Source organism: Glandiceps talaboti, chromosome 17 (assembly GCF_964340395.1).
Source record: "Glandiceps talaboti chromosome 17, keGlaTala1.1, whole genome shotgun sequence".
NCBI classification, from domain to species: Eukaryota; Metazoa; Hemichordata; class Enteropneusta; family Spengelidae; genus Glandiceps; species Glandiceps talaboti.
The window spans coordinates 3,896,894-3,968,982 of NC_135565.1; the positions used below are offsets into that span (position 1 = coordinate 3,896,894).

General features: G+C 36.8%; 3 protein-coding genes across 3 annotated transcripts; 2 read left to right on the forward strand and 1 right to left on the reverse strand.

Moving 5' to 3' along the window:
- The first annotated feature begins 9,533 nt into the window (after positions 1-9,533).
- On the forward strand, positions 9,534-14,930 carry LOC144448556 (S-adenosylmethionine-dependent methyltransferase Rv2258c-like). The gene is made up of 4 exons (XM_078138832.1): positions 9,534-9,670; positions 11,229-11,446; positions 13,458-13,577; positions 14,374-14,930. The coding sequence occupies exons 1-4, from the start codon at positions 9,606-9,608 to the stop codon at positions 14,928-14,930; spliced, it is 960 nt and encodes a 319-aa protein (XP_077994958.1). The 5' UTR covers positions 9,534-9,605.
- A 26,680-nt stretch (positions 14,931-41,610) lies between these two features.
- LOC144448618 (S-adenosylmethionine-dependent methyltransferase Rv2258c-like) lies at positions 41,611-48,982 on the forward strand. The gene is made up of 4 exons (XM_078138895.1): positions 41,611-41,801; positions 45,754-45,974; positions 47,169-47,288; positions 48,420-48,982. Exons 1-4 carry the CDS (start codon positions 41,611-41,613, stop codon positions 48,980-48,982), a joined length of 1,095 nt encoding a protein of 364 aa, XP_077995021.1.
- A 5,873-nt stretch (positions 48,983-54,855) lies between these two features.
- Positions 54,856-65,626, reverse strand: LOC144448576 (ras-related and estrogen-regulated growth inhibitor-like). Its single transcript, XM_078138852.1, has 4 exons — positions 65,246-65,626; positions 58,036-58,092; positions 56,928-57,001; positions 54,856-55,404 (listed from the first exon to the last, which is right to left on the reverse strand). The coding sequence occupies exons 1-4, from the start codon at positions 65,373-65,375 to the stop codon at positions 54,982-54,984; spliced, it is 684 nt and encodes a 227-aa protein (XP_077994978.1). The 5' UTR covers positions 65,376-65,626; the 3' UTR covers positions 54,856-54,981.
- Positions 65,627-72,089: the final 6,463 nt, after the last annotated feature.

A 72,089-nucleotide genomic window follows, 5' to 3' on the forward strand; every position in this document is an offset into this window, starting at 1 on the left:
TGAGTGAGTAAGTGAGTGAGTGCGTGAGTGAGTGAGTACCCTGTGTTACTTAGCACATGATTTTCCAAAGTGTAAATTACATGGCATGGACATCAATGAGAAAACCATCATGGCTGCTAAATCACGCGTACATACGATGCAACTCTCGAACGTGATCTTTCACCTTGGTGACGCAAATTAAATGTCATGTCGAAGTTTGACATGGTGTACTGCATAAATGTCGTTCATGATGTAGGTCAACCTGACCTACTTATCAAAGAAATCGGACAACTGCTCAAGGATGATGGATATTTCGTAATGTACGATGTTGCAGGACACACAGAACATGCTGAAAACATAAACCGCCCTCAGGCGCTAGGCGACTACCAATTGTATAATGATTCTCTGCCGCTGCATACCTTTGTCATTCTACACAGAAGGTGGTGCTGGTTTAAATGCAATGTGGGGTCAAGAAAGGGCACTTGAAGTTCTTGCTGAAAACGGCTTCAAGTGTCTTGATTATGAAGAAACAGCTAGCAAAGTCTATGTTATATTTTACTGCAGTGTAGTTATGATTTAGTCTTATTGAACTCGTGAGGCACTGCAGCGATTTAAATTAAGGAGACACTTTTTGCATTTACCTTTTTCTCATAGACAATAAATAAGAAACAAACTTGTTTTCAGAGTTTTATTCCCTGACACTTCCTATGACGTTATTGACTGCATTGTCAATATATCTTCCATTTTTCGAGAAAGGGTCAGTCTTAATATTATCGAGATTTACGAATGTACAATATTTTGCAGATGGTACATATTACAACTTTGTTTGAAGGTACCACAGATTTTTGGAAATTTTTTAAGCAATTTATTCCAACTTCCAATTGTAAAAACCCCACTTTTTTAACAAGTCAAGGTAATGAAATTTCAGAAATACAAGAAATGGCTAATGTGTTCAACAATTTTTTCACAAATGTAGCTTCTGAGTATATCAAACAAACAGATAACAACAATGATGACAATATTAATAAATTGAAACACTTTGTTTCATGTAATCTCCCAAACGATAACAAATTTGCCATCCCTTTGCTCCAAGAAGCCGAAGTTACAAAATTTCTCAGGAGTATTGATTGCAAAAAGTCAACAGGTCTAGATGGCATTAGTCCTCGCTTTTTGAAGATTGGTGCAACTCAAATAACATCTAGTCTCACTGCAATTTTCAATCATTCAATTTCCTCTGGGACATTTCCTGTTCAGTGGAAATCTGCAAAAGTGACACCATTGTATAAAAAGGTGCAAGAGATATTGTATCAAATTACAGACCTATTTCCATATTGCCTGTCTTATCAAAAAATTTAGAAAGACATGTTCACACTCACTTCTATAACTTTTTGTGCACTTAATTACAAGTTCTTGTCAAACAAACAATCAGGATTTCGCAAGTTTCACTCATGTCAATCAGCATTAACAAATATCACTAACTCATGGTACCAAGAAATCGATAAGGGAAATCTCATAGGCGTCCTACTTGTTGATTTCAGAAAGGCTTTTGATCTTGTTGATCACAATATCTTACTACAAAAACTTAGAATTTATGGATGCTCAGAAAATACTATGTTGTTTTTCACATCATATTTGGAGGAAAGAAACCAGATGGTTTCATTCAATGGGGCATTTAGTAATTCTTGTCAAGTCTCTGTGGGTGTACCACAGGGATCTATCTTAGGCCCCTTATTCTTTCTACTTTTCATCAATGATCTTCCTTTATTTACAAATACATCTGATCTTTACATGTATGCAGATGACACAGCTGCACATGTCGCCAGTACTAATTTGAAAGAAATTGAGAATAAGCTTAATCAAGAAATGCATCACATCTCGCACTGGTGTAACCTTAATAATTCATGTGTATCAATTCACAGAAAACAAAAGCAATGATCCTTGGAACTTCTCAAAGAAAAGCCAGAATTGATGTATCATTTAATGTCTTATGTAATGGAGATCTACTGGAGTGTGTTACACATGATAAATTGTTGGGTATAATCATTGATGATACCTTAAGCTGGGAAAAACAAGTCAATTCTGTATGTAAAAGTATCGCTTTTAAGTTACTTCAACTCAGACGTATTCGCCCCTTTCTAACTAAAAGGGCCATGATGAGTTTTTATAATTGTTTTATTCTACCCCATTTTGATTACTGTTCCAACATATGGGGTCACTGTTCCATCAAACTTTTAGTGCGCATTGAGCGACTCCAGAAAGCTGTTGCACGAGTTCTTTTAGATTGTGATTATAACACTTCTAGTGATGTTTTATTCCGTACATTGCATTGGACACCATTCAGAAAACGGGTTTTATATAATGAGTCAATTTTAATGTATAAAGTACAAAACAATTTAGCACCGGATTATTTGAATTTTTTAAAAAGGATACACAATGTTCATAGTCGGAATACTAGATCTGCTGCCAGGGAAGATTTATACATTCCAAAACATAGAACCGAGTTTTTAAAGAAAAGTTTTACCTACAGTGGTGTAAAAATATGGAACAGTTTACCACTTGACTTAAAATCATGTCCCTCACTGCAGACTTTTAAAAGCAAATGTAAATATCATTTTTCAATTTCAAGTGATTCATAATTTCAGTAGTGTATTGTTGATTTTCGTATATTTTGTTATTGTACCTATTATATTTTTGCTTGTTTTGTCCTCATTTGATGTGTGCAGTATTTAATGTATATATATTGTATATATTTTAATGTTTTTCTCGACACTGTGTGAGAAGAGCCACTGGCTCAACAGTCTATCGAGTTTAAATAAAGTCTAATAATAATAATAATAATAATACATATTACAACCATACTGCCTACATGGTAGTCACAGATGGTACAAATTACAACCATACCGCCTACATGCCAGTCACAGATGGTACATATTACAACCATACCGCCTACATGCCAGTCACAGATGGTACATATTACAACCATACTGCCTACATGCTAGTCACAGATGATACATATTACAACCATACTGCCTACATGCTAGTCACAGATGGTACATATTACAACCATACCGCCTACATGGTAGTCACAGATGGTACATATTACAACCATACCGCCTGCATGCCAGTCACAGATGGTAAATATTACAACCATACCGCCTACATGCCAGTCACAGATGGTACATATTACAACCATACTGCCTACATGCCAGTCACAGATGGTACATATTACAAGCATACCGCCTACATGCTAGTCACAGATGGTACATATTACAACCACACTGCTTACATGGTAGTCACAGATTGTACATATTACAACCATACTGCCTACATGGTAGTCACAGATGGTACATATTACAACCATACTGCCTACATGCCAGTCACTGATGGTACATATTACAACCATACCGCCTACATGGTAGTCACAGATGATACATATTACAACCATACCGCCTACATGGTAGTCACAGATGGTACATATTACAACCATACTGCCTACAAGCCAGTCACAGGTGGTAAATATTACAACCATACTGCCTACATGGTAGTTACAGATGTTACATATTACAACCATACCGCCTACATGCCAGTCACAGATGGTACATATTACAACCATACTGCCTACATGGTAGTCACAGATGATACATATTACAACCATACTGCCTACATAGTAGTCACAGATGGTACATATTACAACCATACCGCCTACATGCCAGTCACAGATGGTACATATTACAACCATACTGCCTACATGGTAGTTACATATGTTACATATTACAACCATACCACCTACATGCCAGTCACAGATGGTACATATTACAACCATACTGCCTACATGGTAGTCACAGATAATACATATTACAACCATACTGCCTACATAGTAGTCAAAGATGGTACATATTACAACCATACCACCTACATGCCAGTCACAGATGGTACATATTACAACCATACTGTCTACATGGTAGTCACAGATGGTACATATTACAACCATACCGCCTGCATGCCAGTCAGAGATGGTAAATATTACAACCATACCGCCTACATGCCAGTCACAGATGGTACATATTACAACCATACTGCCTACATGCCAGTCACAGATGGTACATATTACAAGCATACCGCCTACATGCTAGTCACAGATGGTACATATTACAACCACACTGCCTACATGGTAGTCACAGATGGTACATATTACAACCATACTGCCTACATGGTAGTCACAGATGGTACATATTACAACCATACTGCCTACATGGTAGTCACAGATGGTACATATTACAACCATACTGCCTACATGCCAGTCACTGATGGTACATATTACAACCATACCGCCTACAAGCTAGTCACAGATGATACATATTACAACCATACCGCCTACATGGTAGTCACAGATGGTACATATTACAACCATACTGCCTACATGCCAGTCACAGGTGGTAAATATTACAACCATACTGCCTACATGGTAGTTACAGATGTTACATATTACAACCATACCGCCTACATGCCAGTCACAGATGGTACATATTACAACCATACTGCCTACATGGTAGTCACAGATGATACATATTACAACCATACTGCCTACATAGTAGTCACAGATGGTACATATTACAACCATACCGCCTACATGCCAGTCACAGATGGTACATATTACAACCATACCGCCTGCATGCCAGTCAGAGATGGTAAATATTACAACCATACCGCCTACATGCCAGTCACAGATGGTACATATTACAACCATACTGCCTACATGCCAGTCACAGATGGTACATATTACAAGCATACCGCCTACATGCTAGTCACAGATGGTACATATTACAACCACACTGCTTACATGGTAGTCACAGATTGTACATATTACAACCATACTGCCTACATGGTAGTCACAGATGGTACATATTACAACCATACTGCCTACATGCCAGTCACTGATGGTACATATTACAACCATACCGCCTACATGGTAGTCACAGATGATACATATTACAACCATACCGCCTACATGGTAGTCACAGATGGTACATATTACAACCATACTGCCTACAAGCCAGTCACAGGTGGTAAATATTACAACCATACTGCCTACATGGTAGTTACAGATGTTACATATTACAACCATACCGCCTACATGCCAGTCACAGATGGTACATATTACAACCATACTGCCTACATGGTAGTCACAGATGATACATATTACAACCATACTGCCTACATAGTAGTCACAGATGGTACATATTACAACCATACCGCCTACATGCCAGTCACAGATGGTACATATTACAACCATACTGCCTACATGGTAGTTACATATGTTACATATTACAACCATACCACCTACATGCCAGTCACAGATGGTACATATTACAACCATACTGCCTACATGGTAGTCACAGATGATACATATTACAACCATACTGCCTACATAGTAGTCAAAGATGGTACATATTACAACCATACCACCTACATGCCAGTCACAGATGGTACATATTACAACCATACTGTCTACATGGTAGTCACAGATGGTACATATTACAACCATACCGCCTGCATGCCAGTCAGAGATGGTAAATATTACAACCATACCGCCTACATGCCAGTCACAGATGGTACATATTACAACCATACTGCCTACATGCCAGTCACAGATGGTACATATTACAAGCATACCGCCTACATGCTAGTCACAGATGGTACATATTACAACCACACTGCCTACATGGTAGTCACAGATGGTACATATTACAACCATACTGCCTACATGGTAGTCACAGATGGTACATATTACAACCATACTGCCTACATGGTAGTCACAGATGGTACATATTACAACCATACTGCCTACATGCCAGTCACTGATGGTACATATTACAACCATACCGCCTACAAGCTAGTCACAGATGATACATATTACAACCATACCGCCTACATGGTAGTCACAGATGGTACATATTACAACCATACTGCCTACATGCCAGTCACAGGTGGTAAATATTACAACCATACTGCCTACATGGTAGTTACAGATGGTACATATTACAACCATACCGCCTACATGCCAGTCACAGATGGTACATATTACAACCATACTGCCTACATGGTAGTCACAGATGATACATATTACAACCATACTGCCTACATAGTAGTCACAGATGGTACATATTACAACCATACCGCCTACATGCCAGTCACAGATGGTACATATTACAACCATACTGCCTACATGGTAGTTACAGATGTTACATATTACAACCATACCACCTACATGCCAGTCACAGATGGTACATATTACAACCATACTGCCTACATGGTAGTCACAGATGATACATATTACAACCATACAGCCTACATAGTAGTCACAGATGGTACATATTACAACCATACCACCTACATGCCAGTCACAGATGGTACATATTACAACCATACTGCCTACATGGTAGTCACAGATGATACATATTACAACCATACTGCCTACATAGTAGTCACAGATGGTACATATTACAACCATACCACCTACATGCCAGTCACAGATGGTACATATTACAACCATACTGCCTACATGGTAGTCACAGATGGTACATATTACAACCATACCGCCTACATGCCAGTCACAGATGGTACATATTACAACCATACTGCCTACATGGTAGTCACAGATTGTACATATTACAACCATACTGCCTACATGGTAGTCACAGATGGTACATATTACAACCATACTGCCTACATGCCAGTCACTGATGGTACATATTACAACCATACCGCCTACATGGTAGTCACAGATGATACATATTACAACCATACCGCCTACATGGTAGTCACAGATGGTACATATTACAACCATACTGCCTACAAGCCAGTCACAGGTGGTAAATATTACAACCATACTGCCTACATGGTAGTTACAGATGTTACATATTACAACCATACCGCCTACATGCCAGTCACAGATGGTACATATTACAACCATACTGCCTACATGGTAGTCACAGATGATACATATTACAACCATACTGCCTACATAGTAGTCACAGATGGTACATATTACAACCATACCGCCTACATGCCAGTCACAGATGGTACATATTACAACCATACTGCCTACATGGTAGTTACATATGTTACATATTACAACCATACCACCTACATGCCAGTCACAGATGGTACATATTACAACCATACTGCCTACATGGTAGTCACAGATGATACATATTACAACCATACTGCCTACATAGTAGTCACAGATGGTACATATTACAACCATACCACCTACATGCCAGTCACAGATGGTACATATTACAACCATACTGTCTACATGGTAGTCACAGATGGTACATATTACAACCATACCGCCTGCATGCCAGTCAGAGATGGTAAATATTACAACCATACCGCCTACATGCCAGTCACAGATGGTACATATTACAACCATACTGCCTACATGCCAGTCACAGATGGTACATATTACAAGCATACCGCCTACATGCTAGTCACAGATGGTACATATTACAACCACACTGCCTACATGGTAGTCACAGATGGTACATATTACAACCATACTGCCTACATGGTAGTCACAGATGGTACATATTACAACCATACTGCCTACATGCCAGTCACTGATGGTACATATTACAACCATACCGCCTACAAGCTAGTCACAGATGATACATATTACAACCATACCGCCTACATGGTAGTCACAGATGGTACATATTACAACCATACTGCCTACATGCCAGTCACAGGTGGTAAATATTACAACCATACTGCCTACATGGTAGTTACAGATGTTACATATTACAACCATACCGCCTACATGCCAGTCACAGATGGTACATATTACAACCATACTGCCTACATGGTAGTCACAGATGATACATATTACAACCATACTGCCTACATAGTAGTCACAGATGGTACATATTACAACCATACCGCCTACATGCCAGTCACAGATGGTACATATTACAACCATACTGCCTACATGGTAGTTACAGATGTTACATATTACAACCATACCACCTACATGCCAGTCACAGATGGTACATATTACAACCATACTGCCTACATGGTAGTCACAGATGATACATATTACAACCATACAGCCTACATAGTAGTCACAGATGGTACATATTACAACCATACCACCTACATGCCAGTCACAGATGGTACATATTACAACCATACTGCCTACATGGTAGTCACAGATGATACATATTACAACCATACTGCCTACATAGTAGTCACAGATGGTACATATTACAACCATACCACCTACATGCCAGTCACAGATGGTACATATTACAACCATACTGCCTACATGGTAGTCACAGATGGTACATATTACAACCATACCGCCTACATGCCAGTCACAGATGGTACATATTACAACCATACTGCCTACATGGTAGTCACAGATGATACATATTACAACCATACTGCCTACATAGTAGTCACAGATGGTACATATTACAACCATGCCACCTACATGCCAGTCACAGATGGTACATATTACAACCATACTGCCTACATGGTAGTCACAGATGGTACATATTACAACCATACCGCCTACATGCCAGTCACAGATGTTACATATTACAACCATACCGCCTACATGCCAGTCACAAATGGTACATATTACAACCATACCACCTACATGGTAGTCACAGATGGTAAATATTACAACCATACCGCCTACATACCAGTTGCAGGTGGTACATATTACAACCATATCGCCTACATGCCAGTCACAGATGGTATATATTAAAACCATACCGCCTACATGCTAGTCACAGATGGTACATATTACAACCATACTGCCTACATGGTAGTCACAGCTGGTAAATATTACAACCATACCACCTATTGAAGTGATACTTGAATTAAATAAGTATGTAGTTTCCTTCCATAGCTTTTGTAAAAAAAAGATAATGCTATATATAATAATTTAGACACAGTGAATTTCACATACGGCTACGATTCCATATAGTGCAGTAATCATTGAAACGTGGTTTATATTTACCCATGTTTTGTATTTCCTGTAAAGAAATCTTAGAAATTAGCCACGCTTGAATATACTGCAAGGTATTTGCAATATGTACGAAATAGCTTCATTTTGATAATTGTCACTTAATAATGGTGTCTAAGCCAAAAATCAATGTCTGCAAATAGAGCTTGCACTAGTCCCTGTGTATTACATGTTGTGATTTATTCAGTACATTGTAAGTTACAACTACAAATGCCACCGCCATTTTGTATATCTTTCCTAGATCCCTTTTTCTTTAATAACTCTCTTAAATAACACAAAATGTTTGATTTTGATATTGGACACATAAAATAATAATAATTCGCTAGGGATCAGGGGTATTTCATTTGACAGACAGCCCAGTGCAAATGGTATCTGTAAAGTTTAAATAAACCATGACATGCTCGTAACATGTTTAACTTTTTGCATAAAATAGGTCAAAGTTTAAAGGAAACACCCATTCGTGGAGTTCAGAATGGCGACCGATAACGGCGATACCGGAGAGTCTTTCGGGAATCGGATGGCTGAGATTGTCCAGAATGGTTTTACAGCTGTCGGCATAGCAATAGGGTCGGCAACTGGTCTGTTCAACACCATGACAATGTTTGGAGAGCCGAAAACTTCACATGAAATTGCAGATGCTGCAGGGCTGAAAGAAAGGTGGGTAAAATTGCATCATCATCGTATAATATTTACGCCAGTGATCAACAGTCAACGGAAGAGTATTACAAAGCTGCGTTGTACACGACCCGTGTACAAATGTATACTGACGATGTTGGAAACCCGGGGCTGGAAACCGTCGTGGTTCATATAATGCATCCATGGTACGCTTGCGCTGTCGTGCAGTTCGCGCGAAGCTTAGGGTAACAATAGATCGTGCATATTCGTTAGGCAATAATCCAATATTCATAAATTTTTGCGTTGCATGACCTAAATTGTAATCGATGTGACACTGCCATGCCCTTGTCGGTGTGTTAACATGGTTGTATGGGTGGGCGGGTGGAACGATACCTGGACAGTTCAAATCCGCGATATGCATTTAAACTGATGGGGTCACGCTGTTTCTCAAGTTGGTTCATTTTTAGAATACAACACTGCTATTTACAAATCAATATCAGATAGGTAATTGAATGCATTGAGAAACGTTTTCGTCGATATATGCATTATTTAACAGCGATTCTACGAGTTTACATGTACTTGGTGTGACTGTGGTTATTAATTGATTAGTATAGTTTACCATCTAATTTAGGTTGCGTAGAATTGTCTGTGACTATGTTTTGGTGGTAAATGGCCTCTAACCATTTCACCATTATTATGTCCAATCCAAATAAAAGACACCTCGTCGATAAATAAACAACAGTGACCAATTTTTAGCACTACTCAACTGAAAGTTCAGTAGTGCTATAGGTATGGCAAAGTGTCTGTCTGTCTGTCTGTCTGTGTGTGTGTGTGTGTGTGTGTGTGTGTGTGTGTGTGTGTGTGTGTGTGTGTGTGTGTGAAGAACTTAACGTCAAAAACTGCTGGACCGATTACTTTGATATGTGGTGGCCATGTTACTTCTGGTGTCTAGTTGGGAAATTGTTCAAATGAAAATGTTTGCATCAGAGGTGTGGTTTTTGGGTAAAAAAATTGATTTTTGGTCATAAAACTTTAACTCAAAAACTACTGAACAGATTGGCATAAAATTTTGGTGGGAACATTCTTAGATGTGAGTAAATTAAGATTTGTTCATAACATGGTGATTTGCTTATTAATATGCAAATTAGGGCTAAAATGTGTCTTTTTTGGTCAAAAAAATATAATTCCAAAACTACTCAGCAGATTAGGCTGAAATTTAAGAGGGATGCATCTCATCAGTAATATGCAAATTAGGTGTAAAATTGTAAATTTTGGTAAAAAATTTATATCTCAAAAAGTACTTCAATTAACATTAAAAATGTATGCAAATATATCTAGCAACATGACCACGCCCATAGCAACAGACAAATGATCGCGTATATCGCAAAGATAGCAACATGGTTGGATAGGCAACTGTATAGTCATTCAGCAAATGAACACCTATTGTTAGCATGGACTAGCATATGGATAAACATTTTAAAAAACTGTACAGTTGTGCTACAACGCCATTTTTGGTATTTTTTAAGAAATACATTAAATCGTCAGTCGAGCTATTCTATCTTTTATCCTTTTTTTAACACTATTCTTACTCCGTGTACAGGTATGTCAGAGAATGGTTGGGTGCCATGGTAACCAGTAGAATCGTGGATATTCAGTCTGATTCAAATGAGGAGAGATATTTTCTACCCCAGTACCGTTATAAACATTTATGTTCCAAAGATGGTGGAGGTGTACAGGCGGTGCTTCTAGAAGGCATACCTATGATTTGTGAAGTTTATAAGGATATCTTGGAATGCTTCAAGAAAGATGGACCGAGAGGTACACTTTGCTCTGCATGTCCTTTACCATTATAATTAGTTCATGAACGGTTTCACCAATGAAATTCTCTTTTGTCATTATAATCATAACAATTTGTCAGCGCAACATCCTATATTGTAGCAAATATTGCAAAGCAAAAAATGATCAATGTATGATTGAATGTAGATAGTGGCTGAATGGATTAATAAACGAACAAACAAACAAATGAACAAGTAAACGAATGGATGAATGGATGAATTAGTTAATTAAGTAAGTAAGTAAGTAAGTAAGTAAGTAAGTAAGTAAGTAAGTAAGTAAGTAAGTAAGTAAGTAAGTAAGTAAGTAAGTAAGTAAGTAAGTAAGGAAGTAAGGAAGGAAGTAATGGGTTAGTGCTCCCACTCCATTTAAACTGAACAGTACAGTACACTATAAAGGTGACACGTGTTTATATACCTTTTAATGAACATTATACGTTTTAAAAGTATAGAGAAACACATCAAAAGTGTAAAACCTACAATAATAATGTTGAATATACGATCGTCTAATTTTTACCTCCCATATTTAAGGGTACGGGAGGTATAAAAGGATGTCTGTCTGTCTGTCTGTCTGTCTGTGTGTGTGTGTGTGTGTGTGTGTGTGTGTGTGTCATCATTTTCTTAATAACGGCTGGCTCAAATATAATGGAATTTAATATATATAATCGTTAGGGTAATGGCTAGACCTGATTAGATTTTTTGAGCGAGATCTGTTCATGTTAATTAGGGAAATTTGCATATCAGTGAAATCAACTAATTAAGCAATATCTTAAGACTGCATACTTCAATTTCAATATAATTTAGAGTATTCGTTAAATATAACAACATACATTTGTCCTATAAAATTTGTTGATGTACCTTACAGCGTTAAACAATAATTTGCATAATTATTTTTTTTTGGCAATTAGGCTATATCGTAAGAATGCATACTTCAATTTCAATATAATTTAGTACATACGTTAACCATAAAAAACGCATATGTCCCATGTTGATGTACCTTACAGTGTTCATGAATAATTTGCATAATTAGTGATTTTCGGTAATTAGGCCATATCTAAAGAATACATACTTCAATTTCAATATAATTCAGTACATATGGTACGCTGACCATAACAATCGGATATGTCCAGTAAAGCTTGTTGATGTACCTTTCAATGTTAATGAATAATTTGCATAATTAATGATTCTTGGTAATTAGGCTATATCTTACGACTGCATACACTGTACTTCAATTTCAATACAATTCAGTACATACATTAACCATAACAATCTGTGTATGTCCTATAAAGTTAGTTGATGTACCTTACAGTGTTAATGAATAATTTGCATAATTAATTATTTTCGGTAGTTAGGCTATATCTTAGGACTGCATACTTCAATTTCGATATAATTTACTTCATACATTAATCATAACAAAGTTTATACACCCTATAAAGTTAGTTGATGTACCATTACAGTGTTAATAACTGATTTGCATGATTAATTATTTTCGGTAATTAGGATATATCATAAGAATGCATACGTGAATTTCAGTATCATTTAGTACATACATTAACCATAAAAAAGCAGATATGTCCTATAAATTTTGTTGATATAGCTTACAGTTTTAATGAAAGATTTGCATATTTAATGATTTTAGGTAACTAGGCTGTATCTTAAAAATGCAAGCTTCTAATTTCGTATAATATGGTACATATATCAACCACAATAATACGCACCTGTCCTGTGAATATTGTTGCTACAACTTTAATGAGTATTTTGAATAATGAACGATATTCAGTAATTAAGCAGTATCATGCACTCTTCAAATTCTGTATAATTTGGCTCATACATTAACCTATGAAGGCACACTTGTCCATAAAAAAGCCAGTTACCATATTTATTTTTAGTTTAATTTGCATAATTAGTGATTCCCTTACGGGAGGCATTCAGTTTAAATCTGGTGTCCAATATTATGACATTTTTGGTGTAATTGCTTATTTATTTGCACTTATTAGGAGTCCCGTACATGAATTATACACTGCATCCACCGTGGTCTGATTCCATGGCAACCAGGAGTCTTCAGGAAAAGCCACCAAGCTTTTTGACAGATAGAGAAGAATTAAGAAGAATTCTGGGTAATATTTAGTAAATATTACTGACATTGAACCATTGTGTTTAGTATTATCAATCAAATGCTATCCTTATTCACATTGTTTCAAGATGTCATATTTTAAAATCGTTTTGGCAAAAGGAAGAAATGTATTACGTATCTTCTCTCCCTATAACGGATATAGTCATATTTGATATAAGGTTACAGATGGGCTCACAATGTCAGCATGTTACTTTGTTGTACAGTGTTATAGCCTGAATAGTATAGCCTAGAACTATACCAGTGATATACAAGCCTTATCTCTCAAACAAGCCATCATTACAGAAGATGAAAATGACCAGCAAGGTTTGTAAATTAAAGTTGCACTAGCTGCTACAGGAACATTTGTACAACTGTTTTCGATAGATATAATGACTTATTCATAACATTGTACACCCTGAACACTAAATCAACTGCGTATACACGTACAAAAAATGTACTAGTGTAGCGGTGCACATAGTATGGTGCTATAAATCCGATGAAATTGTCTTTTGAGTTCGCACCCTAAAATCAGTGCAGCAATGATTCACTATTTCAACATATTATATACTACTTATGGATAGCATCTAATTTGACATGTACAATATCAAATTATTGGTATTGTAACTATTTTCACTGAATACTATTTTATGTGTAGTTGTACGATCGAAAACAATTTTTTTTTTCAGTTACAGCTAGTGCATATTTTAATGTCTAATTGGGTCTGACTACTACCTTTTATGTATGGGACAGTGTTAATTGACCTCTACATTAATGTCAGCTGTCGCTATGATTTATTATAGAAACTTCATCTACAGTGTGTGATGTTGGTTGTGGTAGTGGTGCTGCACTTTGTTATATAGCACGTGACTTTCCAAAGTGTGAATTCCATGGTATTGATATCAATGAGAAAACCATCGTGGCTGCCAAATCTCGTGCAGAGGCGATGCAACTCTCGAACGTGACCTTTCACCATCATGACGCAACTGTGATGTCTCAGGACTGGAATTCCAAGTTTGACATAGTGTATTGCATGGATGTTATTCATGATGTTGGTCGACCTGATCTCCTTCTGAAGGAAATTCGAAGACTAGTCAAAGATGATGGATATTTCATAATGTTTGACATTGCAGGGCACACAAAACATGCTGATAACTTAGACCGCCCTCTGGCGGCTACCAATTACATTGTAAGTCTCTTCCGTTGCATGCCTACGTCACTTTCCACAGAAGGTGGCTTTGGTTTAGGAGCTATGTGGGGTCAGGAAAGGGCACTTGAAATTCTGGCTGAAAACGGTTTCAAATGTTTTGATTATGATGAAATAGGTACACTTAATATTGCATTCTACTGCAAGAAGTAAAAGAGGGCTTATGTTATTTTGTTATAATGGTTTATTTGTTATGACTTATGAAAGTCGCAAGGCATTGCAAATATTTGAACACATATGAGGAAATATACTGTTGTACATTAACTGTAGCCTATCTGTATTAGCAAAAAAGGAGAATCTTTTGAATTTACAAATCTTCTCAAAACCAAGCTCTAGAAACAAACTTGTTGGCCGAGTTTTGTTCACTGGACGGACACTTCCCAGTCATATTTCTCACACAGTGTGACTGTCATAACTGCCCTCCCCCCCCCCCATTCAATTTTTGGTTTTGCCAAATGCGCTACCAAATATCCGAGAGAGACTATCAAAGCTTTACAAAGTCAATATACAGTATCTCAGTTGCATACTGCAGCCATACTGTCAACGTACTAGTCGCTTTTAAATTTTTGGTGAAATTTTTGTCTTAATGTAGTCGATGTTATTTTTTTGTTAAAAATATAAAATGTGATCACAAAAATGATCTGTAAGAATTAAGATGGAAGTTATGTTATGCTTCTCTCTGTGTGTATATATGTGTATGTGTATGTATGTGTCTGTCTGTGGACACGATATTTCAAAACATACTTCATCGATTCTAATGAAACTTGCCAAACATCTTCAATATGGTAATGACAAAAACTGAGTATATTTTGGTAAAGATTCAAAGAAAATTAATTAGTCATTTGTATAAATAACGGTTTTTAATAAGTATGTTATCTCTTTGGAACCTATACTTCAGATTCAATATCATTTCATATGTATATGTCCTATAAAATAAAGTTTGTTGATAAAGCTTACAGTTTCAATGAACAATTTGCATAATTAATGATTTTCGATAATTAGGCTTTATCTTAAGAATACATACTTCAATTTCAATTTAGTTTTGTATATACATTAACCATAGCAAAGCACATTTGTGACATATGTTATAATGTCCTATAACGTTTGTTGATATAGCAGTTTACAGTTTTAATGAAAGATTTGCATAGTTAATAATTTTCAGTAATTAAGCTATATTTTACAAATGCACTCTTCAAATTCCATATAATTTGGCACACATCAACCATATCAAAGCAAACTTATCCAATAGAGCCTGGTTGTACAGATTTTTAGTTTGAAGGAGTAATTTGCACAATTAAATATTTTCGGTAATTAGGCTTTATCTTAAAATAATATACAAAAACAGCTTTATTTTGATAAATGACCCAGAAGGTCAAGTCCAATGTCAGTGTCTTACAAGAAAGTTTGCATATGATTATATAGGGTAAGACATTTGAATGTCGAATTGATCTATGCATTAAAGTTGTTGAGTTGTGCAGCAATATATTTATCTATTATGCTAAATATGATCTTCATTCATGATCAGTAAAAAAAAGTGATGTGAAACAAAAATAAAGCTTGGGTATTTTTTCTTCTCCTCTATTACCTGTTGACATGATTTAAAACAAATTGGCAACAAATAAATACGACAAAATGTCTGATAGACATGGAAATGGATGGATTTTAATAGCTGACCCTGAAGTAAAGGTAAAGGTCAAAGATCATCGTCTTACAAGAAAGGTTGTACCTGATAATAGGGTAGACACTTAAATGGAGTCTCTTTGTACTACATTTTATTAGCTATGCCGACGTACATACGTCCCATATGGCATGGCACGTTTGTGCCAGATTTGAAAGAAATCAGATATTGCTGCATGGATGGAGCCTCGGAGATCTAATAATTGTTTTCGTTTTAATGTGTTTTTGTGTTTACACATTGTCCGACAACTTAAAATTTTGGACCGTTTACATGAAACACCAAAGTGTGAAATCAAAAACGATGTTGTTGCACATCCACAAACATAATAATATAATGGTTAAACGCATGTGTACATAATCAATAGCGTTCCGATGGTGTCATTCCTGGGGTCAAATATTTTACTGTAAACTCAACATCATGTTTAACACAGCTATTGGACAATTTAAAAATAGGTACAGGACCAGTCAATTCGTGAGGGTCGACAACATATATGACAAGTGGTTGTTTATATCGAATAGATAGTATTTTAACTCCTTAATGGTACGGCCTGAATAAAACATGACTCGAGACCATTCCTTAACAGCATAAAAGTATAAGCCCTAGGCAGATGAGAGTCAGTCAAGTGTGAAATTCTCCTAGCGTATGTCAGGAATTTTGATTCTCACCTTTTAGCCTTCTAGTAAGATGTCTCTTGTGTAGGCTTTTAATAAATAACTTGATAGCCTGGGGTATTATTTCTGCTTCTCGGTAAAGGCATGGTTTGAGGTGTTCGTACCTTGATCATCACTCGACCATACAGACTCAGCTACACCTGTTGAGATAGTCAGGGTAAGTATAAACAATACTATCTGCAAGAAATGTACTTCTAACCTTTTTTAAGATAACACTTGATTGCATGGTTCCATTGGTAGTGGTCTGGTTTGAAGTGGCGGGGATAGATGCATATACCATATGTGGGTTATATGATCAGAGAACCTATTTGTTACCAGACCACATAGTACATACATTGACAAGGGGTTGCTATATTTTGACATGCAAGGCTTCCCTGCTATCAAATTCTTGCTAATGGTACACTTATCGTAGAACTTCCTGTAAGTCAACCTCATCTACTGATCCCCACATAGTTTGACACTAATAAGGCGACACCCGTAGTTTATATTTTGTGACAAATCAAATATGGCCGCTGGTGGTTACACTGGTGTTGACATGGCAACGGTAGGTCAAACAAAGAAACGCACCACCGCACTTGGTTATGACATGTATAGATCTCAACCTGCTACTAATCTAATATCCGTATAAATGAATTGTTCAAAGGCTATTAAATACATTCTGTATGCGTCAGAAAGTCTGATTAGTATGTCAGTCCAAATTACGACGTCGTGTAATTATAAACAACCTTTCGACAAATACATCAAGTATATATTGTCTGTTATTTTTTTAACGAATAATAATGTTTGTTGTGATAACAAATTGCAAGCCGCTTTGCTACCCTGTCCAATGACCATGACAATATGACCTATGACCAACCAACCACAAGTTATTGCCGTGAAAAGAAATGGACGTCGACATACTAGTACATTCCAACAATACCATATAATCAGTTGTATTTATTTATTTATTTATTTATTTATTTATTTATTTATTTATTTATTTATTTATTATTGAATTTATAACTTGTAATAAACATTTAAAACTATATTTCATTTACAAATGTTGTTATGACTTGTTCAACTAATCGATGTATAAAACCATTTAGCTGACTGGATTATTCATATCACAACACAGTCTTACGATTCTACTCACTAATATTTCAGCAAACAAGGCAATGTCTGTGAAACGGCCCAGCAAACCATCTCCTCAAGACTTTCGGGAAATGGTTAAACGCCTTGAAGTGTGCGTACAGACTTTGGAAAGTATTCGTGACTGTTTGATAGGAAAGTTAAGCGATCCAAATGATTATTACAAGAGAGTAAACAATGAACTCGTTCACATTATTGCGGATGATAGTATGACAACGCCATTAACAAGTGCTAACCTGGGACAACTATTATCAACGTTAAATGATACTCAACCAAAGATTCTCTCACACTTTCTTGACATCATTACCACATGCAATAAATCGATCAAAGCAAACTACAATGACTTTGTTCATTTTCAAGACAACTTAAATAAAGCCGATGTGTACATCAAGAAAGTGAAGAAGATATATTCAAAGGAAGCAATGAAAGTTCTGTCTCGTGAGAAGGCAAGGCATACATACGAAAATCGCGTGAAACTCCTCAAGAATTTTCATATAAACAACGAAATAGACAACAACATTGAAATGAAATATGTAGAACACACATTAGGTGACTATACAGTAGACTGTGACATTGGTAGATTTCCAGTTTTAATTCAACATCTCAAATTCATTTACACATTCCAATGTGCGTTTACCGATATCGTAAAGACATGGTTTCCTGATTGGTTAATCGACCGAGCCGACTTTAAAACAGAACACGACATACACAGAGATCTGTTACGTCGATTAAATCACATTTTTACTTATACGGTTGACAACACCAAGCCGACAAGTAAGTACAAGTTCTAAAACGATTTAGGTTGTTTGTCTTATGAAGTAAATGAACCAATTCAATCTATCTCACTTTCTATCTATCTATCTATCTATCTATCTATCTATCTATCTATCTATCTATCTATCTATCTATCTATCTATCTATCTATCTATCTATCTATCTATCTATCTATCTATCTATCTATCTATATATATATATATATATATATATATATATATATATATATATATAGATAGATATATAGATATATATATATATATATAGATAGTTTCACGCATAGTGCGATCATCAGACAACTCTCTGAGAGTTGTCTGATGATCGCACTATGCGTGAAACTCCAAGTTACAACCAAGAAAGAATTCCAGTACTGCCAAAAGTATTACGCTCTGCCACTGCGGTATAGAGCGCTGTCTTAGCAGATTGATACTCACCGAGTTATATATACATATATATATATATGTATATATATATATATATATATATATATATATGTATATATATATATATATATATATATATATATATATATATATATATATATATATATATATATATATATATATCAGTATCTATCAAGACACGCAGGAACAGTCCGAATACCAGTCACTGCATTGTATTGACAACCGGTCAGTCATCACACATTCGAATTCCTGTTCAAACGTATCGAAGCGGTCGCGGGTGTGACCTTTGCCTGCCAGAAAAGTTATGCATCTTATATGCTGACAAATCTAATTTATTAAATAAACGTTCAGAATTATTATAAAAGTGTCGAAATCAAAATAGATATGTATTGATGTATTGACCAACTTCCACTGTGGCACCCATATCACGTGAAATATAACTTTTGAACTTTGAATCTGGAGCTTCCTTCATAGTACTTAGTACTATACCGTTAGTTGTCTGATGATTGCAACAACATGAAACACTGTGTAACAGCTCCTGTGTATCTTACTTGATGATGTGTTATTTACATACATACATACATACATACATACATACATACATACGTACGTACGTACATACATACATACATACATACATTCATACATACATACATACATACATACATACATACATACATACATACATACGTATTGAGCAATGTTTACTCCAGTATAGACATCGTACATATACTGAGTTTATATGTATATATATAGATTAGAAAAAAACATAATATGTGTGTGGCTCTTATCTGATATCTGACTCACACTTCATCTACTTTATATAAAATTTGTTTCCATTTCAATAAAGAGTTAAAAGTAGAAAGAGATCAAAGTACAAGAAATTCCCTTGGTATAACATGGATAGGGACAGGACAAACTGATGGATATCCTCAACAGTTTTACGTCAAAATGAGTGGACGTACAGATGAGATTGGGCCGTTAGAACCAAGCGTTAGTCCCGTGGAAAGGGGAAACCTATATCGATACTGCCTTACTGACCTTGATGCCGACACAAACTACGTTATCAGAGTTTGTGCAAAGACATGCCTTGGATCAATATCAACGAGTAAAGAACTGACTGTGAGGACAAATGAACTGAGTTAGTATATATTTCAATCTACTCATACCTTTGCCAAACTCACATCACACAATATTAATTATTTACATCGTCAACAAACTATCAAAAATTAAGACATTTCTGAAAGCAATGCATTGTGTATTATAACTTTAATATTTCTGTTAACCTGTCGTGTTTAAATCAGTTTAAATATATATATATATTGTACTACTACTAACAAATATTTCATTTCTGTTATTATGAAAGCGTCACTTCCTAATATTTCCACATTGAAAGATTTAAAGGTTATATTGTATGGTTAGATATCGTCTTAACCTGGATAATCCTAATAATAAACAAGTTGTTATAATTTGATGAGAGCAAGTGTGCATATACGTATAATATTTATAATCACGAACAAGATGCCTGGAGACTTGTATGTTAGCCCCCCCCCCCCCCCATAAAGTAGAAAAAACATATTTACTAGATGAGGACTTGATAGAGATTGTCTAAATCATTTGTAGATGTCAAAGCAATTGATGATGGATCTATAGAGGCATAGTCTTGAGTCAAACCTATAGGAGATTTAACGTTGTAATACCATACATGAACGTAGACATTTTAGTTCAAAATATATGAATAACTATTCCACTTTTACTCTTCAGATATTCATCTCACAACAATAAAAGTAACCCCTACTTCGATTGTTGTCAACGTTCAATTGGATGCAAATGGTTGGAATCCAAAAATACGTTCTTGCGTTGTAAAATATCGGGAGATGACCAATTCAAAACACGTGCAGTTTAACGAAATAAATCATAACATCACAGGTGGAGATTCCGAGGTATCACTAGATCAACTAAATCCTGACACAGAATATGAAATTGTTGGTGAAATGCATGTAGCGAATGATCGATATTACACAAACCAACTGATGGAAAGAACTCTTGAACCTCGTAAGTTTTGTTTGTCAAAATCAAATGAAATGCATTTATTTCTAGTCAGCCATTAAGAAAATCAGAAATTGGGATATGCTGTTCAAATATAAAACCACAGTATGCAACATAACATGAGATAATGGTAGAATGAACAGGGTTATAACTCCTACATTATCTGTATCTATAGACACTCTTTCGTATATTTGGACAAATGCTCCACTTATTATGTATGATTAGAGTAATAATTATTGTTTTTATACTTTGATTATTTCCTATAGCCAAATTTGAGGTTAAAGTAAAGAATATCACCACACATTCAATCATCCTGGAGGTCAAGTTCACAGGTGTAAAACGTGTTGCCAGGCCGATCTATGTCTACTATAAGGGTGACGAAAGAGATAAAGAAGAACGGAAAAAAGTTATACGTAAAGGCAAGGTGTGCGTACTAGACAACCTACAACCCGATACTAATTACTCCATACGATTACCTCCTCCGTCTACGGAATTCGACAGCAAGAGATTTAATATAAGGACAATGGGTGAGTATTGTAGCAACTTAGACAGATTCAAGTCTAGAATTATATCAAATAGATAACTAGATAATTATAAGACAGCTTCTTATATGTCATATTTGACGTCATATGGTTATAGTTCATTATCATGATCATCAATGTATAATTATTGATAATACCTTTGTTTGCCATATACATTATGTGATACGAGTATTTCAAAGTTACAAATACAATTTATAATTAATCTACTGAATATTTAGATATCATTTCATATGTTTTTGCGTTCAGAAGAGGAGAAATTGATGACCTAAAGGCACTGTCATTTCAAAGTCACTAGATGAGTAGTAACAAACCCGTATGCCATGAGAATTCCGGCTGAATGATTAATATAATTTAGCATGATTTATGAAAAATCGAGAAAAGTAATTGTGATTTGTAATAACTAACTCAATACTTTTAGCACTATAGAATCGAAGATGTGAAGGTGAATTATCGCGACGTAGAATGAACATGAAGGAAAAAAATCAAAACATATTTTGTTCAACCTTTTACGGCAACTTATGTTCGTAATGGTTATCTATCCATTACTGTTAACATAACATATCCTGTTAACTTTCCAAACCACTAACGAATCTATCTAAAATGACGTCTTATTATAAATATTGACTAACGAATCTATCTAAAATGACGTCATGTCACAAATACTGACTAACAAATCTATCTAAAATGACGTCATGTCACAAATATTTACTAACGAATCTATCTAAATGACGTCATGTCACAAATATTGACTAACGAATCTAACTAAATTGACGTCATATCAGTATATATTGACTAACGAATCTATGTAAAATGACGTCATATCACAAATATTGACTAACGAATCATTCTAAATTGACCCCATATCAGTAAATATTGACTAATAAATCTGTCTTAATTGACAGCATAATATATCTTAACTAACGATCTATAAAAAATGACGCCATATCTTAAATATTGCCTAACGAATCTATCTAAATTGACGTCATATCACAAATATTGACTAAGAAATCTACCTCAATTGACGTCACAATATTTTGTCAAAAATGACGTCATATCTTAAATATTGACTAACGAATCTATCTAAATTGACGTCACAGCAAATGTTGACTGCTTTATCTTCCATTACAGATAAATGTGAATCCCTCATTGCTCATGCTTCTGTTGATTCAGCCGGTGGTATTCTGCATAGTAAGCAATGGGGTTTTAGTATGGTCGTACCTCCAAATGCAGTTCGTGATGGAAATTCACCAATTACAACAACTTTGTCTTGCCCCAATGGATCAAAACATATTCCAGAGTTATCCCTAGGCCAGTCCCTGGCGTCTGCTACCGTCAAAGTCAAACTGGAAGGCAGACAATTCCAGGAAGACGCAACCCTAGCTATCGAAGCTAGCGTAACAGGAAATGAGGGAGAACCGAACATAGAGGTTTACCATAGCAACACTAATGATGATAGTCAACCAAGTATATTGGATGAAAACTCAAGGGTACCTTTCTCTTTAGTAAGAGATGGTCAACTTCTAAAGGTTCTCGTTAGAACAAAAGAAGGTGGTGCTTACACGGCTGTTGAAAATGCATCTAGAACCTCACAAATCAAAATTATGAGATGTCTACCATTTGTAGCCAAGAACGGAGATAAAATAACCGTTAGAAATTATCTTGCCCAAGATTCAACACTTTCTCAACAAGTAAGTGTTTATGTGGGTATAGGTTTCATCTGAAAAAATAGCTTCCACGTCATGAGGTAGAACTTTATCCATTTAAAACTCTCTCTTATACTCGTATACTTTTAATATTGCTAAGGAATGTTTACATCAATCTACAGTATAACCAAATATCGCAGGTAATAGAGATAGTACATGAAAAATAAGTATTAGCACACGTTCCAAGCTACGCCTCATCACTAGACTTCATTGCGGCTAGGATCACGTAACGTATGGTTGTATCTGTCACCATCATTATTATCATCAGCAAAACATTCACCAAGACAGAGACGACCAACAATGGTCAAACAATCGGCGTTTAATCACACAGGATTAGAGATAGCACTCACATACCTAGATGTCATGACTACCAGATTGAAGACAGTCACAGACCTAGATGTCATGACTACAAAGTTCATAACAGTCATATACCTCGATGTCATGACTACCAGGTTCAGGACAGTCACATACCTCGATGTCATCACTACCAGGTTATAACAGTCACATACCTAAATGTCATGAATACCACGTTGATAACAGTCACATACCTAGATGTCATGACTACCAGGTTGATGACAGTCACATACCTCGATGTCATGACTACCAGGTTGAAGACAGTCACATACCTAGATGTCATGACTACAAGGTTGAAGACAGTCACATACCTAGATGTCATGACTACAAGGTTGATAACAGTCATATACCTCGATGTCATGACTACCAGATTGATGACAGTCACATACCTAGATGTCATGACTACCAGGTTGATGACAGTCATATACCTCGATGTCATGACTACTTGGTTGATAAGTCACATACCTAGATGCTATGACTACCAGGTTGATGACAGTCACATACCTAGATGTCATGACTACTAGGTTGATAACAGTTACATACCTAGATGTCATGACTACCAGGGTGATGACAGTCACATACCTCGACGTCGTGACTACCAGGGTGATGACAGTCACATACCTAGATGTCATGACTACCAGGGTGATGGCAGTCACATACCTAGATGTCATGACTACCAGGGTGATGGCAGTCACATACCTAGATGTCATGAGTACCAGGGTGATGACAGTCACATACCTAGATGTCATGACTACCAGGGTGATGACAGTCACATACCTAGATGTCATGACTACCAGGTTGATGACAGTCACATACCTCGATGTCATGACTACCAGGTTGATGACAGTCACATACCTCGATGTCATGACTACCAGGTTGATGACAGTCACATACCTAGATGTCATGACTACCATGTTGAAGACAGTCACATACCTCGATGTCATGACTACCAAGTTGATGACAGTTACATACCTAGATGTCATGTCTACCAGGTTGATGACAGTTACATACCTAGATGTCAAGACTACCAGGTTGAAGAAAGTCACATACCTAGATGTCATGACTACCAGGTTCATACCAGTCACATACTTAGATGTCATGACTACCAGGTTGATGACAGTCACATACCTAGATGTCATAACTACCAGGTTGAAGACAGTCACATACCTCGATGTCATGACTACCAGGTTGATGACAGTTACATACCTAGATGTCAAGACTACCAGGTTGAAGAAAGTCACATACCTATATGTCATGACTACCAGGTTCATACCAGTCACATACTTAGATGTCATGACTACCAGGTTGATGACAGTCACATACCTAGATGTCATGACTACCAGGTTGATGACAGTCACATACCTAGATGTCATAACTACCAGGTTGAAGACAGTCACATACCTAGATGTCATAACTACCAGGTTGATGATGACAGGCACATACCTAGATGTCATGACTACCAGGTTGATGACAGTCACATACCTAGATGTCATGACTACAAGATTGAATACAGTCACATATCTCGATGTCATGACTACCAGGTTGATGACAGTCACATACCTCGATGTCATGACTACCAGGTTGATGACAGTCACATACCTCGATGTCATGACTACCAGGTTGATGACAGTCACATACCTCGATGTCATGACTACCAGGTTGATGACAGTCACATACCTCGATGTCATGACTACCAGGTTATAACAGTCACATACCTAGATGTCATGACTACCAGGTTGATGACAGTCACATACCTAGATGTCATGACTACCAGGTTGATGACAGTCACATACCTAGATGTCATGACTACCAGATTGAAGACAGTCACATACCTAGATGTCATGACTACCAGGTTGATGACAGTCACATACCTCGATGTTATAACTACCAGGTTGATAACAGTCACATACCTAGATATCATGACCAGGTTGATGACAGTCACATACCTCGATGTCATGACTACCAGGTTGATAACAGTCACATTCTTCGATGTCATGGCTACCAGGTTGATGACAGTCACATACCTAGATGTCATGACTACCAGGTTGATGACTGTCACATACCTCGATGTCATGACTACCAGGTTGATGACTGTCACATACCTCGATGTCATGACTACCAGGTTGAAGACAGTCACATACCTAGATGTCATGACTACCAGGTTGATGACAGTCACATACCTCGATGTCATGACTACCAGGTTGATGTCAGGCACATACCTAGATGTCATGACTACCAGGTTGATGACAGTCACATACCTAGATGTCATGACTACCAGTTTGATGACAGTCACATACCTAGATGTCATGACTACCAGGTTGATGACAGTCACATACCTAGATGTCAAGACTACCAGGTTGAAGAAAGTCACATACCTAGATGTCATGACTACCAGGTTCATACCAGTCACATACTTAGATGTCATGACTACCAGGTTGATGACAGTCACATACCTAGATGTCATAACTACCAGGTTGAAGACAGTCACATACCTCGATGTCATGACTACCAGGTTGAAGAAAGTCACATACCTAGATGTCATGACTATAGGTTCATACCAGTTACATACTTAGATGTCATGACTACCAGGTTGATGACAGTCACATACCTAGATGTCATGACTACCAGGTTGATGACAGTCACATACCTAGATGTCATGACTACCAGGTTGATGACAGTCACATACCTAGATGTCATGACTACCAGGTTGATGACAGTCACATACCTAGATGTCATGACGACCAGGTTGAAGACAGTCACATACCTCGATGTCATGACTACCAGGTTGAAGACAGTCACATGCCTCGATGTCATGACTACCAGGTTGATGACAGTCACATACCTAGATGTCATGACTACCAGGTTGATGACAGTCACATACCTCGATGTCCTGACTACCAGGTTGATGACAGTCACATACCTAGATGTCATGACTACCAGATTGAAGACAGTCACATACCTAGATATCATGACTACCAGGTTGATGAAAGTCACATACCTCGATGTCATGACTACCAGGTTGATAACAGTCACATACCTAGATATCATGACTACCAGGTTGATGACAGTCACATACCTCGATGTCATGACTACCAGGTTGATAACAGTCACATTCCTCGATGTCATGGCTACCAGGTTGATGACAGTCACATACCTAGATGTCATGACTACCAGGTTGATGACTGTCACATACCTCGATGTCATGACTACCAGGTTGATGACAGGCGCATACCTCGATGTCATGACTACGGGGTTGAAGACAGTCACATACCTAGATGTCATGACTACCAGGTTGATGACAGTCACATACCTCGATGTCATGACTACCAGGTTGATGTCAGGCACATACCTAGATGTCATGACTACCAGGTTGATGACAGTCACATACCTAGATGTCATGACTACCAGGTTGATGACAGTCACATACCTAGATGTCATGACTACCAGGTTGATGACAGTCACATACCTAGATGTCATGACTACCAGGTTGAAGACAGTCACATACCTCGATGTCATGACTACCAGGTTGAAGACAGTCACATGCCTCGATGTCATGACTACCAGGTTGATGACAGTCACATACCTAGATGTCATGACTACCAGGTTGATGACAGTCACATACCTCGATGTCCTGACTACCAGGTTGATAACAGTCACATTCCTCGATGTCATGGCTACCAGGTTGATGACAGTCACATACCTAGATGTCATGACTACCAGGTTGATGACTGTCACATACCTCGATGTCATGACTACCAGGTTGATGACAGGCACATACCTCGATGTCATGACTACCAGGTTGAAGACAGTCACATACCTAGATGTCATGACTACCAGGTTGATGACAGTCACATACCTAGATGTCATGACTACCAGGTTGATGTCAGGCACATACCTAGATGTCATGACTACCAGGTTGATGACAGTCGCATACCTCGATGTCATGACTACCAGGTTGATGACAGTTACATACCTAGATGTCATGACTACCAGGTTGATGACAGTCACATACCTAGATGTCATGACTACCAGGTTGAAGACAGTCACATACCTCGATGTCATGACTACCAGGTTGAAGACAGTCACATACCTCGATGTCATGACTACCAGGTTGATAACAGTCACATACCTCGATGTCATGACTACCAGGTTGATGACAGTCACATACCTCGATGTCATGACTACCAGGTTGATGTCAGGCACATACCTAGATGTCATGACTACCAGGTTGATGACAGTCACATACCTAGATGTCATGACTACCAGGTTGATGACAGTCACATACCTAGATGTCATGACTACCAGGTTGAAGACAGTCACATACCTCGATGTCATGACTACCAGGTTGAAGACAGTCACATACCTCGATGTCATGACTACCAGGTTGATGACAGTCACATACCTAGATGTCATGACTACCAGGTTGAAGACAGTCACATGCCTCGATGTCATGACTACCAGGTTGAAGACAGTCACATGCCTCGATGTCATGACTACCAGGTTGATGACAGTCACATACCTAGATGTCATGACTACCATGTTGATGACAGTCACATACCTCGATGTCCTGACTACCAGGTTGATAACAGTCACATTCCTCGATGTCATGGCTACCAGGTTGATGACAGTCACATACCTAGATGTCATGACTACCAGGTTGATGACTGTCACATACCTCGATGTCATGACTACCAGGTTGATGTCAGGCACATACCTCGATGTCATGACTACCAGGTTGATGTCAGGCACATACCTCGATGTCATGACTACCAGGTTGATGACAGTCACATACCTCGATGTCATGACTACCAGGTTGAAGACAGTCACATACCATACTTCCTGCTGAGTTGAGAAGCAGTGGTCTAGACGGAGTCGATCTATTCTCTTTTACAAACATCTATCAACTTCATTCACTCACTTAAGAAAATACATCTTAAATGGTCACATTTATGTATATTTAATACTTGTTTATTTATCTTTGATTAGAAATACAACACTTTCTAACAGACAGTGCACGACTACCTCGACACAATATACCACATAATTACATGACGCGACTTTCAACAGGAGACAATTTCTACATTCGTAAAGTCGATGACACTTTGTGCCAACACAAATACGCACCCACAAAGACACTTGAACTTATTACCAGACCAACTGAAAAAATATAAGAACAAGATATACTTTTAAGTCCAAATTAAAACTGCAGTATTTGCTAGATAATTTTTTTTGAACAATTGTTATAACCCATCATTTGCCCCTTATATATATTCAACAAGCGTAGTTATTAGTATTGAGATAATACAGCTCATACATATTTTTTGTTTCTTAATTATTTTTTTATTATATATGTGTGTGTGTATGCGCGCGCGCGTGTGTGTGTGTGTGTGTGTGTGTGTGTGTGTGTGTGTTTTCTCTTGGCCACAAACCCGAATGGTTTAAACTATATATATATTTTTGTCTTGACCTGAATTTTAATGTTATTTTTTATTTACTTTTCTCTTTTATTTTCTTTTTGTTTCCGATGGATTTACCTAACTAATTCATTTTCCTCATCACTTGATTTTTCAATTTTCCTTTCTTTTCGACTTCTGGCAAATAAATATATGTATTTTCTTCCGATCTTATCGACTTCTGGCAAATAAATATAGGTATTTTCTTCCAATCTTATCATGACAGAACAGTTGTGATAATTGGAAGTGTAGCAGTGTCAGAATTTAATTAGTCTAGATTACGTGAACTATTGAAACAATTACCATGCATACCTTGCATTCTGTAAGTTTATATTAACGGGGGACTTTTTTATTCAATAGCGAAAAACTCAGAATGTTTTGTCCTTAATTGGCATACTTGAGTTCTACAACAAAATGTATCCTTCTTTCATTTACAGGCAGCAAATACACATGCTGAAGAGTCCAAAATTGGCGATTTCTATAGTTGCGAATCTCAAATATTTGAACTTGCACGAAATAAGGGTGAGGTAGATATCTCTATGCACAAATATAATGAAGAAACCTGGGAGCTGTGGACAGAACCAGTGAGTATATTTATATACACACACACGTCTTATAATATAATTAATACTTCATAGTAGTTTAAGCTAGGACGGATAGAGAGAAGAGAGAGAGAGAGAGAGAGAGAGAGAGAGAGAGAGAGAGAGAGAGAGAGAGAGAGAGGGGGGAGGGACAGACAGACAGACAGACAGAGCGAGACACAGACACACAAAGACAGACAGAGGCAGATAGACAGACAGGCAGACAAACAGACAGACATACAGACAGACAGACAGACAGACAGACAGATAGACAGAGCGAGACACAGACACAGAGACAGTCAGACAGACATACACACAGACAGACAAACAGACAGACAGACAGACAGACAGACAGACAGACAGACAGACAGACAGACAGACAGACAGACAGACAGACAGAGTTGACAGAGTGGGAAACAGTGAGACAGAAAGAGCGCCAAAGAAATACAGAGACAGCATGCCGTCACGAAAATAATTTTCCTCTAATAGCCAACTACGTGCACATTAGAAAACCCCCTAGGAAGTAGAATCGATCAGCAATAGCCATTGTTACTTAATTACATTACCCACTTCACATTGAACTCTGACCTTGTACGAGGTTTGCGATCTCATACAATTCACATGAAATTCTTAGAAATTCTGAGTTTTCCAATTCTTCGGATTAACACACACACACACACACACACACACACACAAACACACACACATGTACACACACACACACACACACAGATATATATATATTATATCAATTAATGATTATAGTTTTATAGTTGAATACTAACTTTCTTCTTTCGTTTTGCAACAGACCTTATCCTTTAACTATCACACTGCATGGCAATATGGCAGAAACCAGTTTCGAGACTTCATATTTCAGACTGCGGTGCAATCTCACATTGACAATGAGTTCTCTTGTGTACAGTATTTGGAACAAGAACAGCAAACGACAAGGCCAGTTCCTGTTCATGTAAACACTAATACGGTATGTATATTGAAGGGGAATGCCACTCTAGGAAATAAAGGCGTTTTCACAAGTTACGACCTCTGGAGAGTCATTTCAGGATTTTACATCACCTACAACTACTAACTATTTCAGTAAAAACATTAAATTGATCTCCTACATCTATGGGGTATTTTTGCTGTGCGCCATTGCATGATTCGAGTCAGCAGATATAATATATTCATGATTGCACAATGAATATTCATGAATCCTGGGTGTTTATTCCCTCTAGTGTCAAACATTTAGGTGATGCAAAATCATCAAATGCCAAACCAGAAAATATAGTTTATGAAAATGTCTCTATTTCCCGGAGTGGTGTTCCCTTTAATAGTATATCAGCATCAAGTCATGTAACCACAAACTTGAAATACAATTATCTGCTAGTTTTGGTGTGGGGAGAGAAGTAGGTTTCACAATAATAAAGTCAATCTCAAAATTTTATTATGTAAAAAGAAATGTAAAGAGTATTTTATACTTTACAAATATTCAACAAAATCTATGAATATTTCATCTTTCTATTTCTTTAGAAAGTGTTCATCAAAAATAAACCTGTCACAGAATTTGAGTCTACGGAAATATTCAGCATACTTAACTATGAACGACACAACCTTTCCGATTGGCGAGGTTTGGCTTATGAGATGAAATTAACCACTATTAAGATTGATGAAATGGGTCAAAAATACACAAAGAATGCTGATTATAATCCAGCTAGAGAATTGATTGAAATCTGGGCTTCAATGGAAGGAGAGATTACTGCAGATAGCTACCGACGACTGTACACCATGTTAACGAAAACTGGTAACGGCCAATGTGCTAATATTGTACAGGAAGTTGCCAAGAATCATTTGAATGAAGATATAGTGACTATCGAATCATGACAACCTTGTTTATTGGCATCATAAGCTGACAACCCCTTGATCGACACCTAAAACCATCAAAGAAAGTACGTGGAAAGCGTGAAGAATTACATACATACATGTATCTAACTAATCACATTAAAATAAAACTTTTACAGCATTCAAAGTAATTATAATTGGGTACGTACATTACATATTCATAAAAGTGCCTTGACATGAGGCTATTGTTGAATGTGGAATACCTAATCACCCTGCTTATTTGCATAATTAATGAGCTTTGATCGAAAGAATGCAAATTTCACTTTCCATAATTATATTTGATAGATATATCTACCATAACAAAGAATACATGTCCTAACAATTACTAATTACCTGTAAGCCCTTATGTAATGTTTACTTATGAATTACCTATTACGCTCACCGTATATTATGTAATCCAGAATTTACCTTGGTGTTTTATATTGTTGCGTACCTGTCTAGTCCTCCCGGCATGGAAGTAGAACGGGGTTATAGTTCCATGGTCAACCCAAGGAGGTTTAACTTAGAAACAGCTCCTTGGTCTTCCAGCAAAAATGGTTCGTCAGTGTGTTGTCAGTGGGTGGTGTAGCAGCACCCACCTTGAAACGATCGGCCTACACAAATTTACGTGGAAAATGGCAAAGTGATCGATTGGATCGGTTACATACATAAAATCTATTGATAAGGCCAAAACAAGAATTGATTCTGGTCTGGACATTTGTCTAAAATGTGCAACGACGCGAATTTATTCTTTCAAATATTTAAAAAAAAAAAATTATATTCTCAACAAACCTGTCACCATTCTACTATATTTTTATTTAGTACTTTAGAGCAAGTGTGTATGTGGGGCAGATGTCATTTACTTGTTCACGATTGGCCCTGCAGGTGTCTTCACTGAAGTAGGGAGGGTTATTTTTGTGTTTCCCACTGGATCTGCAGACTGCATGGGCTGGACAAATACGAAAGAAAGACCGGCGCGAGGGTATTTGAGTAATGCGCTCTGACCAGAAACAATTTATAACATGCACGATTTATCTGAACAAATGATCAATTGTTACAACATTGTATCAACTGACAACATTATTATACACACATTTGGATCCGTATTTGACTTTTGTGTATGGCGGCAAAATCTTATGTAGCAAGGAAGATACAACTCAAGTCACGTGTGCAAAGTACATCATAACTTTTCCGATCCTAAATAGTGAAGAAGACTAATGATTTAATAAATTTAAAAAAGAAATAAGAAAATAAAAACATACACACTCAAGTATTTTATTTTACTATGTAGTACAAATCTTTCTGAAAAAAATGGAATATGGTACTTGAAATTTGCTTTGATTGCATGGATATATATATATATATATATATATATATATATATATATATATATATATATATATATATATATATATATATTTTTTTTTTTTTTTTTTTTTTTTTTTTTCAAAAGTCAACTTTTATTTACATCCCTTTGAAAGAATATATACATCGTGTAGCTCACAAAGCATTAACAAACTCTTTCAACATTTTGTTCTTCTTATTATAATTGATATAAAATATTTCTTCTCTTATTATTTGTTCAATATCTCTTCTTTCCAAAATTCTCGCTTTATATACGGCAAAAGTCGCCACCATCAAGATTAAATTAAATACATCAAAAGTCTTACAATATATTCTGTATCCATACACAATGTGCTTCCACAGCAGTCTTACGTTCATTCTATACAATTGATTGATTATATTAATACATTTTCTCCAGAACTGCTTGACAGCTTTACATTCATAAAGAAAATGTTTACTGTCTTCAATATTTTTACAGATCTCACAGAATGGATTATTCATTATTTTCCATTTAAACAAATTTTCTTTGTGTGGGATTTTGTTGTATAATAGATAATAATTAAATTGTGCTATTTTTTTAACTGGCATACATTTAATTTTTTCTACCCATATTTCCTTCCAGTTACAATCTTTCCCACAATCCTTTTCCCAAATCTTAGGAGCATACGTTTTAGCACCACTATTACTTACTATGTTCCAGTAAAAATCTTTACATGCAAAATCAAACATGTCTTTGTATTCTCCGTTGAAAGCTCTTTTTCTTAGCTGTATCCTACCAAATCTTATATAAATTTTATTGCTAACTTCACACATAATTCTGTACCAAGTTTTGGGGATTGCTTTTTTTACCTCTATGTATTGTACAATCCAGTTACTCTTACATTTCAATTTGTCCAATAGAGTATTGTATCTAATAAAACTACCGTTATTAAATAGGTCTGCTATGTGAATAATTCCTGACTCAATCCATTCTTTGAAAAACAACACAGACTTGTAACCAGCATTTAAATGTCTGTTTCCCCAGATAATTTGTTCTCCAATTGAACTAGGTGTTAAATTAAGATTGTCATTATTCCTAACAACCTTATACCAGTTCATAATGACCTCCCTATAAAAACATGGCATATTCCTCGTAATGTAAACTAGACCTTTTTTGTCAAGATTGTAATTAAAAATAAGTTTGCAACCTCCAAATTCCCGAAAATGGTGTTCTATTATTGCTTTTCAGGTTTCATCCCCTGCATTAACTAGTCGGTTTACCCATCTGCATTTTAATGATTTTATGAAGGCATCAATATTGATCATTTGCAAACCCCCCTTTTCAAATTTCTGTACAATAATTTCCTTTCTTATTTTGCTTCTTTTGCCACCCCACAAGAAATTCATAAATACATTGTTCAACCTTTGAACCACGAGGTTAGGTGTTTCAATCATAGAAGCTACATATGCAATTTTTGACATGCCAAGACTCTTTATAATAGATATTTTGCCAAAGAGGCTTAAGTATCTTTTCTTCCACCCGTTTATCATAGCTTCAATTTTTTCAATTTTATCATCCCAGTTGAGCTTCCTCAGTTCATTCTTGTTATGTCCGAAGAATATGCCCAATGCTTTAATAGGTTTCATTGGCCAAGGGATTAGACCGAGATCCTCCCTTTTCCAAAGTCCCAGTTTCAACCCTTCTGTTTTCTCTCTATTAAGCTTCAACCCAGCATATTTGCCGTATTCGTCTATAATATTCAACACTCTAGCTAAAGATTTTTTCTTACTTATAAATATTTGCATATCATCTGCAAGTTGCATTATCTTAATACTCTTCCTTCTAACTTTAAAACCTTGAAGTTTTGTATCACTCCTTATGACATTTGCAAGAATTTCAACCACGATCAAAAATAACAAAGCAGACAAGGGACATCCCTGACGGATACCACGCTGCACAATGAAAGAGGGTGACACCCAGCCATTATTGATAATTGCACTAGTACATTCTCTGTAGATTGTCTTTATCCAATGAATAAAACTGTTTCCAAACCCAAATTTTTGCAAAGCAGCAGACAAGAACCGATGTTCTACGGAATCAAAAGCCTTGCAAAAATCAAGAAAAATAATAGCACCACTCATCTTTCTTTTCTCTGTAAACTCTATAATGTCTTCTATTAGGCGTACGTTTTGACCAATAAACCGCCCTTTGATGTAACCTACTTGGTCACTATTTATAATTATTGGCAATACCTGTTTAATTCTTTCCGCAAGAACACAAGAAAGAATTTTATAATCATGATTCAGTAGCGATATTGGTCTCCAATTCTGCAAATTTAAACGAGAATTCTTTTTATGAATCAGAGTTAATAGACCACAGTAATGGGAAGTGGTCAACTTATTTTCTCTATAGCCCTCGTTAAAAGAATCTACTACTATTTCCTTTAATTCCTCCCAAAACTCTCTGTAAAACTCTATTGGTATTCCGTCTAAGCCCGGCGTTTTATTGTTTTTCATATTTCTGATAGCTTTCGTACATTCCCCTATTGTAATAAGACCATCACATATATTAGCTTCACTACGTTTTAGCCTACACTCTAAGTTAACGCCTTCTAGGTATTGATTAATTTCTTCCTCTTTCACATTCTTTGATTTGTACAGATCACTGTAGAAATCTGTTTCTGCTTTTAAAATCTCACTTGGCTTCATAATAATTTTCCCATCTACTTCTAATTTACATATCTGCTTGGTTTTATACGTTTTCCTTTCTAAACCCAAGAAGTATCTGCTATTCCTTTCTCCCTCCTCATACCACTTTACACGTGAACGGACTTGCAAACCTCTGAGCTTATAGACATACACTTCATCTAATTGTTTTCTCTTTTCGCAATATATTTTCCTAAAGTAATTTGATCCCATATTATGATCGTTTAATTTGTTCTCTAAATCCATAATCTCCTTTTGCAGTATTTCTTCTTCCCTCCTTCTGCTCTTTGCTCTGTCTTTTGCATACTTTACAGTTTTTTCCTTAATTTTTACTTTTATCACTTCTAATAACGTCCTTTTATCGCATTCACTACTATATTCATTTAAAGTCTCCATTATCACCCTCCGTATGATCATTTTGTACTTATGATCACAAAGTAGACTAGTGTTCAACTTCCAATAACAAGGTCCACTGTCTTGATGCTGAAAACGGAATTTTACAGAAACGGCATTGTGATCCGCTCGAACTGCTGGACGAATGTCAGCAGAAGTGATACTAGACAGAAGATACGTAGATATAAGCCAAAAGTCTAGCCTACTAGCTAGGCCTAATGACACTTGTCTCCAGGTAAATTGCCTTTTGTTTGGGTTTAGCTCTCGCCAGACGTCACATACTTCTAAAGAATTTATCATTCTATACAGATTCTTTGATTTCACAGAATGACTTTTTGTTCCTTGCTTGTCGATTATTGGATCAAGTACACAATTAAAGTCACCTCCAATAAGAAAGTTGTTTTCTACTGTAGTTCTGTAAATCCAATTTTTCAACGTACAGAAGAATCTTTCTCTTTCCTTTTGCAGATTAGGTGCATACACATTGACAAAGGTAAAACACTCATCGTCAATATTTAATGAAACAAGTAACTTTCTACCGTCCTCACTTGTCTTAACACTTAACACCTCGTATTCATTTCTACTATCTATTAAAATAGCAACACCTCTACTATGGCAAGTGCCAAAAGAGTTAAACACTTTGCCTATCCACTCTCTTTCTACCTGCTCTATTATACTGTCATCCCAATAAGTTTCTTGCAACAGCAAAATATTTGCCTTTTGGTCTCTACACCATTGAAATATTTGCTGTCTCTTCTCTTTGCCTCTAAGTCCTCTACAATTAATAGATAAGCAGTGTAAATTGTGCATTACATACGTATTACAGTAAAATCACATATGACCATTTCCTACTTTATTCGCTTTTTCTGATGTGTTTTCTTCTTCTTACCCTTATTATTGCTTTGCTGTGATCTCTTGGCGATCGAGAGAAAAAGTGAATCTTCCGATTCGGAACCAGAGACGTCTTGCTCCGACAGAACTGATGTAGTCGACATATCTGTAGATGTACTGATGTGTTTTCTTTTACTCTCTTTTAACTTGACTACATTTGGCAAATTAGACAGACTGGGCACTTTAGCAAAGTCGGTAATTTTCAGTTGTTTCCTACGTGCACCGGCTGTTGTTTCAGCCTCTTTTACACCTGCGACTTTATCTTCTTCTGTACCGACCTCTACTTCCTCATCATCTCGTTGAGAAGCCATTGCGGTATCTTGATCGTTTTCACTAATGTCCTCAAATACTGGATGAATACCAACGGTCTGTTCACGAGCCGTAGAGCCTTTTGATTGACACTCGGCACCTACGTGTCCATCTTGCCTGCACACCTTACATACTATGGGTTGAGTACATTCTTTTTTCAGGTGCCCAGGTTGCAAACAATTGAAGCAGTACGGGATGCCCCTGTTACCCTCCGGTACGTTGGGTTTTGTTTTGTCTCGGTAGAGAAGCAAGACCATAAAGTTTCCAAGCTTAAGTTGCCATTCAGATGGTATTGGCTTTTTTAGCTTCTCTACATACACATAGCGGTCCCCATTGTCTATGTTCGTAAGCTTACCGTCTATTCTCCACTTCGCACGAACAATATTTATGACCACTATTCCCTTATCTGCACACGTATATATATACGAATTGTAATATTTCCATACCAAGGAAAACGTTCACTCTTAGCCAGTACTCTCTAGACTACCATGGTGGTAAAATCTGGAATGACGTACCTCACACGATACGTAACATCACCAACAGAAATGCTTTCAAATCAGCGATTAAAGAGTACTTTCTTATGATATGATATGATATGATATGATATGTGTTTTATTGTCATATATATACTGATACATACCTTATCAGACAATAAGCTTGCATATTCTGTAGACATTACCAGTCTTATCAAATTTTGGCCTGTGGATGCATCAAACTATACCAGATGTTGCAACATTCCAAAGTATATGTATAGTTTTATTATATGTTTCCTTCCAATTGTTTTATATCTTTTGACTGAACTGATTTTTTTTCTTGTGTAAATACGGTATTTTGTAATTATTTGTATTATTATAATAGTTACTGTAGAACAATTGTATTGATATTTTACATTCTTCTTTTAGAAAGCCCTCATTATTTCTCATTGTACTACGAATTGTAAAGTATCAAACTCGGGAAACAGATTTTTACAAGCTACACTTTAGCTTTTCCCTGTTTTCCAGCCATAGAACTCTCAATTATATTCTATACAGATGTGTTGTGCAATTTCTCTAGTTTGTCAATTTCTGTATATGTATGGCATACTGTGACAAATTCATTCTTTCTATGGCAAATAAACGGAAACGGAATCATGTTGAATTATGGTACATGAGATTCATTGATGATTCATAAACAACACGGGGACATTGTTGATCGTACCCACACAGTAAATATTTGAAGATCGCATTACATAAAGTTATTTAAAACATAACTGGACGACTAAAAGACTGTCACAAGGACTGCTGGTGTTTTTGATTCGTTTTATCTGTAAAGTCAAAAAATACAGAATTGTTGACCATCGACCAGGGATGATGCCATGGAAAGTGCCGATGGTGAAAATATGGCCCGTACTTTCTGGAGATTTTTGGTGGAATATTTCAAGTGAAAGACTGTGTTCAATGTTCGAATTTGTAGAGAGAATGTGTGATTTACATAGCTCAGTAGAATGTGATGGTGATGAAAGAGAGGTTTACATTATTATGTTCATGACGTGAGTTATATGTATGGTCATTTCCCGCAAAGAGTAAGTTATAGCTGTATTATTACAGTTGTGTCATGGGACATGAAATGACATGAACGAAAATCATGAAATGTCACCTTATACCGTTGTATTTAATATTGAATGTACATCCGACCCACCCTACTGAAAGCAATTAAACTTTGGAGGTGATTTTTGTTAGGTAATAATATGGTTTGTACAATTTTGGAGATGTCATGTCAAACATAGCGCGATATAGCAACTGTATTTGGCTGTCGCTATGGGCATGGTCTTTTTACTAGGCATATTTGCTTACAGTTTTGGAATTGTTATCACTTACCTACACATGTCACGTTTCATCTTTGCAATATACTGACTGTTGCTATGGGCATGGTCTTGTTGCTAGGCATGTTTTAATCTGTATTCACTTATCTACCTATCCCTGTTGCTATCTTTGTAATATGTATAATCATTTCACTGTTTATTTATTTAATTCATGGTCTGTCGAATATTGGATATTGTCATCAAAGTAAACAGTAGACAAAAACTACTAACACGGTCAGTCACATCGTTTGCTATGCCAGGACTACAACATCCAGGTGATGTGTCAACAGCATTATGGTGCTACACTACGTATGCATCATATTGAAACTAGAACATATCGTGGCACATTCACTCTGCATCAAATTGTTTGTTTGGCTACAGTACGTACATAATACAACTCGTGTCAAAATATGGTTTCCTTTTCAGTTCATGGTTTGCCGAACATCGATCAGCATCGCTAATATAAACAATGCACAAACACAACTTGTCTAAACACATCGCCGCCATCCGTGCATCCACATTATATGCGCATAATGTCTAAAAACATAAAATTAGAGAAATAGGCCTATATAAGCGTACATTGTGATAGTTATATCGCAGTGACATCGTTGTCTTTTGAATATGTTTTAGTTTAACTGTTGATGGTTCAATCGAACATAATTTTGAAATGACATTTGAGTGTGATTTTGAATATTTCACCATGTATTTGATGTTTTATAGTGTTAATTAATATTTTAGTGTATGAGCCGAGTTATGTGCATAACTGCAGATCTGTTCTTTTTGTCGGTCTCAAATATTTATATGCAAGTGTCTATAGTCAAACAAGTTATTCCTACCTTGACGTCTGTGGTGTGATTTTACTGATCTCAACGTGTAATTCAATACTATAGTAGAGAGGGTAGTAGCGTTCTGAAAACTAAATGAAACGAGCTGTAGCACTTTCATTTCATGAGGTCAACGAGCGGCAATATTTTATATTAAAACCGTAATCGAAATATCAAAAATTACTTGGTCTAGGATAATTTCTAGCGTATTTGACGTCATCCTGGACTCGTTATCGGCTCGGAGGGATACGGCCAACATTCGTGAAGGGAATCACCCACTACTTGTTCTGAAGGACGTCGCACTTATTCGCGAAATGCCATGAGTATGACATTATAATTATTGTTCAGTACTGCACGGCTGTGTGAGTATTACCGATCCAATGCTACGCAAGTAAACGGTACACGTTTTATACGTAGACCGGATATGGATATTCCCCCCATCCTTGGGTATTCCCCCATCCTCAGGAAGGGCATTCAACTGATTCAGCATATTTCGATTGGGTAAGGTAACCATTTGCACTTATTCCCTGTAATTAAAAATTCAATGCTTTGTTTGATTTCTTTCGAATATGTGCAGTATTTACAGAAAATATAGTGGTTCTCAACTCGAAGTACGTCGTGTGGGCGTAGACATCAATTGATAATAAACCCGTGGGATAAAGTCCGTTCACCTCTAGGACAGCTGCGTCATATTTACTACTGGACGTGGCCTTCGCTCTGACTATGGATCTAGAATAACACACAATTTCCAGATATATGTTTTTGAATTCCAAGGTGCGACTGAGAAGTGAACTATTATTCCCAGCTAATAACAGTTACTGTAAGTAATATTGGGCGCTAAAAAATAAACTCATTGGGGCCAATTACTGTGTTTTACACTTGACAGACTAGACTCTCTCACAGTCCTCGGAGCTTCGCTTTACTAAAATTAAAGCTAAACGAATTATTTTGTATGTACCAATACCAGCTACATAACCATACTCGAAGTTGTACTGTGCGCCCTCATCGACCATGATAGAGATAACTATTTGCTGACGTGTGACTGCGACGCCCGTGTTTTCGCGAAGCCCGGGCTAATAGTAATCTCTATGTGGTACCGTACAAGGATATTCGAGTACGGTCATGGAGTACGTTATGTAGGGTCGGTACATACAAAATAATTCGTTTAGCTTTAATATTACAGTAATGCGAAGCTCCGAGGGCAGTGAGAGAGTCTATTGACAGACAGTCCTGCACATTTAGGTAAACAAGGTTGCAGATAGCAATTATTCGACCTTGAACAATATATCAAAGATCAAATGGGGTCACGTTCTCTTTAACTAGCCGCGTTTTAAGATGGCGACCGGTATGAACGACGATGACCATGGAGAGTCTTTCGGGAATCGAATGGTTGAGATTGTACAACATGGCTTTGCATCTGTTGGCATAGCAGTAGGGTCGACCACTGGTCTGTTCAACACCATGGCAACGTTTGATGAACCGAAAACTTCACGCGAAATTGCAGACACCGCAGGGCTGAAAGAAAGGTGCGTAAACTGCAAGGTTATCGGATATATGTAGACGGGCTAGTACAGAATGCATGATGGCCATGTATAAAGACAGGTAGAGAGGGTGGGCAAGTGGTATTTTCGTGCTTCGCAATTGATCATTTTACTTTTCGTAATTGTAAAACCACAGTCCCTCTATCACACGTTGCAATTGAAATCCGTAAAATCGTAATTTAGTGGTCGGCGTACTGCGTCTTCAACTGTTAGTAGCCCTCAAGGGGGGGGGGCATCGGAATGAAATCTGTCCGTCCGTCCGTCCGTCCGTCCGTCCGTCCATGGGCAGCCATATTACTGACATACAATGCACATTGACCTTTTCAATGTTGCATACTATCAAGTACGTCACGTCACTTCATGTTTATGATATGTGCGTCGGGGGGGGGGGGGGGGGGCTAGTCCCATAGAAAGTGTATATACGTATGTACTGAGGTTTTGACCCCCCCCCCCCCTTTTTCGACTTATGTAGACTTTTGAGTCTTGATTTACCCAAGCCACACGAGAGCTGGGTGAATTCACTCAACCAATGAAAACGCGTAATACGCTGAAACATACGGGTACAGTACTTCAGAACGTTCTGTTCGAAAAGAGCATGAGCACAGACCACAGACAATGCCTGGTCCCCGGGTCTGGTCGTTCTCTTTCTTTCAATTTCGAACGTTGAGTAATATATTGTAAGACGATTTGTGGTTGGCTACTTGTAAGTACGAGGTTGGATTCGGGGAAAACATATGGTATTTTGCCCTTACGGGAGGCATTCGGTTTGGGTCTGTTCTCTATGTTTTAATCAATATTTCTATTGTGATCAGAACTGCGTATTTCCAATCAGCTGATAACACCGGAATGCATACTTTTGGTTTCAAAATTTCAAAAAGTTCCAACGGCGGGAGGAGGAATGATACCCTTCCCGATCCCAGCCGGTACACGTTACGCTCCTACCTCCAAAATGTATTATTCTACTTGCTGCTAATAGTAGGAAAAGGGGGAAGGGGACTCCGAACACCATTAATTTTAAATATGTGTATGACTGTGACATTGTGTTTACCATGTAACCAACTATGAGTTGTTAGATCAAGTTTGTTAATAAGTAGAAATATTTTTCCAAGCTGGTTCATATAGGATCACATCTAATAGTTTAAGGAGATATTCTGTTGGCGGTTTCGGAATCGTAAAATTGGTTTGTTGACATTCTACAAGGTTCAATGCCTCATATATTGACTCTATTGCATCACTGTGCAATGTGTTGGTGTACATTGAAACCACATTCATGGTAACCAGTGTTACGTTTTCACTGATCTCAACTGATCCAAGTTTTCTTATGAAATTTGTTGAGTCTTTAAAGGTGATTCAAAATGCTCACATTCACTATTGGTATTTTGCTAGACATGTTTTGATTTATTTTGCCATAATATGGGGACATAATATTTTAGCATTTATACCCACAGACACTGACAATTAGTCAGAAAGTGTGAGTAAATATTGGTAAATGTTGGTTAATAAGACATGTAGATTGTAGTTTTTGTTTACTGATGTCTATTTCAACGACCAGCAATGTTTTTTTCACAATGCTGTTGAGTTTTATTCACCTGTTGACTACTCTCGTCATAGGCTACGTGCTAACCACTGGCAGTACCCCTTATGACGTCATATAATCCCGTGGTCTAGGTGGGACCGGAAATACCCGAAAACTCTCGAAGTAAATCCGAAGGGAATTGACTGAAAAAAAGGTCATTTTAAGGTGTTTTCAGACGCTCTTTAACAGTTTTAAAACCAGAATGCGTTTCACAAACATGTCATCTTTCAAATTAGCGATAGTGAATGTGAGCATTTTGAATCACCTTTAATGTACGTTGGTTGTGATTGCACAATTGGTATAATAGATCTGCCTATATCCTCTCCCCCCCCCCCCAACATTTTCATCAGACGGCCACTCAAATCACTGTATCAATAATACAAAGCATGCAAAGTCACACTCACAACCCATCCCATCATGCATCACAATGGGTCATATTGAAATTTGAAATCAAATTTAAACTAAGACGTTTTCATTAGCAAATATACGGTCTCCGTTGGGTACATTTATACATACTACTACTACTACTGTCTCATAACCCCTGGGTGGAGTTGTTGAGGCACTACCTGATGATAACCTGACAATGTCCCGCCACTTGCCATGATCTGCTGCAGCCCACTGCAATCTGGCGAATGACAGGCCCATCCACTCCCGGATGTTGTCTTCCCATCTCTTTCTCTGTCTACCTCTTCCCCCCCCCCCCTAGCCTGGTACTGTGCCTTGAAGGATTGTTTTTGCAAGGCCAGTTGATCTAGTGACGTGCCCATACCATTTCAGTTTCCTCTTCTTGACAAGCGTTGTATTAGTAAATCTACATATGGCCCAATGGCTCTACTGATCATGTTGCTAACTTCCTCATTTGTAATACGGTCCTTGTTCGTAATACGGTCTTTGTACATTTATACATAATACAACCAGGTTTAAAATGTTTCTTTAATTCTAGTTTTGTATTGTTTGTTTGTTCACTACTCACTTTGTGATTTGGAACATGTTTCATAAAATTAATGTAAACATCATACGATGTTTACTGGAAGTCAAGTTTACTGGAAATCAACATGGCTAAAACCAAGGAACTAATAATAGAAAATGACAAACGTAGTGTTACATTTGAACTGGCTGTATTGAACGGTCAGGCTGTAGAAATCCTTGAGTGTTTCAAATATCTAGGTTTGCAATTGGATCAAAAGCTAAATTTCACTGAAAACACTAACTGTATTGTTAAGAAGGCCATGCAGCGTATATTTTTACTGGGGAGGCTACGCAGTTTTGACGTTTGTCAAAATGTTCTTGAAAAGCTTTGTATACAAGAGCTTTTTAGAAAGTGTGCTAACTTTTAACATTACAGTGTGGTATGGCAACTTGCATGAGTGTTAAAAATAGAACTAAAGTGACACGAGTTGTAAATTTGGCCGGGAAAATAATTGGTAAAAAACAGAGTCAGCTCTATGAACTCTACAAACTCTCCGTCCATAGGAAAGCCCAAGCAATTGTTAGTGATAACTCACATCCATTGTACTCGCAGTTTGATTTGTTACCTTCTGGAAGACGATATAGAGTACCTTTGACTCGTAAGAACATTTTTAAGAAATCATTTATACCAAGTGCAATAACCATACTGAACTCAGACCTGTGATTTTAAGCTTCTGACAAATTTTGTTTTAAAGATCTACTCTGAATTCGAAGAATACTTTTATTGGAAGATTGTAACTGTGTTTGTGTTACTATAATTATTTTAGTGTGTATATATATTTTAATGTGCCTTTTATATTTTGGTGAAGCGAAAGGAAAATTACCGTAAATGGACAATATAGTTATATTCCATTCTATTCTATTCTATTCTATTCTATTCTATTCTATTCCATTCTATTCCATTCCATTCCATTCCATTCTATTCTATTCTATTCTATTCTATTCTATTCTATTCTATTCTATTCTATTCTATTCTATTCTATTCTATTCTATATCTTTGAGGCCACTTTGATAACATCTGATATCTGGCTTCGGTGATCTGTATTGCAATTGGTGGGTCATTCAAATCCACGGTATGTTCCTGGCGTATGAGTCAGCAGCAATTAACTCTCTTAAGGAGTCGAAATAACAACAACATAAAGTTGTTGACGTTTGTCAAAATGTTCTTGAAAAGCTTTGTATACAAGAGCCTTTTAGAAAGTGTGCTTACAGTGTAGTATGGCAACTTGAGTGTTAAAAATAGAACTTACCTTCTACTCACTCATAAGAGGCACGTTATGAGTATTCGACTAATTTACAATGTAAGTTCACTAATTTAGTTTTAGTAGTTCCTCATCTCAGACCTAACCTACAGTAAACAAATTATGGATTATGTTTTGACCCGTTTTACAGGTATGTCAGAGAGTGGTTGGGTGCCATGGTAACCAGTAAGATTGTAGATATCCAGTCTGATACAGAAGTAGAGAGATATTTTCTACCCAGACATCGTCACAAATATTTGTGTTCATCTAAGGATGGAGAAGGTGAACAGGCGATATTACTTGAAGGAATACCTATGGTGTGTGAAGTTTATAAAGATGTCTTGGAATGTTTCAAGAAAGACGGACCGAGAGGTATGTATGTATGTATGTATGTATGTATGTATGTATGTATGTATGTATGTATGTATGTATGTATGTATGTATGTATGTATGTATGTATGTATGTATGTATGTATGTATGTATGTATGTATGTATGTATGTATGTATGTATGTAGGTGTGTGTGTATGTATGTATGTATGTATGTATGTATGTATGTATGTATGTATGTATGTATGTATGTATGTATGTATGTATGTATGTGTATGTATGTATGTATGTATGTATGTATGTATGTATGTATGTATACATACATGCATGCATGCATGCATACATGTATGTATGTATGTATGTATGTATGTATGTATGTATGTATGTATGTATGTATGTATGTATGTATGTATGTATGTATGCGTGTGTGTGTGCGTGTATGTATGTATGTATGTATGTATGTATGTATGTATGTATGTATGTATGTATGTATGTATGTATGTATGTATGTGTTTCTATGTATGTATGAATGTATGTATATGTGTATGTATGTATGTATGTATGTATGTATGTATGCGTGTGTGCGTGTATGTATGTATGTATGTATGTATGTATGTATGTATGTATGTATGTATGTATGTATGTGTTTCTATGTATGTATGTATGTATGTATATGTATGTATGTATGTATGTATGTATGTATGTATGTGTGTGTGTATGTGTGTGTGTGTGTATGTATGTATGTATGTATGTATGTATGTATGCATGCATGCATGCATGCATGCATGTATGTATGTATTATATGTATGTATGTATGTATGTATGTATGTATGTATGTATGTATGTATGTATGTATGTATGTATGCGTGTGTGCGTGTATGTATGTATGTATGTATGTATGTATGTATGTATGTATGTATGTATGTATGTATGTATGTATGTATGTATGTATGTATGTATGTATGTATGTATGTATGTATGTATGCATGCATGCATGCATGCATGCATGTATGTATGTATTATATGTATGTATGTATGTATGTATGTATGTATGTATGTATGTATGTATGTATGTATGTATGTATGGTCGTTTTTAAAAATGATACAGGATAATATTTGTATATGGGAAATGTGATAAGAAACTGTTTTGATAGATGGTATGCATAACAATGACAGGTGAATAATCATTTTTATTGTTGTTTATTAATTAATTTATTTCTTTGCTTACGCACTGCAGGAGTCACATATGCGAAATACACACTTCAACCACCATGGACTGATACTATAACAATGAGGAATCTTCAGGAAAGGGCACCCAAGTTTTTGACAGATCGGGACGAATTAAGACGAATTCTTGGTATTTCCCTGAGAATTTCTTAATCATATCATCTTGATAACTTACTCAACTCTGTCTCGTTGTCTTTGTACTCTTTACATGTCTCCAGAAATTAAAGGAGATTGGGCTGTAAAAATGACATTATCATATGTACAAGAAGTTTTCCTATCCTCAACCCCAAAATGACAGAACACATGCCAAATCACTACGTTCCTGCGCACCTAAATTTTGTTCGCCACCAGTGTCCCCACTTTTTCGAGGCTTATGAATATTATTAAGTCAGTTCGCCAAGGTAACAAGGTTTTGTCAGTTAAATTAACCATTTTGTGGACTAAATTTTTTGATATATATTATCTACACGAATGAAAGATTTTTGTCCACATTTATTCGAAATTTAGGAATCTTTGTAATTACGGCTAATGGCATGACATAGGTCAAAATCTAGTGTGGCACAGTAAAATAGCAATTTATCTATTTTGAGATTTTAGAAGGGCTTCAGACGACTCAAAATCTCTAATTCCATCACAAATGACGCAATGATGAACATGGTGAACATCCTAGCGATTGTAGCTATCAGAACTGGTTATTTACATCCGAATACTAAGAAAAAAAATATGTTCAAAATGTTAGTTGTACTTCCCGTTGTACCTGCACAGACTGTAGGACAAATGGTAAAGAAGAAGATTATTGTGTTGTGTTACTTAGTTGAGAAAGCACCATCCAACTTCTTTTATTTAAAAGTTTGTTTTTTTACTTTGAATGTAACATCTTTTCGGCAACTACTTTCAAAAGATACATTACATATGTAATTGCGTACGCTAAAATGGGTATAACGTAAATTGCATGCACATTTATGTAAATTAGCCACCTTTCTAAATTGTAAATGCATGATTGCACCAATACATGCTCTGCCCCCCCCCCCCCCCCCCGGGCAATTTGGTCAGGCTACGGACGACATCCCTTATCAAACTCTCGTGATGGAGTGCTAAACTTTGCTCAGGTTCAATTGTTTTTCAATACTTTTGTAAACTAACATATTTTACCATAAATACAGACTTCTAACTATTATTCCTTGAGTATTATTGGTAATACATACAGATTAATTGTAGTGATTTACTCGAGTGTCAGCCATCTTTGTGTTTCCTGTTTCAGAAAGTTCATCTACAGTATATGAGGTTGGCTGCGGTAGTGGTGCTGCCCTGTGTTACTTAGCACGTGACTTTCCAAAGTGTGAATTCCATGGCATTGATGTAAATAAGAAAACCGTCATGGCTGCCAAATTGCATGCAGATTCCATGCAACTAACAAACGTGACCTTTCACCTCGGTGACGCAAGTGTTACGTCACAGGACTGGAATGCTAAATTTGATATCGTTTATTGCATGGATGTCATTCATGACGTCGGTCGACCTGACCTACTTCTCAAAGAAATCAAAAGACTGCTCAAGGATGATGGTTACTTTATCATGCAAGATGCTGCCGGACACACCAAACATGCTGATAACTTAGACCGCCCTCTTGCGACTATTGATTACATCATCAGTCTCTTTCGTTGCATGCCTACGTCACTCTACACGGAAGGTGGCTTTGGTTTAGGAGCTATGTGGGGTCAGGAAAGGGCATTTGAAATTCTGGCTGAGTATGGGTTTAATTGTTTTGATTCCAAAGAAAATGGGCAAACAAGTCGTGTGTTCTATTGTAGTAAAGAAAAATGAAGAATCAAAGTTTTTTTATTTTATCAGAACAATGGTCTAGCAATATTTTAGGACGGTTTGTGGACATGTTATAATTTACAAACCAATTCTTTTATCAAATAAAATTTATTGCTATGGAAACAATGCTATCGATAAACTAAGATAGGATGAATATAAAACTATTGTATTTTTCATAAGAGATATCACACGATTCAGTAGATATGGATGCTGACAGAACCAACCTGTACTCAAGATAGTGTAACACTGAATGAGGTCAAATGTGTGGCCACTTGAAATAAATTTGCTATTAGAGATGCCGTGAGAATAATTACATCACTGTGTCGATTGTATGTGTGTCTGTATTATAACTTACCGATAGTCGATATACCATTGTTGTAGATCACATCTGAAGTTTAACAAAACCAACCACATACATACATACATACATACATACATACAGACAGACAGACAGACAGACAGACAGACAGACAGACAGACAGACAGACATACATACATACATACATACATACATACATACATACATACATACATACATACATACATACATACATCGTACATACATACATACATACATACATACATACATACATACATACATACATACATACATACATACATGCATGCATGCATACATACATACATACATACATACATACATACATACATACATACATACATACATACATACATACATACAGACAGACAGACAGACAGACAGACAGACATACATACATACATACATACATACATACATATATACATACATCGTACATACATACATACATACATACATACATACATACATACATACATACATACATACATACATACATACATACATACATACATCGTACATACATACATACATACATACATACATACAGACAGACAGACAGACAGACAGACAGACAGACAGACAGACAGACAGACATACATACATACATACATACATACAGACAGACAGACAGACAGACAGACAGACAGACAGACAGACAGACAGACATACATACATACATACATACATACATACATACATACATACATACATACATACATACATACATACATACATACATACATACATACATACATACATACATACATACATGCATACATACATACATACATACATACATCGTACATACATACATACATACATACATACATACATACATACATACATGCATGCGCGCGCGCACGCACACTCACACACACACACATACATACATACATACATACATACATACATACATACATACATACATACATACATACATACATACATTATGATACATACACACATACCTGCACGCACGCATGTCAGAATCGGCATAGGAATAACATCATGGCTATTATATTGTGAAATCTAATACCCAGTATAACAATATTACAAAATTGGGAAATAAACACAAGACAAAATAAACAACAATTTTGTACATTTAAGAAGGTGTTTCTGATTATCTCTGTCATCCAGATAATATGGAAAATGTCAGTAACTCGTTACAATTCGACATAATTCACATCGCCTTGTATTTGATTTCTTTCAATAAAACGTTTAACTTGATGTTATTGATGGTTTTATCGTAACTATGTCTATCTTGTGGGCACAACTAAATGAAAAATATATCAAAGGTAATATATATATATATATATATATATATATATATATATATATATATATATATATATATATATTTATATATATATATATGTATAAACTCAGTATATGTAACATGCCTATGCTGGCGCACACACTGCTCAATATGTATGTAGAGCAGTGTAAATAACACTATATCAAACAAGATACACAGTTGTTACACCGTGGCTGAAACAGAGTGAAACACTTTGTAACGGCTCCTGAGTACACATCTTGCTTGTCTCCATCCCCCTTTTATCTAATCCTTTGGTGTGACAAGAAGTACAGACTTCCTCTGTATAAAAAGTTTGTAAAACACTGGAGGTTAGCTGTATATCATGGTGATATGGTGAAGACGATCATATATGGTAGATAGAAAGTCTACTAAAATTGTGTACTAGCAAGTATCCTATGTTATATTTTAGTTTTAAATGATTCATTTGATAACTGGGCAATAATGTAAGTTTCAAATGTCTGATTCCTTGTATAATTATGTGCATATATTGATAACAAAGCACAATGTCGTATAAAGCTTGAAGGTTTTCACTTTGAAGGATACATTTGCATAAGTAAGGATATGCAATTCGGCTGATATCTTAAAAATGCAGTCATCAAATTCTCATTCATTGATGATAACGAAGTCTGTTGAAGAAGCTATACATTTTAATGAGTAATTTGCATGATTAATGTGTCTTCTATAATATGGCAACATCTTCAAAATCTGTAAATGTAATTGTAATAACAAGTCTCCATCAAAGACATAAGTCTCCCCCCCCCCCCTCAACATTTACACTTACCAATTTACACTTTGAATGTTTTACCATAAAGGTCCCTACAGTGATGTGCATTATTGGAATATAATATTTGATAGTTTTGTAAGGTTTCGTTTAAAAATCCAAACATTAAAAGGCTATACATGAGTACATTGAATATTTTGTGTCTTTTGACAGTGAAATCCGTCATTATAGTCAAAGAGGGAATTATCTAAAAAAAAAAAGGCGTCACGAATTTCTGGGAGATATTCAAATGGGGACATAATTGCAAAGCTTGTTTGTAATAAAAACGGCCACGACTTGGCTATTAGTGTTAACGAGTCAAAAACCTTCAAAGCTTCTAGGATGAGACCCCTAGAACCTCCATGAGAGATGTACATATTACCATCAAAGCGTTTCCTGCCAAGATGTTATTACAGTCATGTAAACTAAACCAAAGTCTTTTAAACAAATATTTCATCCCTATGTAGTCGTTAATTACGTGATGTGCTAATATCATTAAGTATTTGTGAGACATCGGCAAGCAGGCCACTCCGAGTCACGATGAAATACCCGGCATGTGAATATAATATGGGGGGTGGGGGTGTATATCATAATTTAGAATAAGCGATAGGGGGGCTAGCGCAGACGTTTTTGGTTTTACAGGGGAGAGGGTCAGTGACGTTTTCGGCCAGATAGAAAAATCAAGAGAAACCGACCGGTCCCTAACTCGTGTATGTATGTCTCTGGTCTACACTCCACACCCATACACTGCATGTAATTAATATTGTTAACATTCTAAGGCTAGTCAAACTATGACAAACCTGTATGTTTGATATTGGTGAAGTTACACAATATTTACTGGTTAATGGTGAATTACATTCACATTTGGTGAACATGAATTGGTGTCTAGAGATACTCCTGAATAGTGAATTAGAGCTTTTAATTCCTGGTGAATGTTGATTTTAGAGGGGAATAACACCCCCCAAAAAAACAAAAACAAACAAACAAACAAACAAACAAACAAACAAACAAAAAAAACAAAAAAAACACCAACAATCTGGCCTATCCAAATTCCAACAAAACTCATTACTCCAGGCATCATACATAACACATAACAATGACCGAGTTACCATAATATACATTTTATTCTTTCCAAATAAAACCAACCACAGAAAGAGCAGACATATGTAGCTGGGGTATAAATGAAAACAAATATGATACAACAGAATCCCACCACTGTTCTCAAGTAAGTCCTTTTTTTTAAAGAATAACCTTTACTCTAGAAAAGTTAATGTTGATACAACATGGCAAAGGTGTATATCAAAATTGAATAGTTTATGCGGTTACTGCATTGGTTATGTTTAAACACGTTGTGTGTAATAACCAAAGATTTCACGTTAGAGTTTTACTGTTCTTTACTTGTAGATCACGTGAAAACCTTTCGGCTCTCCATTCCACATATCAACACTCTCAGTTGCCGAGAGTTCAAGTGGTATGGTCGGTCTCGTGACGTTTCAACATCGCAATGGCGCCTTTTACGACAGTGAATTGATAAATTTATGATATTTTTATTCGAATTTGTAAATCTAAGAAATGTACAAATATATTAGTAGCTACACGTACCTGTTGGTGATAGGATGGGGGTATGCGATATAATATTTGACAAGGCGTAACCTTACGTAACCGTAAATGAGGGTTTAAAAATTTGACACACTAAAATGATCAAACTCCATAGTTACCGGTAAATTGAAAAGCCTAGAAAATGACTGTGAAAATTTGACGAAAGAATATGCCTCATTTTAGTAGGACAATGTCGTGGATTTATCGTCGCTAATGGCACCCCTGACGGATTTTCCTGATTACAACCCCCCCCCCCCCAATCATTAAAGTCATTTACGTCAATCGATGAGATTACTAAGCTTACTAACAGTACACGAGATGGTTAACAGGACAGTCGACGTTATAATATTATATCACAGCGCCACCAACGACTCCATTGTACAGTTGCCAATCGAAGGGGTGTAGCGTCAACTAGCTGGGACGTTTGTCATAAGTAATTTTTAACAAATTAATCAAGCCGTCTCGCTAGCTAATAAGAGTTGAGAAAATCGTCCAGTTATCCACTTTCTTGTTTCACTCTCATTACACATTCACCATGACAGAACAGTCGTAAATGAAATCGTAGAAAGTACAATACATTCACACCATTGGATTACAGTGAAGTTGTCTCAGTGAACTATTAATCCGAACGGTTAAGACTATATTCAACATTGAAAACGGAAAACAAACAAATATATTTGGCCACTCCTTCATGATTTCTTTGGTTCACACATTTAGCGGGTCAAAATGAGATCCCACCGTCTTCATATTTCATAACATAAGTATTTGAAAGCCCTCACTTCAAGTCCAAACGTGATGAAATCTGGGGGGGGGGGGTTAATTGCAAGTCGATTTTTACTTAATAATAAACAACTTCCAAAGGTATTTTAAATTTATTCCATAAGATACGTCATTTGTCGTTCCATCCTCAACTATCTGCTCTTTCATTTTGGAAAGAGGTTGGCCGATGCGACGGTGAGGGCGCCCTGACACCGTGACAGCGTACCTTACAAAGAGTACGTTACAGGCATCTAACTTCTCTGATTGTGAACTTAACTATCAAATGCAGAATGTTTTTTGATTGCACAGCAATATAAAGATTTCTTAAAACATAAATTGAAATTTAAAAAACAAAACGCGGTTATCTTTGAGTTCCCTACACAGCATTGCTCTGAAATATACCCACAGACACTATTAGGTATCTCATCCATATAAAACCCAGTTTCCGTTGCTAAGGTTACTACAATAATGTAAATTGTCTTGGTTCTGTACCATTTTTTCTCTTTAAATATATACATGTTGGAAAGATATTTTAGCTACATTTATTACAATTACATTTACATAAAACACAACAGGCATCACGTGAGTTTGAAGCGATATGTTATGTATAAGTTCTGGCCCAGTCTGTATCCCTTTACGTGTTAACAGGAACTATGCAAATACATAATGGTATACGCCATAACTGGAACCCGGATAACCGGTATCCATGTCAACAACATGATTGACAGTTTGGTTTAATGGACCACTCAGTTGCGAACATATTCGTTTCCATTAAGTGTAAATTACGTAACAAATTTAAAGCAAAATTCTTTTACATGACCGTGACGAAACTTAATCCAGAACAGATATAAAATGAACCAAAAAGTATGAGTTGACAGTCAACGTTTACCCTTCATATACAGACAAAAAAACGGTATGGTACACAGACGTTTCGTCTCGTTGACAGTGATATACATATGACGACCTTGACATTAAAAAAGACAGACATTAAGATCGGAAAAGTCGGAGTTCTGATTTTGAAACAAGTACCATCGCAATATTTTTGTTCAAAAAACGCCCTCAAGTATATGGGCGTCATTGAATCGGATAAGTACAGCTAGGAACGTTCATGGGAGAGACTTCAGTACTGTTCTCGCGTGTGTCCTGTTTTCTTTTGACAAATTATCGCTTCTTTATATACACAGTGTCCATATCACTTCTGCCGGTGAGGGCAGCATTCATCTGAGCGTTTATGTCACTTTGTGATTACTGTTAATTTTGTTCAACATCTTGTTAATCACCTGCTTCACTTGCTGAGAAGAGCTCCGCCGCCTTTGCTTGCCTTCCAGCGCTCTGCGTCTGCGTACTTCTCGGTAGAGTTCATGAAATGCCTCTCGTGTCACTTCCCCGCCATCACAGGCGGAGCCTTCGTAAAAGGCGCACGCAAGCTCTGTAGCAAGTCTTTCCCCTTCTTCTGTACTAACTACTCTTTCATGCTCTAAGTCCGATTTATTAGCAAGTATCACCATGGAAACATTCCTAGCCTTTTTCATGTCATCGAGGTAATTTTTTATGTGGACTACATCTTCGAAACTCTGTCTGTCAGTTACACTGTAAACTACGAGGAATCCGTCTCCCCATCTCACATGACCTTCTCGATGGTTGTTGTTCTCCTGTGAATGTAAAGATGAAAAACTTGCCAAAGTCTGTGGAGTCAAAACGAAATGAGCCACCTTTGGTACCCTTCTATACTTAACTGGTGAGAAAGACTTCAAAATATAATCTAGAATACAGTTCGGCTGGAGACTTGTCAAATGTTAACATGATGGCAGTTGGTGGCAACGAGCAAAAAGCTATGGTTTGATGTAAAGAGAGTAACACCAAGACAAGTCTCGGGGCAATTAAGTCAAAACAAAATATTCGAAGTGGTAGGCGTTGGTGGCGCCAAATTTAACTTGTATGCTATTGATTTTAGTACAATACTGTTTCATGTCACTGAACTTGGGATCATATCAGTCACATGAGTAAACTGATACACGTACACTATCATCACCATTTAGTCACTGAGTAACGTTATACGGTGTCTTCACGTTATGTTTTTTATCTAAATTTTATGCCAGTATTTTTTATGCCATGGTAACACCACTCTTTTAAATATAATAGTCCGATGACTTGATAATTTGATAAAGTACGGTCAAATCAATTCATAGGATTTCTTTACTAACTGTACCACAACCCAAAAGCCCCTCACTAACTACTCGACCCACTTTAGCAAAACTCAACTTATCCACTCAGAGCTCAAATCAACTCAACACACTCGGCTCATAAACTCTCCCAATCACAATCACCGCTCAACTCGACTCAAAGCCAACTCAGTAAACCCCCCAAATTTAACTCACGATATACACACCGAAGCTGAATTCAACTAAATCACCCACTCAGCTTTAGTAGTTTAATTGAACTTACAACACACTTAACAAAACTCAACAAAGCTCAACTCCCACTCGTAACCATTTTAGCGAAGCTCAACTAGTATCGTGTAGTCTCATAGTCTCATAGCCCGCAGGGCTCAGAGAGTCTCAGCCACTATAAGCGAATCTCAACGTAACTCGCAACTCATTCAGGAATTCACAACTCTATTCAAAGATCCCTTAGTTCAGTTCAAGTGATAACCCACTCAGCGAAGCTCCACTCAACTAACACCACACACAGGAAAACTGTAACACAACGTACAACCTTCTCAGCTAAGCTCAACTCCAATCACAATACCCCTTTCAACGTGAAGCTCAACTACACAATGCGAAGCTCAACTAATGTCATAGCCTACTCAGCGAAGCTCAACGACATGCATCCCATTCAGCGAAGCTCAAGTCAACTAAACCCTCAACACACTCTGCAAAACCCGTCTCATTGCCACACAATGTGACCAGTGTAAAAGTCAATGTCATCTATAAAACACAGCACATATCAACGCTTTTCAACACCCAACTCAATTCAACTGGAATGAACCGTAATTCAACCAAATCCACTAACTCAACACATTTCAAAACTTTACACTCCAACAACTTGTAACTCAAAAACATCTTTGATATCTCACTTCAACTTAAACTCATTGCAAGTATGTGCCAACCAAAAATACACTTATAAACACATACTGTCATCAACTCATGTCATGAAACCAAGGGAAATACCTCACCTGTCCTGCTGTATCTAGTATCTCCATGGTTACCGGTTCTTCGTCTACAGACGCCTGATGCCGATAAGTAAACTCTGTAAGGTTATCAAACAAAAACAGTCCTATAAATAACTTAAACACCCTAATTAGTGCAAACGTCCCACCGAACGTAAAATGAATGACTATTTTACGAGAACATTATCAGTTCGACAAAGCGGCCTTTTTACATGAGAGTATATAAAACGTGTGTAGCCATGGTGACAGAAGACATCATTGAGGACAATTGGTTAAAAATATATTGAATGTATTACATTTCCGCTTTTGTGCAGATAGAATAGAGAACAGATTTTACAGTGTGCAAATTGTACAACATTTGCATAAATTTGCTTTTCAATAAATGACATAATTTATATCATGAGCATTACAGATCGAATAATATCATGATAAACAAAAGAACAGTCACCAATGAAGTTTCAGATTATTCACCATTATGTATGTATGTATGTATGTATGTATGTATGTATGTATGTATGTATGTATGTATGTATGTATGTATGTATGTGTGTGTGTGTGTGTATGTATGTATGTCTGACTGTCCGTATATCTGTCTTTGTGTGTGTTTTGCATTTCTAAAGAGAACAACAAGCACATATAGGTGTTGTTTTCCGCTGACGTGTCATCTGATCATCGTACGCAGTATAATTTCATTCACCGTATCTGCTAACCCAGTGTTAGTCTAAATGATAACTCTATATATAGGAGGTGGGCCATAGCACAAAACATTAATGGAATTCATTAGACGTTTATTCTCCTATATGCTCTTCGTTCGGCCAAGGGAAATACGAGTGACCTAGGGGGCCCTTGGGTCAGGAGTAATTTCCGGCTGAATGAAGAAACATATTGGGGAATATTACAATTATACCATCTCCCTCCAGAAATATTTTTTTTTTAAATCGGGGAAAGTAATGGCAATTTTGAGCGTTTTGACTCATATTTCGAACACAGTAGAACCAATGACATAGAAACGCGTTGTAGTGACGTAGAACGACCAGATTTTATATCCCATATTTTTTGTTGAACGTTAAACCTGGCTTGTGATTGGATTTAATTAGGATTAAACAATTCTTACCTAATGTTGGATCGTATTCCCATATGAATCGCTTGGTGAGGAATCGAACAACAGTAGCTGTCAAATACAGAAATACAATCTAATTAGTTTCAGGCAAATTTGACATTTCATGACACAACATAACAGAAATTTTCACATCACACCTTATCACTATTTTCTATAAACATTATCATGAAATTCGATTGGGACATTCTTAAAATATCAAAAGCATAGCATATGCGTTAACATTCAGTCTCAGCGGAAAACATGTCAATTGACGGACAAATATAGTTGGCGTATTGAAAGGCAAGAACACTAACTGACTGACTGACTGACTGACTGGATGGGTGGATGGATGGATGGATGGATTGATGGATGGATGGATGGATGGGTGGATGGATGGATGGATGGATGGATGGATGGATTGATGGATGGATGGATGGATGGATGGATGGGTAGATGGATGGATGGATGGATTGATGGATGGATGGATGGATGGATGGATGGGTGGATGGATGGATGGATGGATGGATGGGTGGATGGATGGATGGATGGGTGGATGTTTGGATGGATGGATGGATGGGTGGGTTGGTGGATGGATGGGTGGATGGGTGAATGGATGGATGGATGGATGGATGGGTGGATGGATGGATGGATGGATGGATTATTGAATGAATAAAATTCAGGCAATCAGCCAAACAGAAGTTTACATAATGTCGACTGAACTTGACTTTCCTGTTGGCCAGTAATAAAAGTCGGGGTTATTGCTATAGAGACAGACTGGCGAACTGATAGAAATGCGACGCATGCAGAGAGAGACATACATACATACATATATACATACATAGTAATGCATATGGAACTTGTAAGTCAGTCCGTATAAATAGATGTAAAATCCGACGTTTCGAATAAAAATTCTTTATCAAGGTATTTATCAGCAAGCTTCAGACATATTAGGTAAACACCTGATACATACATAGTATACATACATACATACATACATACATACATACATACATACATACATACGTACGTACGTACGTACGTACAGACAGATAACTAGCCAGACAGACAGACAGACAGACAGACAGACAGACAGACAGACAGACAGACAGACAGACAGACATAGGCATGCCGCGACATAAACGGACTTGGACAATATACTTCTTTTTGACGTGTTTTTATTGCGTATTAAAATAAACAATGTCATGTGCTCAAATAATATTCGAAAATGGTTCTATTGTGAAATGTAAAGAATTGATTTGGTTATTTTTGTATATACGCCATAAGGCTTTCTTCAATATTAATACAGTAACCCAATCGTTCTATTTATCGTGAACCGTCTGCCACCGTTTCGTGCGAACCCTACAATCTTGAAATGTGATTAGAATTTCGATTTACGATGTATCCCTAATTTGTGTGGCGAGACAGAAAACATCGAAGTATCGTTATGAAGATGGCACGGCGCCAGAAATCATGCTGCTCTGAGACAAGAGACATGTGCGAAAATGGTGTAAACACTCCGTGGTTTCAGGTTCACGTTTTGTGGGAATCTCTGTAAATGTGATTTTCTTTTGCTTCCGTTCGGATCTAGACTTTGACTTTTCCCATCCGTTTGCATCGAAATCGCTGACATATTGTCGTCGATAAAAAACCGTCCATTTCCGAAGATTATTTGTCTTTCAGTGACCTTTTTATTTTACTCTTCTCATAAAAGTCTAATTTTCCCCCGGGTGACTAAGGTCAAGTCCCACTGTACGAGTATCACATTTCAGCCGTTCAGAAGATCCATACAACACGATCTACAAAAGTGCATCCTTAGGGAATGGCTTTCATTAATATGAAAATACCAGAGTAATGTCAGATATTCGTTTTAAAAATTAATGCAGTCTTCTAAAATTTTCATGAACTGATCATGATGTGTTCAAGCATGATGTGTTCAGATTTTCTGGAAATCCAGTTTGCTGCACACAACACGACTTTACGTGTAACCTTTCTTTGTTGAGGAACTGAGTTTTCAGTTTACTATTTAAAAGTTGACACAGACTAGGACTATTGTTGTTCGATCATGGAGTAGATTATATATATTATTTACACAATATATGGAGTGGTTCCTCTATTGTGCTGATATATAATCACCCTATAATCAAGACAGTATAAACACTGGATCAAAATCTCAACTGTAAGTGCATCATAGAATATTCTTTCAATTCTAGAATTCAGGCCTAGGAAAAAATGTTTGGTTCCGGTTACCAGATCGACCCAACCCAGTTTTTCACGCCGACCAAAACATTCTTTTTTTACTTATTCGAGAAAAAAAAATAAAATCACTAAAACTGTGAAGTCTCGCAAGAAATAACGGATGCGGAAACTGACATCAACTTAAAAAGACAATATAAAACTGTTTTCCCAATCTGTAATGGCTGTACATCTGATAGGAAGAAATAAACAACACAGAGACCATATGGAAAACAACGGAAAACATAACTACCTGAACTAGACACTCACATACGAAAAAAATATATATTATATACATTTTTTTTAATTTACCTACCCTACCTATTATAAAATTGAGCGTAATTTTTTTAGGCCTCATCAGAAATGTCACCCAACCCGTAGCAACCTAGAGACAAGCTTGTCATATTTACTATCCGTTGTTTTGGGGTAGTTTGAGATCTAACAGCAGTAGAGAGACCTCGACGAGTCTCTGGGTTAGCAGAACATACGCTTGGATCTAATGTATGAATTTATAAAACAGTCTGTAGCTTTCACTTTAGGATACACATTGCAAAATCGTTACGTTGTCTGGAAAGTCAAACTTGAATCCATCTCAAAAAGCCGTGCAGAAAACTGAATCTGTCTACATCGATTCAAAATCTTAGGTTCCACTGTCTTTTTAATTGTATGTGTCTGGCAAATTTAAAATCTCAACTCCAAGGACGATTAGTATTTTCTTTAGAAAATCCATTAAAATAATCTCGTAACCAAGAACATTATTTCCTGCCTTTTTGGATAATGACGTTTCTAATCAGAACTAAACATGTGAATATAGGTTTCCCTTGACGATATTTCCGATCCCTCATTAACGTTCTCTTTAACGGACAAGCCCTATATGATGACATATCCATCGTTCCTGTTTTCCGTTCTCGGGATAAAAATACCGTATATATATAGTTACAGTGTATATCGACAATGGATATGAACCTATTACGTACACTATCAATTGCATTGCTATCATCTTTTATTTTCCCTTTTCGTTATCAAGGAAGCCATTATTCAACCACAGCCACTTCCCGGCTACTGTTTGTCTTGAAATGTCACATTCTTTCCGTGACTGCTTCACATGTTGCGCCGAAAACGAATTGTCTATGCGTGGTCTTGAAGAACTAAAGCTACTAAACTAGTTCACCTCTATCATAACTACCATTTTGATTTTTTTTTTAATTTTCGCACCTGCGATCATTAAACTATATAGGGATGGGCCAAAACATAACAGAAATACAGGTATTTTTGTTGAAATTATTTTTGGCGGAGAAATTTGTTCAGTTTACTGTATTGATACAGTCGACATGCTTTTTTTGTCAAATAAAAGTGTAAATTCTGTACTTCAAAAGTCATATTTTTTTTCTTTCTATCATATTTGAATATTTTTTTTTTTATAGATAAGTTCGCGAAGAAATTGAATGCTTTTGTTTGTACCTTCACTGACGTCACGGTCGAATGGAAAAAAAGAGCCTGTAGTTCCATCACTCAAATTTGTACTTTTCAACTCATCTTGTTTGATGTTGTCGTTGTCGTCGTCGTCGTCGTCGTCGTCGTCGTCGTTGTTGTTGTTGTTGTTGTTGTTGTTGTTGTTGTTGTTCAATTTGTTTCTTTTTTATGACAAGTTCAGGTAAAAAGTATCCTTTGCTATTGTTGTTGATTCAAGTTTCCATTTTTTCAGGAGAAAAGCATTCTGTTATTTGTTCGAATACGGCGTCACAGTCGAACACGTGGGAAAATTACAGCCTGCAGTCCAGTCACTTGATCGCCCACGTCTAAACATGGGGGTTAATAAGTCACATCCGTCGTTGTAGAAAATGGGGGCGAAAGTACGAACAAACATACATCAATATCATCGATGACAAATGAAAGTCGGAATACGCAATAAAAATGAAGTAGGTCTCAACACAATGGTTATAAGTAGTACCTAAATACAGTGGGTAAAACAGACAACCGCGATCATCAAATTTCTTTCCTTTCACATGTCGGATTACCAGGGTCGTTCAATAAAACAGGCGGGAGACGGACTTTGTCGTCTTATACAAGTTTCATCAGACGACATGTGCAATCGTGAGTTTCCAAGTATTATGGAAGTTCAATGTCATTGTGGCGATCTTAAACCTCATCTTAGTTTTTGTTTAATTTTATGTATTACTGATTTGTAGGTGTCTAACTTTATCTACAATTTGGAGGCAAAATGCACAGCCTGGTATCACGTGATTTCGATTCAACAGCCAATGGCGTAAAGCTATAGCATTTATATATACGTACAAGATGTACAAGTACCACAGCCAAGCAAGATACAGACCTATGTATACGTACATGTACAATTACCACAGGCTAGCAAGCCTACAGACCTATATATACTACATGTGCAAGTACCACAGGCTAGCAAGCCTACAGACCTATGTATACTGCATGTACAAGTACCACAGGCTAGCAAGCCTACAGACCTATATATACTATATGTGCAAGTACCACAGGCTAGCAAGCCTACAGACATATATATATATATATATATATATATATATATATATATATATATATATATATATATATATATATATATATATATATATATATATATATATACAACATGTACAAGTACCACAGGCTAGCAAGCCTACAGACATATGTATACGTACATGTAAAAGTACCACAGGCTAGCAAGCCTATAGACCTATGTACATGTATACTGCATGTACAAGTACCACAGGCTAGCACGATACAGACCTATGTATACGTATATGTACAAGTACCACAGGCTAGCAAGCCTGCAGACCTGTGTATACATACATGTACAAGTACCACAGGCTAGCAAGCCTACAGACCTATGTATACTGCATGTACAAGTACCACAGGCTGGCAAGCCTATAGACCTATGTACATGTATACTGCATGTACAAGTACCACAGGCTGGCAAGCCTATAGACCTATGTACATGTATACATACACGTACAAGTACCACAGGCTAGCAAGCCTATAGACCTATGTATACTGCATCGTCCAATATAATGATAAGTAGCAGAAGTTGGATATAGTCCAGAGATTTGTAATGGTATGACTATCTCAAGTTAAGTAGTTTAAACGGTAGTTTAAGATAGTAAAAACCACAAACAGTGTCTAGGCTAAAGTGAATATATCTTGAGATATGAACCAACTACAATATTGTACACTACATACCAATGACTAACAACAAAGTCATTTATATTACATCTAGCGCATTCGGAATAATTATAATCATTCATATTACGAAACTTCATATCATTCTTAACTCATTGTAATGTTTCAGGGAGAGAGGCTATCGCCAAAAAACTTTACAAGGGATTTGTAAGAGATACATTCTTCAAATCTTTACTCCAGTCGGCCAAACCAGTCTAGATATTTGTCACTCACTAGAGATTTTCGGATGACTACCAGGATGAGGCTTGCAATATGTCCTGGTTGGATTTATTGCTGACGGAACCCTATCATGCATTTCCCGCCAAAATTATTACTCTTCAAGTTCAAGCAAATCTTGTTAATTCGGTGTAAGGCTCACATCCATTTTATGTTAGACGGATGTAGAGATATATTTATTAACATATTTCTTTTATCAAAAGAATTATTTTTATACAAAAAATTGATAATTTTTACAGGAAAAAAATTACATATGAAACACACGAACAAATAGTATTAGTCTAAGAGTTCCCATAATCTGTTAATGTATGTATGCGAAGGGGGGGGGAGGTACCCCATTTGACCAGTTTGAGTAGTTTAGTGTCCGCTAAAAATACAAGTTTTAAAAGCCAATATATACACGTAAGTTTCTAAATAAATCGTTTGTGTTAACAAGATAAACAGTTTATTATTTTGTCGAATCATTAGCTAAATATACATAGACTGAAAAGTAACAGTCATGTGGCGTAATCATACCATAATGATACGATTCTGTGATTTTTTACTCAAATTGCTTAAAGTTTGAGTAATGTTGATTATAGCGAGCACCGTATTGTGTTTTTTATGCCTTTGATGATGACCATACATGCATTACACCAGGAATTATTCTGTTGACCCATACCTCATACCCGTTACATTGTTTTCTATTTCTACAGCGCAGACGACACTGCACCGACGCTTTGTTTGCCGCCAATGTATGATGTTTGCGATTTGTTGAAAGAAAGTCTCAAGTGTTTACCGAATTCAACATGTATCGTAGACGTTTTCCCTTTCACCGACATCACACAGCGCCAGCACGAAATATATTTGTTATGTCCGAATGACCGTTTACATTTTGGCACCAATACCATAGGTGATATATCGCCTCTCGGTTTACAAGAACATAGAGTAGGGCTACTGAATTACGCGATATGTCTCTGTCAGCAACATTTAACATCAATCGGTCGAGCAAATCGCGATTGCAAATCATTCGTACAGAACGACAACACATTGTGTCAAAATAACCACCTTGTTTTTGAAAGATGTCAAACACAACCAGCCCATCAAACAATATTAAAACAAAATATATTGCATAAAACGAACCAAATATAACAAAATTCTTAGTTTGAGTGTTATTTATTGCTGTTGAGGCGGAGCTCGAGCCACCCATCTAATTACCACGGTCAATGTACATCAATCTCCGATGTTTTCTGTCGAGAATGCACTATTTCTCACACGTCGTCTTCAAAGCGTACCGTCTCAAGATCGATATGAAAGTCTATATCTATTTTGCTAATATGAAATTAATCGCAAACCGGAAAACTTTTTTCGCTTTCGTTTATATAGTTATGCATGAAGTTATGCATGGCCCCCTTTCTCTAGCCTCATTGAAAAGCGACTAATTGTCTAGATTTCTGAAATCACTGTTTGTATCTACTCCTTGGATTCATCGTATGTACCAGTTATTCGATCAGTTTTGGTTTTGCTCGTCTTTACTCTATCAGAACTCCCCGGCTAAATCTGCCGGTCATTAAATATCATAAATACGTACCTGATTTTCCAACTGCTGTACGGCCAAATACCACTAACTTGGCCTCGCACGTTTTACCATTTGTCGTTGTGGGTAACTTCGTCGCGTTCATCATGTCTCCAGTATTGTTGTTATCTTTGAATCTTCCCATTAGGCTAGTCGACCAAAACTCTCCAAGTAGAAGTGGGTAGTTGTAAAAAAAAACCACAACAAAGACTGATACGAGACTTCTGAGTTAATCCGCGGGGACTATGATTGTTTGTACCGAAACTCTCAAAAATAACCTCCGTTTCACCTCGTCCTGATTCGCTGTTAATCCGTGGTTTCGTTGCACCCTGATTGTCCCGTTTGAGAATTATTGGTAAATGGTACTCGTTGATAGCTTGTAAGCAGTGACCTTTGATTTTGGGGTCACGACGAAATAATGGAGGCTGGTGTTCCTTCCGCAAGCTAAGATGTGTTTACGAAGTTCCCAATCAATAGGATGAAACGACCCAGACGTGTTGCCCTGTATATGAAATCAATCAGCTGTGAACGACGTGGGTTTTGCACTCCCGATGATCAACTCATAGATCACGTGATACTACTGCAAAAGACAATGAGAAATAGGGATATATGAGAACACACAAAAGTAAGACGTTGACGCAAAATTCCGGGATGTGTAGACAGAAAAGACAACACTCCCGCCAGCTTTGGTCATGGCAATACAATGTTTGTGCCCTTCACATGTAGGCGGTTGGTTGGTGTATTGTCAATGAACGCGATTAGTTCGCCTTCAAATTGCACAGACTAGGGTCACACGTTAACATCTGATCAAGCTCGTTAGTCTTTTTGTGAACCAAAAGAGCTATCAATTCGTAATCAAATAGTACACCACCAAACAAGTGGTCCGACGACGGCACGTGACCGGATTCCAAATTCTACTGATGGTAATAGATACCATGTAGACTTTATTTTATAAATGAAAATTATCGCCGTAAATTTAACCAAAAATTTTGGCATTAGTGTTCAAATACCGATCATGTGTATCTTTTTGGTCTAAAATGAATTCAAAAATTGCAAAAAACATTTGGAGAGTAATTTCTAATCGTGGTAGTTTTGTTTACATATGACAGCTATTTAGGAAGATCACGTGACATCATTCGACCAGTAGTTTGCCTTCGACGGTTTTCAGGTTTTTTTACTGTAATGACGCCTGTTTCAATTTTTATCGTGAAAAACATGATGACAAAACAGAGTACAATTTAACAACGTCAAGATAAATAAAACTGATTTGAAATGTCGTCAAAATGTCAGACAGACCGAAATATCGTCAGTCGTCTGCCATATACAAATCACTGCTAGAAGGAATCTGTTCACCTACTCTAAGGGTTTTTTGGAAAATTTTGATCTGATAAAATATTACATCGTTCCTTAGTGGATTTTTGGGGATTGGTGCATTTCTCGATACACCTTCTTAAATATACATGATAGAAATGGTGTCTTATGTCGTGGAAGTGCAACAGTTTATTTTCACAATTAATCACACCGATCATCTCTTGGGTAACTTTACATTCCACCGTTCATTGTCTTTTTACATGTTCTGCTCAAAATGGTGAAATTTCACCCTTTTTTTCAATTAAGTCTAGGTTATAACAAAAAAAATGATTATTGTACTTTTAATTTTGATAACTGACATCACCTATATTATTATTATCATGCAATGAATATTCATGAAACGTTTTGTTTAATGGGGTGAACATTTGGCAGGCAAGTGATAAGAATTCTTTAAATAGTTCAATAGATGCCACATATCTAGAGCAAATACTAAAGATTATAATATTCAGCACAAAGTATTTAAAGTCCGATTCACGTCAGACGTGGATTAAAATTTGTGGGTGTGAAAATGACTGTCTGTCTCCTGAGCTAAAGCTGGTCTTATCGCTCTAGTACTGCTCCACTGACAAAACCGTCAGTGGTAATCAGAGACCACGAGATTCAAACATTCGTTTTCACCTGAATACTACTATCTTGAAAGGTTATCAAGTCCGCGTCGTTGACTAAAATTCGGCATTGATCTCTCTAATGTGCTACCCCATTTAAGTCTATAGGCTATTCATGGTTTTGAATCTGAGGAAATCCGTTACCAAATCTCCAGATTCATAGCCACTGGTAGCAGCTAGACTACTACCCCCTCAACAGATTCATAGCCACTAGTAGCCGCTAGACTACTACCCCCTCAACAGATTCATAGCCACTAGTAGCCGCTAGACTACTACCCCCTCAACAGATTCATAGCCACTGGTAGCCGCTAGACTACTACCCCCTCAACAGATTCATAGCCACTAGTAGCCGCTAGACTACTACCCCCTCAACAGATTCATAGCCACTGGTAGCCGCTAGACTACTACCCCCTCAACAGATTCATAGCCACTGGTAGCCGCTAGACTACTACCCCCTCAACAGATTCATAGCCACTGGTAGCAGCTACCCCCTCAACAGATTCATAGCCACTGGTAGCCGCTAGACTACTACCCCCTCAACAGATTCATAGCCACTAGTAGCCGCTAGACTACTACCCCCTCAACAGATTCATAGCCACTAGTAGCCGCTAGACTACTACCCCCTCAACAGATTCATAGCCACTGGTAGCAGCTAGACTACTACCCCCTCAACAGATTCATAGCCACTGGTAGCAGCTACCCCCTCAACAGATTCATAGCCACTGGTAGCAGCTAGACTACTACCCCCTCAACAGATTCATAGCCACTGGTAGCCGCTAGACTACTACCCCCTCAACTTGTCAAAACTTATAGATATACAAGTGTAAAGTATGCATGCCAAGGCTTTATATTGGACACTTTCTGATGTATTTGGGGTTGTCATTTTCTTACACTTTTTTTGATAATTTGCTGATACAATGCAACATTTCAAAAACCTTTGATAACAATTATTGATTTACAGTATTTTCATTTTATAAAGCTATACACAAAACTTTAAGATTATGAAGTAAAATTTATCACATTTGCTAAGAACATAAAAACCCCAAATAAATCCGAAGGTGTTGATGATCTTCTTATGCCGTTTCAAACTGTTAGTGTCTTTGATAGCATAGTACAGGTTTCCGTTTCATCGACATTTTACATGTAGTACACGTACAGTAAAACTAATATCATCGAATTTGTTTATGTAAAACGTGCATCATTTCCCCCTTCAATGCCCGGGTTTACGTTCTACCAATACCGCAAAATATGCTCCATTAAGTTGGGTAGTGTTATCTTGTAATATGCAACATAAATGCCCTTACACCACCTACAAACACAGACAAACAAACAAACAAACGAACAAACAAACAAAAAAGTACACACCCAGCTTATGTCCCTTTCAAATCTATACAACTTAGTCTTTCACTTATCAGTAATATTACAAAGTGAGGTATTTTGAGGTCATTATTCACTATTCAGATAAGAGAACAACATAACACTATTGACTAGTACAAAAGAAGTCTTGTTATCGATACATACTGATATAGGAGACTATATAACACATGTCGAGGAAAGGTGCCATTGCGATAACGAAGTGAAGACAAGACCATGTAAGGTATGATCAGACGAAACGATACTTGGCACGATCAGAAAATCAAAGACGTAAAAAGGGTTATTGCAAGATACGGAAGGAAACCTTTACTCGACATTGTGTTAGAAGAGCCTTTGGCTCAACAATTTATCGAGTTTAAATAAAGTCAAACAAACAAACAAACAAACAAACAAACAAACAAACAAACAAAGCAAAGAGCAACCCAACATCGATGAAATAAGTGATGACAAGACGAGACAAAGCAAAGATAAAGCATTGTATTGCAAAGAATAAAAGATCATTAAATAATTCAAGTTAGACGCCGACAGAATTGACGTATACGTAAAATATATTGTAATCACAGATTACATCGACAAAAGTGATATGAAATACCATCATATCAAAGATTACACACAAACTAGTAATATGATAATTATTACAAAAATACGCAAATATTAGACTATGACATTAAGTACACGATATCGAGAACACACAGGGAAAGGAGTTGGGGATGGATTTAGGGGTGTCGTTGGAGTACTTGAGTGGAAATGATGGAAACATGCCAAGGATTTGCCAAATGGAGGAATTATGTTAAGGATTTGAAGGTATAAGGGAAAGTAACGGTCGTACACCTAGGAATACTGTTTTACAGCGATCATTCAACTCACAATAATACGTCTGGTTCCCGTCAGTGCAAGATGATACGTCTAGTATCTGTCAGTCGCTGCTGGAAATACGAAGAATGAGAAATCCACAGTGAAGTATCAATATTTAATCAATAATTTTCTTGCGTAAACCATAATACTGACAGCTGTTAATACTGACAGCTGATTGGTTGACCATAATACTGACAGCTGATTGGTTGACCATAACCACCTCCACATCGTGAATAACAGGAAAAGGTGAATCAAAACATTTTACCGTCAAAGCGGGCGCTGTAAAACTGTAATTTATAGTACTGTGTTCCTTATATATGTTTTTCACAACCTGTTGTTTACAAGTTTTGCTATCACTGAGTACAAACTGATCAACGATGTCAAATGTTCCTGATTTTTTTAACCGTATGAATTAGACTTCTGAGTCCAAACTGACCAGGCTAATTGTCTGACTGACTGACTGACTGACTGTCTGACTGACTGACTGACTGATGACTGACTAACTCACTAACCAGGCTGACTGGCTGACTGGCTGACTGACTGACTGACTGACTGTCTGGCTGACTGACTGACTGACTGACTGACTGACTGACTGACTGACTGACTGACTGACTGACTGACTGACTGACTGACTGACTGACTGACTGACTGACTGACTGACTGACCGACCGACCGACCGACCGACCGACCGACCGACCGACCGACCGACCGACCGACCGACCGACCGACCGACCGACCGACCGAATGAATGAATGAATGAATGAATGAATGAATGAATGAATGAATAAATACATAAATGAATGAATGAATGAATGGATGGATGGATGAATGAATGAATGAATGAATGAACAAACAAACGAATGATTGTAAGACAGTCAGCGACTGTACATATTAAAATTCACCCCAATCGCTATGAAACATATCACACGTGTTTTATTTTATTTTTTACTATCTGTCGAGAATGTTATCCTGAAGACCTATATCATCTAACTTCCTATAACTTGAGATACAAAGGAAAACGGTTGAGTATAACAACACGTCGTCAAGCTTGACAAAAACCTTACAAGCACTAGTATCTAAGGTAACGACAAAACTATTGGCATTGCTACAATTCTTTAGCTTGACTACCGTTATCTTAGCAGCTCGTCGTCAAAACAGATACATTGTAACAACCTAATCATTTTCAGGCAATGCATACAAATAGATTAAATTGTGTCAATTGTACTGTGTCGTACCAGACGACGAAAATGTAGCAATGCCAAAATGTTCGTCGAGCCAGGTTATAAAATGTAGCAATGTGTTCGTTATTTATCAACTCAGACAAACAAACATAAAAAAATGTAGCAATATATATTGAATATTGAATATTTAATAGAAAAATTTCGGGTCAGACAAAATGTAGAACAAAATTGTGAAACAGGAATGGCATATCCACACAGAAACTTCTTCATTAATTAGTGGCCTAAAATAACTGAAGGTACTAACATTATTAAAATCATAGATGACGTCTGTATACAATTCTTGCCATGTTATCATTCTAGCAGCCTGGGGTAAATTAATGTAGTCACCATGCATAATTTCATTCGAAAATCAGACATAGTTGGTAATATGCAGTTATCACCATGTTTACAATTGTAGGGTAACTTCAAAACTCAAAATAAATTTCCGTTTATAATTTACTTTCTGATGTATGTACACTGTGTGGAGTATGGGAAATCACGTGATTATACATGGAGTAACACAATCTGATGAATGTCTGACCAAGGAGAAGGCTTGATTTGCCTCACCTTCTCTTTTCTGCGTATACATCATATGACTGCCCCCTCTCCCTCCCCTTAAGGAAGTCACCCAACAGGTAAACAAAAGAGTAAGTAAACACAGAGAACAAGTACAATGGGACGTGACATAATGACAAAGGTAATGTCACCTTCTTGATTAGACTGTCACTAGATTTAATAGGTATCAAGACGATTTCATCTTTGACAATCAAGCATTCACGTAAAGTTAAAATAAGAATGTGTTTGGTACAAATTAATCCCGATAGCCCATACAGTAATGACATATTCCCCTTAATGAATAACACACTGCAAGACTAGTGCTTACTTGGAGGTGGATGGCAGCAAGACAAATATCCAACAAATGAGTTTACTTCAAAACAAAATGTCAACGCAAAGATTTAACACGTGACGCTTTTGACGCTTTGCCACCCACTACATCCTCGTAAAGAGACAAGTAGAGAGAAGGACACATCATATTTAAAATAAACAAATGAGGGACATGTAATCTTATTTAAAAAGTACAATTTTCATCGTTCCAATTGTGATGAGGTAGCCTTAGAAATACACCAAGTCTCCTTCCAGTGAAAAGCTGTTGTGCAAGAGTCTTTGCTGTATGCTGTATGGTGTGAGATTTGTTGTCCCTCCCTGTGTAACTGACTGTTTGGTAACGCTTGATAGTTTAAGATCCGGAGTAGAACAACAATTACCTACTCCTCAACTATATTACAGCAATAGAAAAACAACTGAAAATGTTTGATATCAAATGGATACGCAATGACGAAAATCACGTGACGACTCGACTTTTCACAGATTGTCCATAGATGTTTTCATATGTAGTACTACGAAGAAATTTTAAATCTCAATTTATCCCAAGAA

Coding starts and splice junctions, on each gene's coding strand:
- LOC144448556 (XM_078138832.1), top strand. CDS start 9,606: ATGACAATGTTTGGAGAGCCGAAAACTTCACATGAAATTGCAGATGCT. Junction 11,447..13,457: donor CAAGAAAGATGGACCGAGAG/GTACACTTTGCT, acceptor TGCACTTATTAG/GAGTCCCGTACATGAATTAT. Junction 13,578..14,373: donor AGAATTAAGAAGAATTCTGG/GTAATATTTAGT, acceptor GATTTATTATAG/AAACTTCATCTACAGTGTGT.
- LOC144448618 (XM_078138895.1), top strand. CDS start 41,611: ATGGCGACCGGTATGAACGACGATGACCATGGAGAGTCTTTCGGGAAT. Junction 45,975..47,168: donor CAAGAAAGACGGACCGAGAG/GTATGTATGTAT, acceptor TACGCACTGCAG/GAGTCACATATGCGAAATAC. Junction 47,289..48,419: donor CGAATTAAGACGAATTCTTG/GTATTTCCCTGA, acceptor TTCCTGTTTCAG/AAAGTTCATCTACAGTATAT.
- LOC144448576 (XM_078138852.1), bottom strand. CDS start 65,375: ATGGGAAGATTCAAAGATAACAACAATACTGGAGACATGATGAACGCG. Junction 58,093..65,245: donor TACAGCAGTTGGAAAATCAG/GTACGTATTTAT, acceptor TGTATTTGACAG/CTACTGTTGTTCGATTCCTC. Junction 55,405..56,927: donor TACTAGATACAGCAGGACAG/GTGAGGTATTTC, acceptor TTACATTCACAG/GAGAACAACAACCATCGAGA.